The sequence below is a fragment of the Lolium perenne genome, chromosome 7 (genome assembly GCF_019359855.2).
Source record: "Lolium perenne isolate Kyuss_39 chromosome 7, Kyuss_2.0, whole genome shotgun sequence".
NCBI classification, from domain to species: Eukaryota; Viridiplantae; Streptophyta; class Magnoliopsida; order Poales; family Poaceae; genus Lolium; species Lolium perenne.
The window spans coordinates 21062501-21133405 of NC_067250.2; the positions used below are offsets into that span (position 1 = coordinate 21062501).

The following is a 70905-nucleotide window of genomic DNA, read 5'->3' on the forward strand; positions in this document are numbered from 1 at the left end:
TAACAATACGTGCCTTTGGAGAAGAAGACCGTTTTTTTGCTAAAAATTTGGAGCTAGTTGACAAGAATGCTGGCCCATACTTCTATAATTTCGCAGCAACTGAATGGTTGATTCAACGTTTGGAAATAATGAGTGCTGCAGTTCTTTCTTTTTCTGCTTTTGTCATGGCTCTCCTTCCTACAGGAACCTTTGGCCCTGGTAAGTAGCTTATTCTAGGTACAACCATCACAAAAATAATCCGCGTGCTGGATAATATTATTCTCCTAGTAACTTAAAAGTTTTAAGACGGTTCATTCCTGCATGCATTTGTCAGTGAATTGTTATACGCACAGCAAAGAATTTTTCTCTATATTTCTGTAGGCTCCTGGTATTAAGTGTTATGAGGGTTAATGTTTTGTTACGATAGCCTACATTCTTTATCGGATGGAGTTGCATATTTCTACTTGATACTAGTGAATAGCTCGAAACCATAGTGGTAGTCTGGTCTTCATATATGCAATCTTCCCTTCAGTAACACATTATATAATGTCTATGTGCCAGAGTCATTAAGAAACATCAACCAGGTTATAGAGAAATTAACATGATCATAAGATACCTAATTACTTTATATCATTCCTCCACAGGTTTTGTTGGTATGGCATTGTCCTATGGCCTTTCCCTAAATAATTCTTTTGTTAGCTCTATTCAAAAGCAATGCGACCTTGCAAATAAAATAATATCTGTCGAACGAGTGGACCAGTACATGGACATACAGAGTGAAGCAGCGGAAGTTATTGAAGAAAACCGACCAGTACCAGATTGGCCCCAAGTTGGCAATGTGGAGCTTAAAGATTTGAAGGTAACCAAATATACATGCATGCCTGACTAGGTGAAACCCTTACGAAGTTCTTACAAATGTATGTGATTGATTTCTGTTTGACAGATTAGGTATAGGAAAGATGCTCCCCTGGTACTACATGGTATCACTTGCAAGTTTGAAGGTAGAGATAAGATTGGTATAGTTGGTCGAACAGGAAGTGGCAAGACAACTCTAATTGGTGCACTATTTCGTCTTGTTGAACCTGCTGGAGGGAATATAAGTATCGACTCTGTGGATATCACCACACTAGGCTTGCATGACCTGCGTTCGCGTTTGGGTATCATTCCACAAGAGCCAACACTTTTTCAGGGTACAGTAAGATATAATCTGGATCCTCTTGGGAACTTCTCAGATCAACAAATATGGGAGGTAAGAAGTGTAATATATGAACAATAGAAAATTCAGCATCTTATTAAATTTGGATGAATAACCAGATTTAGGGGCATGTCAAATATCAAGTTACCGTTCTCTGTTTAAGGCATGCATGCATCTTAAAAGAAATCTCTAATTGGTTGTTTCGTATTCTGTTATTCTGCAGGTTCTTGGCAAATGCCAACTTCTTGAAGCTGTCCAGGAGAAGGAGCAGGGATTGGATTCACTTGGTAGGAACCTCAGTGTATTTATAATTTGATTTCTGGAGTTTATGTTGTGCCCCTAACAACTTGGGCAAACATAAAACATCGATCCAGTTGTTTCAGAATTCAAAAAATAGGGGTCTTAAAATGCATGTGCGGCTAAATTTTTCAAAATGTTAGCCGTCCTAGGTAACTTTCTAGCAGGACGTCTGGAATTGTCTTGTTCATAGTACTAATCAAGATCTTGCAATACAGTTGCAGAAGACGGGTCAAACTGGAGCATGGGTCAAAGGCAGCTCTTTTGTTTAGGCCGCACACTTTTGAGAAGGTGTCGTATCTTAGTTCTTGACGAAGCAACAGCCTCTATAGACAATGCAACAGATGCCATCCTTCAGAAAACGATCCGGACCGAGTTCAAACACTGCACCGTTATTACAGTCGCCCACCGTATACCGACAGTCATGGACTGCGATATGGTGCTTGCAATGAGCGATGGTATGGTTCTCTTATGGCGTACTTATTAGGGTTGTAGCATAGAGCTCCATAGTCCAGAGTTGCATACTAATGAGCCATTTACTTTTCCAGGGAGAGTAGCGGAGTATGACAAACCCAAAAGGCTCATGCAAACTGAAGGGTCTCTCTTCCGCGAGCTGGTCAACGAGTACAGGTCATACACATCGAATGAAAACATTTAGGAGAGATTATCGATGGCGTGTGTATACTGCTGCAGTTTCTCAGGAGATATGCTAGAATAAATTTCAGAAAAGGTATGTTTTGCCTTGAGAAGATAACAGGTGATCTGTTGCTGTACCTCAATGGGATTCATCTATTTGAAATCTGAAGAAAATACAGAGCTATCTTCTAGTTATTGCCTGGAAACATCTTTTGCTATGTGTTTTTGGAGCAACATACGATGTAGCTTATCTCCGTTGGCAGTTTTTGCCGCTATTCAGAAGCGCTGAGGCTGACATAAATCATGAGCGTTTCTTTTGCTCCAGCAGTCGGATATCGATGCCTAAATGGGAGGGACTTCAAATCTGTAACCCTGCTGTCACCATTGATATATTGTTGGGGCTGCTTAGGAGAAGGAATGATCTGATTCTGATGATATATTGTTGGAACTAGTTTGTATACATTATACTTTGCTGTACTAGCTTACCGTAGTAATTCCACTTATTGTCAGTGTACTATCCTGGATGTAACACAAAAATAGATTCATCATAATCTATTGCAGTCTACTCCCAGAACAACCTACTGCAGGTAATGTACATTTTAATCTGATTTGAGCTGAGTTCACACTTTTATAGAGTACACACCAAAAATTATAGAGTACAATGTATGTAGTACTGTACAACAAAGTCCCATACTGAAAACTACACCTAGCTGAACAATGGTGCGCCGGTGCAACTCGCGGAGGAGCTAGCTAGCGCCGCCAGGGCAGCGGGCTGCCTTCCTCCATCTCAGGCCGTGTCCGCACCATCTTCGCCGACGGCATCTTGCTCCCTCGCACTGCCATCCTCCCCAGCTCCTCGCCCGCCAGTGCCCGCAGCTCCATCTCCTCCCTCCTGCGCCTCCTGCTCCACCGCACCGCGCCGGCCACGGTGACCGCCAGGAAGCTTAAGGCCACAACCCCGCCGGCGCCAGCCACCACCGTCCATGCCCACCACCGCTGCCTCACGGCCGCAGGCGTCGGCGTCGGATGCGAGGGCACCTCCAGCCGCACAGCAACGCCGTAGTGCCCCGTGCCTGTCACCGCGCACTCGGTGGGCGACGCCATGGCGTGCGTGGCCACGGCCTTCCCGCTGGCCGCCGCGAAGGTGACGCACCTCGGCGCCTCCGTGGCGTTGACCGACGACGAGAGCGAGAGGTTGCCGAACTCCACGCGCACCGGCGCGCCGAGCGCCCGGAGCGCGACCTCGCTGCCGTTGGGCCCGGACGACACGTCGTACGCGAGCAGCGCGACCACGGGGGCCGCCAGCGCGTACCCTTGCGGCGCGGCGAAGAGCGCGGCGCCGTCGGGGAGCAGGAAGCGCAAGAAGACGACGTCGACGCGGCGGGCGAACGGGGCCGGCACGACGCGCGGCGGGACGGTGAACCCCGCGGTGGCGCCGGTTTCGTTGACGCCGTCGGCCCAGAGGGAGTTGCTCCGGACGCGGAGCGCCGAGGCCTCGACCTGGGCGCCAGCGGAGACGTGGTCCGGGAGGGGCGCGACGGCGACGAGCTGGTTGGTGCGGCGGAGCAGCTCGAACGCGCGGTCGCGGACGGCCGCCTCGACGGCCGAGATGTTGATAACGGCGCTGTGATTCTGCGCCGCGGACGGAGAGGAATGGCACAGCAACGCGAGAAGGAGCAGCGACAGCATGGGCGATGACGTGATCGCCATTGTAGGTAGCTTCTGTGCATCGACGGCTAACGCTTTCGTACGTGGCGGCGGCTGGAGGACGCCGCCATCTGGACGGAGGGATCGACCGGGACCGGCTTCCCGTCGGAACGGTGGAAGCTGGCGGTGGCCGGAACGGAGGACGAGAGGCTGGTATCACCAGAGGAGGGAAATGGTTTGCTTTATTTAGGGGGTGTCACTGGCTTGAGCGAAACAAATGCAGCCTCTTGGAACGAGAGAGTATTTCTTGGTGTGATGCTTTGTTGAACATCTGCAACACTTTTCGAAATTCCTGCGTTTCTCAAATGGAGCAGTTGATGGCAGAGCACCTAATTTACAACGGGGACATGCGTCACCGGAGTTCCTGGAGTGCGGCAGCTTTCTGGGGCGGCGCGCGGCAGGCCGGGTTGACTCGCATCATACTAAAATCATCATTTTGAATTCGTAATGGTACAAGTAGTGGCGTGGAGGGGTAGGATAATTTTCGTACTAAATTTGCTTTCGTATCTATTTTATCACGAAAACGTAAAAATGTGCATTGATAGAAAAAGAAGTTGTATTTACAAATTCAAAGAGTGGGCCAACACTCACACGCCATACAACTCATCTCAGAAAAACCTAGCCTAAGGGAGAACTTGACGTAGCCCTCGTGCTCCCGCATCCGCCCATGATCTCGCCCGGGCCTTGACCATATCGACTAGGGAGGTCACCGAAGGCAGCTTGTTGTCGAAGACAATCACGTTCATATGCTTTCAGATCCACCACGCCGTGTACATGACCAACAACAAGGTTCCTTTGCGCATATGACGTGGGTTGGAACACACCACCATTGTCCACCACACCGTGAAGTCCCCTTCAATAACGGAAGGTCCGCCAATAGATCGAATCCAGTATAGGATCTCAGGCCAGGCGGTTTTCGTATCCATTTTAGAGTTTTCTTATCCGGTTCGAAAGAATCTAATAAGGATATTCGATTTCCAATTTGACAATGGATATGGTATGCAAATAGCACTTGTATACATGTATTCGAAACTTATTTAGGATCATTCGATGGTTTTATCCACATAATCTGATTTTCATCTGAAATGCTGAAGCTAATAGAGCATATATTGCAATTATTGAGTTACCGAGTTCAATTCATTAAGCAATAGCTAACTACTGGCCACTCTATTGGATATGGAGTCCAAACTTGTTGGAATATTGAACTATTGTTGCGGTCAGAAACCCACCGGCGAGCAGCGACGGGCAACACAGTAGAGCCGGGAACAACTTAGGGCTGCGGCTGGCCCTGGTCCCTCCGAGCGACGGCCCGCAAAGCCTCCGGCACGCACGTCCGATGCTGGTGCAAGGGCGTGCCACCTGACCTATACCTGGTCAGGAAGGTGATGGAGATGCCTCGCTTAGTTTCCTGCATGGCATACACGTAAACATTAAATACGAGCCTCGATCGGCTCTCAGGTTATCCTGTGAATCGGCTCAAGGAGCCGATCCACCCATGATTCGTACGAGGTGTACGAATATATGGTGGTCCTGCTTGATCAAGATAAAGCTAAAACGATCTACGACGATTTAGGGTTTTCACCGCATAATCGGATCATCCTACTCACGATTGGGCCTCGCGGTCACGTACGGTGATCGTAAGCCGATCCTAGATAAGGCCTAAAAACCAACACGAGGTTGATCCCCGGAACATCCTGTCTAGGGCTAGCAAACTACACCCTACGCGTCGCTGGATCCTCCAACCCTTTGTAAGGCCTAACTATTGCAGATATTAAACTAATCCTTGAAGAACAAGGAGCAACCGTAACGGATCGGATCTACTAAATAATGATCAAGCGGGGTGCCGCCCCTACACCTAAGATAGGTGTAAGGGCGGCTAGATGTATAAGGGTTGCACTACGACAGCATATGATACGAAGAACAATGCTAACCCTAACACATCTAAGATAACTACGTTGCTCGCCATCAAAAAGGCTTCAGTACGAGCAACGCATGGTAACGAATAAACTTGTACTGCCTAGATCGCAAGATGCGATCTAGGCAGCATGATGCTTACCCGGAAGAAACCCTCGAGACGAAGGAGTTGGCGATGCGCCTAGATTGATTTGTGTTGAACGATGGTTGTTGTTTATTTCATAAACCCTAGGTACATATTTATAGTCCGTAGACTTTCTAACGTGGGAATAATCCCAACCGTGCACGAGGCAAACTCTAACTAACCGACACGTAATCTACTATGTTACAGATACACGGGCAAACTAGCTCAAACTTTGCATAACAGGCCGATTCACGTCTTTCTTCCATGTATATTCTTTAAGCCCATCTTGATCGCGGCCCACCTCTGACTCGGTCAAATTCTGGTGATAACACATGCCCCCCTGGTTTTGGAATTGATAATTCCAAAATCACTCTGCTTTTTCTTCGTCGGGTCATGTCGTGGCAGAGCAGAACCGTTGCAGTATCCTTCATCATGATGCCTTGTCTTCTCAACTTCTCTGCAAAATTTGATAGTTTTAGCATCACTTCCTCGGAAACTGCAATGGCATTAAATCTCCACTAGGCTCCTCATTATTTAACCGTGCCGATTGATTAACCCTCTTCATCCCCTTCCTCTGTTCTAGCTATCGGCACCAAAAAACCCTCTTTCCCTGTAGCAATGTCTTCCTCTTCCTCCGTCTCCTCCGGCCTCTCCCTCCAGTCTTTCTCCTCGAGCGAGCCGGAGTGGAACTTCGATCATGTGCCAGACAGTCCACCCGAAGCATTCGTCGGGTCAGATGGCGACCTGCCTCTGACCGATGGGGAAGACGACCTCAAGTTCCTCATCGAAGGGGAGCTGATAAGCGAAAGCGAAGACGACCTCCATCCCTGGGTGAAACCCACCTCCTCCAACGGGAAGGAGGAAGAAGAAGAAGTAGAGGAAGAAGAGGAAAAGGAGGAAGATGATTCCTCCTCCCCCGCTAAGCATCCGCCGGCAAAGCGATTCCGCGCTTGGGCGGACAGCGAAGACGATGATGATGACGAGGAGGAAGAGGAGGAGGATGAATCCTCCTCCTCCATCGGATACCCGCCGACAAAGCGCTTCCGCTCTTGGGCGGACAGCGAGGATGATGATGATGACGAGGAAGAAGAAGCTCCGTGAGGGTCAGCAGCAGCGACGAGGAACTTCCTGGGAGCAGCGCCGACGGCATCGACAACGGCGACGATGAGGACAGCGACGACTAGTAGAGTAGGACTAGTAGTAGCAGTGCACTAGGCACCAGATCCCCCTTTTGAGAGCCATCGGCTCTTTCCTGTAAAGCCGCTCCTTTGAATTAATAAGAATTGTTCTTCCAATTTATCTTTCAATTAATCCAATTTCAATCCTTCCGCTTGCCACACCAAGACCGATAGCAACGTATCGGATTTTTTCCTTTAGACGCCTATGAAGCCGGACTCAGATACCGATCAGACCGTCAGTCAAGCACTTCTCAAAATCAGGCTATGATTTGGTACCTGACCATTATATTTCGCAATCCTATAGCCGATGACTGTTCATCGGCTATTTTGAGAATCCAGTCTCCTTCCTTTTCTTGCAGCAACAGGTCGGTCCAACCCTGTAAAAGACGACGGCTCCCCTTTCCGGCTCCTCTCCGTAGTTTTAGCAGTCTTCTTCTGCAACAACTCACCGCTTTCGGAGAAGGTTATGATGCAGGGTCAGCCGATGCAACTCCAATCGGCTCCCAAAAACAGACCATCTACCAAGTTAGTTGCCCCCGAGCCTTAATCAAGGCGAGAATACCGGCGAGGATGCACAGGTCAAACAAAAAGGCTTTGACCTCAGGTAATCTGGTACTCCGAGATAGCCACCATGAAGAGTCAGCCAAACTTGCCCCCATTGATCAGCTTTCTTTCACTGAACGCCGATGTTGTAGATGAAACACCAACAGCTTAATGAGAAAGAGGCTGCCTTGCATGCCAAACTGATGTTACTTCTTGAACTGGCGCAAAGGGTTGTCGGCTCATTGCAGCCGAGGCTGCTCTCATTATACATTCCCTTCAAGGAAACAGAAGCTCTTGAAGCCGAACTGAAAACCATCTTGGCGAAAATCTGAGCCTTGAGCACATAGCCGGTAGGTCTTGTGTAATTGTACTAGAGTCGATGGCTGTGCATCGGCTTTGTCTCTTAATTCTAAAGTCGATGTCCTTGCATCGGCCGTATATCGTGATGCTGATTTTTTTTTACTGGCCGATTTTTTCTAATCGGCCCCCAATGTTTCACTGCACACATGTTTATCTGCACATGTTCATCTGACTAGGTGCCCCCCGAGCCGAATCTGTCAGGTAACTGCAGATATCGGCTCTGTAGTTTAGCCAAGGCACTGTATTTGCACGTCGGCTTCGGTAGGACCAATGTCGATTCTTCCTAACTCATCAGCCGACGTAAAACCGCCGCCCAGTAGATCGATGTTGAACACAAGCAGAACATGTGGTGAGGATAATTTTGGCCGATTGCTGGAATCGGCCTCCATATTGAATCGCTCAAATGAAGGTTTTGTAATGTTCCTTCATAGATCTTTGGGGCCGATCCCAAGGATCGGCCTCGCCACGTTTGCTCATCGGTTTGCTCTTGCTACATGGTCAGGCCAGTGGATAAGACTAGCCTAACCCTGCCCTTCGTCACGTTGATGTGCTCGCAGTCGTCAAAATTGGGTGCCTCGTGTAATCCTGGAGCACTAAACTCCGTCGGAAGGACGAGCACCATGTTTGTGCCAGCCGATGTCTCATCATCGGCTTTCTTTTGCTTGGGGCGCCACTCCATTTTCCGTGGTCGACCCTCTTCATCCAGGGTTCGCTGAATTTTCGCGGCCAGATCAGGCCGCGCCTTCCCTAGCGTGTGCAGGTATAACCTTTCGGCTTCCTCCAAGCCGCGCAATCGCTGAACCCTACGCTTTTGGGAACGGCTGAGTCCATCAGGGCGCCACCTTGGCCGGTGGTACCTGTCTTCTTCTTCTTCTTCTTCGTCTTCCGAATCCTCGAGATCTTCCACCCGAGGGGACTCAGCGCGTTTGCTTCGAGGTGGGAGAGGCCCTAAGCGTTGGAACACGGACGCGTTAGCTGCCTCCTTCTTCTTCTGGTTACATTCTGGGCAATTGCCGATTGTAGGCAATCGGCTCATTCCTGAATCCCAGCAGTGTCTGAAGAAGGGGCAGTCCCAGTGCCTATCCTCGTCGTCCTGCTCCCTCGACTTTTCCTTGGCACGGCGCTCGTACTCCTCCTCATCGCGATCATGCCGACGATGTCTCCTGGCGTCCCTAGCCAAACGGTCTCTATCATCATCGTCGCTGGATCGTCGGCGTTGGCTATATTGACTCACATACTTATTGAGGAGGTGATCAGAGAGGGGTCGCTGATATCTTATGTTCTTCACTTCTCCCTCTGTGACGTAGCGCTTGCCATCGTGACGGAGCCGATCGCGTGGAGCGGCCTCCTCTGTGTCCTTGCTACGAGAGCAGCTGCCCTCGTCTCCATCCTTGCCAGAGTGGTGCCCAGGTCCTACCATGTTGATGCTGAACGAGGATCCTGGCTGGCAACCTTCGTGGTAAGTGCACTCCACCATGTTAACGGCGGGGAAGGGGTGGGTGTCGACCTTCATGGCGTGCGGTTGAAAATCGACGTCCTTGTTCTATCGCCATTTGGATCTGCGACGCCACACCCTGCGGTCGTTGGTGGCATGGGAGACCGAGTTATGCCATTTGCGGTATGGCTTTCCGTTCAGCTCTGTACCGTGGGGATTTTGAGGCCTTCGGGTATCTTCAACTGCTTCTCCTTGAGTAAGAGGTCGAAGATTTGCTCGATTTGGTCACGTCAAAATCGAACCCTACGGGCGGACTCTGGTGGCTTTACCCATTTGCGGGACACGGGGTTGCCCCCGAGTCCATTCAGCCACTTGCTACCTCTTGATCTCCCGCAGCCTTCGTCTTCATCTGCCTCAACCAGGACTACCGCACGCTTGAATTTGTCCTGGTACAAGTCCGGTGGCGCTGTTCATATCTTGCGACGCTTTCGAACCATGTGCGCTAGTGAAGGGTAGTACGCAGGAGGCCATATCCTTGATTTGTGAGGCGAGGCCCACCACCGCCAACTCGATCGCTTCTTTTTCGGTCACACGAGCCGAATAACATCGGTTCCTCAGATTTCTGAAGCGCTGGATGTATTCGACACTTGTTTCTCCACGCTTCGACGTATTTGAGCTAGATCGGCAATGCCGGTCTCGGAAGCTTCGAGTGAAACTGCATATGGAACTGTTCTTCCAATCGCTTCCAAGTCCGGATCGAGTCCGGTGGCAACGAAGTGTACCACCCGAAAGCCGATCCCGTGAGGGACTGTGCGAAGAACCTCACGCGTAGTGGATCCGACGCGAGGCCGTTCCTAGCTGTGCCAAATATCGGCTCACATGCTCGATGGAGCTGGAACCATCCGATCCATCGAATTTGGAGAAATCAGGGAGCCGATATTTGGGTGGTAGCGGGACCAATTCGTACTCGTCGGGTACGGCTTGGAATAGCCGATTGTCCTCCTTTTCGGTACCATGCCGAACTGGTCTCTCAGATCGTATTGATTTGATCCGCGGTCTTGGCTGCGGGAGTCGAACTCAAGATTCGCCGGGGTGGCGTACTTAGCCAGCCATGCTTGCTTTTCCAGCTACGAGCCAACCGCAGAGCTAAGCTCGGAGGTTCGTCGGGGTGGCATATTTAGCTAGCCACATCTGCTTCTCAAGATCTGTCGCCGACGTTCCTCCCCGCTTTTCCAAGTCCCTCTTTGTCGCGGCCTGGTTTGTGAGTGCCCGATTACCGCGATCGGCACATATGTGCACATGTACCCGTGAGGGATCTCCTTAGGCGCCTCATGCAAGAACTGGCAGTCGCTAGGGTCACCACCGATCTTGTAGACGACGAATGCCGGTGAATTCGGCACTTCTGGTGCTGCCAACGCAAATGGCAGCGGTGGACGGGACTGGAGTGGCATCTCTCCCTGGTATGTCCCGAGAGCTGGTCCTGACGGAGAGTACTGGTGTCTCATGATCTCCTGGATCACCCGGAGAGCGACACGCTCCAAAGTGTTCACCAGGTTCTCAGAGTGGCGGTGCAGCGAGTGAGCCACCATGTAGTTAATCTCTGACGCAGGACCTGGTGCGTTCTTCGACGGGGCGGACAGGTCTATCCCATCGAGCGCACCATCAGCGAGAAACCCTTCCACATGATGCCATGTGAACGGGTTCTGTGAAAAGAGCCGATGAGGTCGGCCTCGAGGATAGCTTTGACCTCGTCATACTTCTTCTTGAGCTCGTCGGTCAGATCCTCGTACGTGACTGGGGTGCCGTCCGCCATCTCAGATGTAGATGGCGATGTGGTTGACGTCGAAGATTGTCCCACCGGGCGTGCCAGAATGTGTTGCGGTCAGAAACCCACCGGCGAGCAGCGACGGGCAACACAGTAGAGCCGGGAACAACTTAGGGCTGCGGCTGGCCCTGGTCCCTCCGAGCGACGGCCCGCAAAGCCTCCGGAACGCACGTCCGATGCTGGTGCAAGGGCATGCCACCTGACCTATACCTGGTCAGGAAGGTGATGGAGATGCCTCGCTTAGTTTCCTGCATGGCATACACGTAAACATTAAATACGAGCCTCGATCGGCTCTCAGGTTATCCTGTGAATCGGCTCAAGGAGCCGATCCACCCATGATTCGTACGAGGTGTACGAATATATGGTGGTCCTGCTTGATCAAGATAAAGCTAAAACGATCTACGACGATTTAGGGTTTTCACCGCATAATCGGATCATCCTACTCACGATTGGGCCTCGCGGTCACGTACGGTGATCGTAAGCCGATCCTAGACAAGGCCTAAAAACCAACACGAGGTTGATCCCCGGAACATCCTGTCTAGGGCTAGCAAACTACACCCTACGCGTCGCTGGATCCTCCAACCCTTTGTAAGGCCTAACTATTGCAGATATTAAACTAATCCTTGAAGAACAAGGAGCAACCGTAACGGATCGGATCTACTAAATAATGATCAAGCGGGGTGCCGCCCCTACACCTAAGATAGGTGTAAGGGCGGCTAGATGTATAAGGGTTGCACTACGACAGCATATGATACGAAGAACAATGCTAACCCTAACACATCTAAGATAACTACGTTGCTCGCCATCAAAAAGGCTTCAGTACGAGCAACGCATGGTAACGAATAAACTTGTACTGCCTAGATCGCAAGATGCGATCTAGGCAGCATGATGCTTACCCGGAAGAAACCCTCGAGACGAAGGAGTTGGCGATGCGCCTAGATTGATTTGTGTTGAACGATGGTTGTTGTTTATTTCATAAACCCTAGGTACATATTTATAGTCCGTAGACTTTTCTAACGTGAGAATAATCCCAACCGTGCACGAGGCAAACTCTAACTAACCGACACGTAATCTACTATGTTACAGATACACGGGCAAACTAGCCCAAACTTTGCATAACAGGCCGATTCACGTCTTTCTTTCATGTATATTCTTTAAGCCCATCTTGATCGCGGCCCACCTCTGACTCGGTCAAATTCTGGTGATAACAACTATTGAAGTATGCGTCGGTGGCATCCTAACATTTGCGTTTGTGTTATTACATCCATATAAACCTCCTTTGTTCATATGCTTATGATATATTTATTCATTCTATCACGTAACATTATTTACTTTATGAATGATTTGTTAAACTCTTTCTATCAATTATTTTTCGTCGTGTATGGTTTGCCAACCTACATGTCAGATTAATTTTGTTTCCATCCCGAGTCTGCTCCGATTTCGTTCTAAATCTGTGGTCTTTTATATTCGTATTCAAATTCGTAACCGTTTAGTACTGGATCCGTTCCAAATCTGTCGAGAAATATATGGTATAGGGTGATCACAGAATGTCTTGCTTATGGGTTGATGTGCTCATATCTCTGTTGATAATAGTGGGGGCAGGTTGGCCGCTGATTACCGGAACATGATCGTCTTCTGCGTGGACCGACCTGGGTTGGCACTCTTCTCCGTGGACCTTTCTAGGTGGTCTTAGGTCTCTGACGGGTCTGACGCCTATTTGGTGCCAAAAATTTTAACTGATTGCTGCGAGAAGACATTAACCACTTCACTCGCAAGTCATGCGAGATACATAGTGATGACATTGTACTCCTTGTGGTAGACAGATAAAAGACTTTTATCCGGCACAGAATATCCATCCGATACATTAAAAAACTGAAATATGAGGAAAAGTTTACTTGCTACACTAATTATAGTCAAGGCTATGATTATCGATCAAGCAGAACCACTAAAGATAGTTTCATCCTAGCTGCTGGGCAGCTGGTTGTGACAAAAATGTGCTTCACCACCGGCAATATGAGCTAACAGTTAGCAGCACACTGACATCCTAATTCCCCAACACACCTAACATCCAGATATTGTACACCGAGTCAGTTGCCATGGCAAAACATCTCCTTTCCACGATTATTAAGCTCATATAGTGTCTCTAATCTGCAAGCGGCTAAAATGACTTCTCATCGCGTGCACTGTATAATAGGTTCTTCAGGCTGGCTCGTAAAGACCTAGCACGTGTCCGTCGATGCATCGTAAGGCTGCAACCTGCATAAAAAATAAATATAATGTCATGACAAATGTTGCAAGGAAACCACAAACGGGCACTATCATATATGAACGTTGTGGGATAGCCTACTTTTCCATGGATCTCATATTTGATGGGACCATCCAACTCAGCTCCCAGAGCCATTAACTTTGTTACCGTGCTGCTTATGTCCGGTACGGTGAAGGACAGCATTGAAGAATAGGCTCTCTGTGTTGCAAGGGTACTGTAAAGATATGTATCAACATTCAGATAAAAGCAGTTACAATATTATGCTGGTTAATTGCAACAAGATGCCAGAATATCCAATACAAAGGCACTACAAAACTTATAGATTGCACAACCTCATATTTTGCACATTGCATACTACTTTCTCAACATAGAGCTATCTCCATATAGACATGATGTGCTATATCTCATATCGAAACAATGATCATATAAGAAATCCACAAGAAAAACAGAACAATCTCTAAGAATACATGCATCAAATGAAGTATTTTCATACATTACAAAAGAATAACCATAAATATCAGAAAAAGGTCAAAGTGACAAAACAAGCATAGCACAAAATGCAAAGTAACCTAGTTTCAATTCAGGAAACTAGCATAACTATATCACATTTTTAGTGCCATCTTGTTAAAAGAACTTTTCTGAATAAATTTAACATTACTACAATGTGTAATACTTTAAACATCTCAAATCATCATACTGATGAACATAGAACACGATGTATGCCTCCTTTAAAAAGAGACTTTACATGATGGAACAAGGAACACATACTATATGGGACTTAACCATACAGTACATAATTGTTTATATAGTATCTAAAATCGGGCTATTGCTCAGCTTGGTGGTAGTATAATGAAGAATATATGGGCAAACCAGTAACCTAGCAGATCCAACACTCATGTACTGCATGGGAGCAGTGATACTGTTATTCTGATAGAGTACGATGCATGTTTGAAAATTGATATGTATTGAACTCAGCATAGTACCTAGCACAAGTCTAATCAGATCAACAAAAATAATCTTCTACAGTTCTAATGAAAAAGCAAGAATTTGTGGAGCTCATTTGCAACCAGTGGTGAATAAAGAAATTGGAAGAGCACAATAACTAAAGTTTCTGGATAATCTTATTCGCAGAGCTCAACTTTTCACCCATATGAACCAGATTGTTGTTGACCAGATTTCTTCTTCTTGGACACAACCAGCATACAGGCTATACAATTTTCATCAACTGACAAAATGAAATGCCCGAGAGATGCCATTCAACATTTCAACAAACACATGGAGGCCATGCCTTACCAAGGCCTCCTCCATCAAACACCTCTTTAGTCACATCCACTACAACCCTCAAATCCTAGGAACTATAGCAAGTGAAGAGGAGAGAGCAGTGCGTTTCCAAAACCTGTCATTGGTGTGCATTAGTGCAAGCTTGAGCTGCCCAGATTGCAGCTCTGCAAAACGGAGCGTGCAGACGTTGACGCTGAAATCGAGCCCCTCCGCATAAAAGCGCGCTGCCCGCGGCACGTCCCGGTGCATTTGGACTACCCATCGCAGCGTTGCCGCCGCCATTCTTCAACAGGCCGAGCCTGGGCAAACCAAAAGCAAAATGTATGTCAAAATAAAATACAGAAATCCTTCAGGTAGACCTTAGAACGTTACTAGCGGCTACCAAAAGCATAATTTTTTTTTTCTAAAGAAGCCCAGTAATGGTATTAGCTTTGAGAGCAAAAGAGTGCAACACTTTCTTTTCAGATGAAAGGATCGGACACACCAGGAAATTTCCCACCGTGAGACTGATAGAACTAGTTTCCTTTTTTTTTTTTTTTTTTTGGCAAGGAGAAAGAGCTAGTAAGAACTTGGTAAAATGAAATCCGTCACAAGTTCTGAAATTTAACAATTCAAAGTTTACCTCAACATGGATCAAAAGAGCACTCATACAACTTGCAAGCATTGTGATTGGAAGTAATCAATTAGACAAGTAGCACTAGTAGGGTAGCAGCACAACACAATCGACAAGGTCGATGATTCATCGATTCCTCAACTCACCCAGCCGGAGTCAGCGGGAGCGGATGCCGAGGGCGTCAGAGCGGCAAGTCCGGGCTAGCGCAGCGAGCGCGTCTCGCTGCCTCGCTCGATGGGAAATGGGAACGTCGGAATCGCGCCGCCGCGCGCCCGCGCAGGCTGTCTGCCCGTGGCCGCCGGTGTCCAGTGCTCGGGGTGGGATCAGGGGAGGAACCACCGATTGGGTTAGAACTTGGGCTGGAAGCATGGGCAAGTAAGAGAAGGGGCACCCGCGGCCCATAGAATTAGGCCCGGCCCGGCTCAATAGACTACGAAGAAGTACTCAGCCCAGGAGCCACCGCCCGCCGCCGTTCTTCCTCTCGCCGACCTCGACAGCTATTACACGGAGCCGCCGCCACCGCTACCGCCGCCGCCGACTGCAGTTTAGAGCGCTGAGCGGCTGCAGCTGATCCTAGGCTTCGATTTGAGGATGGGGAAGGCGAAGCGAAACGGCGCCAAGTTCGCCGCCGTCAAGAAGATCATCAGCAAGAAGACCATCAAGAAGTAAGCGGCCATCTCCCTTCCTCAATCCCGCTCCTCTACGATTTCCTGGTTTTGTATGCTGAAATTTGCATCGGTTAGGTACAAGGACGAGGTGCTCGACCCTAGGAAGAAGGACACCGAGGCGGAGAAGCTCGGCCGGAATGTGTGGGTGTCTTCTCGCGGCTGGATTTTGGGCTACTTTGTTTTCATTGGGTACTTGTTTTGATGTATCATGTTGCTTGGGTTCTGTATTTGCAGGCCGCAGGTGTCCTCGGCGCTCTTCTTCAGCTACAACATGGCGCTCGGGCCGCCGTACCGGGTTATTGTGGACACCAACTTCATCAACTTCTCTATCCAGAACAAGGTCCATCCTTCGATTTTTTTTTTTTTTGTCTTTGGTTGTTTCACTTGCTGGCAGCCCCGTGGAATCTCACCTGTACAAAGTATTTAGTGTTCTGTTCACCAGCCATCATCTTGCAGTTACAACCGCTTCGTGTTGCCCCTAGAGAATTTTAACTTTGCATTCAGCAACACTTCTTTTAGAGACAAAAACACCTGAAACATTAGACCTAAGTATAGTTTCTTACATACAACTTAAGTTATGATAACATGATGTATCACATGTAATGATCAAGGTGGTTCATAATCCACTTGTTTGTATATGCTGTGTGCTGTCTACATCCATACACAATGTAAGCAGCTTCTACCCTAACCTGGAGCTACTAATTCTTACTAGATAACCTAACATTATGGACAGCTCTATTTCAAACTGCCAGGATAAACGGTTTATATAGCCATTAGATGTAGGTTGCTAGTTTTTATTCCAATTAAGTCAGAGACATCTTCATGGATAGGACCTTATCTGTGTGACTGAATGCTTCATTTCTACTATGCAGTTGGATTTGGAAAAAGGAATGATGGACTGTCTTTATGCGAAATGTAAGCTTTTTGCGATGTTCTCTTGCTTTCTGTTGGCTTCGTTGGACTTGTGCTATTCCTTTGACGTATTTTGAACTGTATATATTTTCTTCCTGATAAATTCAGCTTTCTTGTTCTGAAGGTACCCCTTGTATAACTGACTGTGTTATGGCTGAGCTTGAAAAGTTAGGACAAAAATATCGTGTGGCTTTGAGGTATGTCTCTCTCTATGAGTTTGTTTCTGGCACATATCTTTGTTTAGGGTTGGATGTCGTGCAATTGTTATCCATTATTAATACTTAAAATTCGTGTGATTGTCTCTGTTACAGAATTGCCAAGGACCCTAGATTCCAGAGATTAGCATGCACACACAAGGGAACTTATGCTGATGACTGTATCGTGGACAGGATTACTCAGGTAGAATTCTGCCTTCACGAATTGTGTTTCTGTGCTATTGAACTCAAAGTACAAGTTATGTTCTCTACCTTTAGGTGGTGGAGTATAGCTCATTTTAGCGGACTCTCCGAAACCTGTCAATTTCCTGTATAATCTGCATAACTATATGTCACTGGTATTTTAAGGCCATACCCTTTGGCGTTCCAAAATTTCAGCTAAAATCTGGGACTAGTGTCGAGTATCGAACTGTCATCATTATCTAGTTTCAGTTTCAAGTTATTATTAGTGTCAAATTGTCTCTAGTATCAATCAAACTATCTGCCAAGGTTTAATTAAGTTGTCAAGGTTTAAATGGCATTTGAAATTGGCCAAAGATTGATTTTTTTATTGAACTTTTGTAAGAGGTGATGTAAAAAAAGGAAAAAGAGCAAAAACAGGTGATCTAAAATACATCACATGCGATGTAAAATACATCATCTCTTGGAGATGCTCTAATCATTCTTTGCATATGTTACTTTTTCTGTTAAGCATGCATTCTTTTTAATTTTTTCTAAACCAAGCGTTTTCTGTAACAGCACAAATGTTACATTGTTGCCACTTGTGATAGAGATTTGAAGAGGAGAATAAGAAAGGTATGTCCTGCAGCCTTACAGCTCAGCATTCAAACCTGATATAAGTATTCACATAAGCAATGTTTTTATTCTGATATCGTGTTCATGTTTTTGGCTTGGCAGGTACCTGGTGTTCCCATCATGTACATCACCCAGCATAGGTACTCGATAGAACGACTTCCTGAAGCAACAATTGGTGGAGGTAATATTGTTTTCTAACCTGGTGGTAAATTGTTTTCAATTTTGTGCTCTCTTTATTCTATTTTATATTTTATGTTTCTGGCTGTGTAGTAAAACCTATAACCTAAATGCTCGTACTATTATCTCATGCAGCACCGAGGATCTGATTTGCCCATAACGGAGAAGTTGCGGAACATGTCTGCGCATAGGACCGATACGTCAAATATTGCTATGCTGAGCTGACCTAATTGCATTTACTTCAAAACTTTGTAACAACCTGACTGGGTTATTATTTTTAAATTTTAAAAGAAAAGGACCGGCTTAGTTGTTGAATGGGGATCTTGCTATTGTTGTGATCAACGCTTTAAGCTTCTCTGCATTGGATATGATGATATCTGTGCTTCTTGAATTAATAATATGGTCCTATGTGGTCCTATTATCTGTGCTTCTCGAAACCTGTCAAAACAACTGACCAGCCGACAAATTTATCTTTTCTCTTGCTTTGCTTTTTTTTTTTTGCTTGCTTTGCTATTATGAAATCTTTTGGAATAATGGGGGATATGTATACGTGACAACTCTTTCCATTTTATGGCCTTAATTAGTAACAGAGTGCAAATGAGTTGCTCATCGAACTTGAAATTATGAGTCTCAGCCGAGTAGAAAACAATAAGTAGCACATGCCCTTGCTGTAGCCCCGTGGATGCAATAATTCTGAAGACCTTTATTTCCAGCAAGTGCATCACGTGTGACTAACCATCCTATATAAGTGCGAGCACCCATGGATCCTATGTCCCCGCGCTTGGTGAATATTAGATCACCAATGAAGCTTCAAACACCTCTAAAACGAGGCTAGAGTGAGAATAGGAGGCACCGGGAATGAAATGCTTAGTCTGTCATGAGGATGGTGTACGACTGATGATTCTCACTCCGAGCAGAATTATTCTCTGCTAACTGGGCCAACAACCTAGCTTGTGCATTCTAGGCAGTAGCGAGACCTCTCATAAATGTGATGTACCTATTGCAACTACCTAGCTGAATTGGAACACACAATCTCTCGCGATTTTCTGCAAGAGTTGTGCGTGCGGCGATTCTAGTTTGAGGGATTAGCTTAACTCGTGGATAATTTGTGGGAATAAGCAGCAACACACGGTGCTGACGAACGCTACTCCCTCCGTTCACATTGCATGAGGATTGAGGAAACTAGAAGATGCCCCGCGCGTCGGTATTGTTGGACAAAAAAGGTGGAAAGAAGCTCACAATGAGGTAACAAAATTAATAGGCCATATTAGTTAACTCTTGCATTGATGTATAGTTTTTGAAATTATTCAAGTGGGACAAAAAATGAAAATTAATTAGTGAAAAAAAGAAGAGACATTTCCTCCCCACATGATTTACGTCCTACGTATATATGTTTTCAAACTCTCTATTCGCGTCATCCAATGTTTCGAGGAAAATGAGTCAAACTCTCTATCTACTTTCCACCAAACTACACTAACTCTCTATTTTTGAAAATCCAATGTTTGGATTACATTAAGAAGATTCACCTAGACGGATGAAGAAATGTTAAATGTGATACAAAAATAACTCCCAAAAAATTGAATCAATGAGAAAAGAAGATTTCAAATATAAGACAGTTTACAACTATAGTTCAACAACTTAGGGTACTATAATAGGGAAAGAGTATACTATTCAATATTGCACACAAATTGGTCGAATTAAGCCGAGGCATGCTTTACATGGAGGGGCCTCCTGCCATCCAACAAAGCTCTATTCTAGTTCCTCAAATGTGTAACCGAGGATATGTAAAAGTGAAATAGTACATGGCTCTTGATTCGTTGAATCTGCTGCAAGTCAGTGGTAGACGTACCTTCCCATGTAGCATGGTATGTGTCAATCCCTGAAGCCAAAAACATGGAATGGTCACATATGTAAAGTAGAACGGAAACATAAGAAGACGAAGAAGAAAATCATAGAAACAAACATCAGCCTTATGATTCTATTCAATCGTATGTTTTGAACGATTCCTGCTCTAGATTACAACCGTCCGAGTGGCGCATACCTGCAACTTGTCCTGCGTGTGTTCAACAGCCAAATAACCACTTGATTGTAATAGAAGAAAAATAATGACACAAAGATACGATCTAAATCCCCTAGCAACCACGAAAAGGTTATGATCTGACTTTCCTTGACGATATAGATCTCACTCTATAGGAGCCGAGCGGCCTGATAGTGGAAAGCCGAAAACATGGAGGCAAGTTGGTTGGCCATGGCCATGGCGACCAACAATGTCAGGGCCAGGTCGGATGTGTGCATCTGCTAGGCCGCCCGGAGTTTCAAAGATCCATCGCCTCGTAGAACTGTAATGGTCTAATGGAATTGAGAGGATTCATGATGAGAGAATATGAGTAGTATATATGAGGGCTAAATATCAATCAGGCTTTGATGAGGTGGACTTGTGTAGTGGTGTGGTGGAATGGGAGCGGAACAGACAAATGAAATAAAAGGGAGAATCATAAGGGACTACGTGAGGAACATGAATCAACGGAAGGAGACCATACAATTGCCTGGGACATTAAACGGATGACGTGGCTTGGGCTGAGGTAGGAGAGTTGAAGACACATGGCATCCTATGATTGCTTGGAGATGCTTGATGAAGTGGACACCTTGCATGTTAAGAAAATTCACATTAGTGGATTGCTCCTATTTAGTTATTATAGATACCTAAGCGTCTCATTGCCTGAGCGGCCCTGATGCTCCTCGCCTTCACGTATCTCCTCAAGCCTTGCGGGGCGTGCGTCTAGCCAGCGGTTGCGCCTAGCTCGGTAATCTGCACCGTAGCCAGTGTACAGTACCAAACATTCAAGTGCTTTGTGCTTCTCGAAACCTGTCAAAACAACTGATCAGACGACTAATTCATCCCCTCTCTTAATGTGTGAATACGAGTTTGTTTTCTGATCTCCACATTAACGCTTAGGACTTGATTAATGCTTTGATTTGATGGTATGAAATATTTTGGATTTTAAATGGAGCTCTATGTGTACTCCCAAGGAGCAAATGGAGTTCTATGTGTACTCTCAAGGAGGTTAAGCCCTGTGGCTTAGAGCATCTCCACCGGCCGCTCTAATAGCAACCTCAATAACCGTTTGGGCGTTTGGTGCTGTTTTGGGGCTATACCGGCGCATCCAATAATGCGCTGGTACCGTTCAGAGACCAATACAGTCATCACTAACCTGTGCCAGCCCCTTCGCGCGGGGCTCGCGCTACGTAAGATGGAAACCCTCGAGCCTGCTTGACTACATGGGAGGTTGGGGGGCTGTCGTTTACTAGCACAAAACCTCATGGCCAAGTGGGCTTCCATGGCCAAAGGGGACTGGCTCGAGAAATACATGCAACACGCTGAGCTAGGACCGGTCAGGTCCAATCATGGATCGCAACTTTGGATAGCCATTTTGATAAGTATGGACTTGTGCTATTCCTTTGACGTATTTCAAACTGTATATATTTTCTTCCTGATAAATTCAGCCTTCTTATTCTGAAGGTACCCCTCGACTGTGTTATGGCTGAGCTTGAAAAGTTAGGACAAATATATCGTGTGGCTTTGAGGTACAAGTTTGTTTCTGCCACACATGTTTGATTAGTGTTGGATGTTGTTCAATTGTTATCCATTAATACTTAAAATTCGTGTTACAGAATTGCCAAGGACCCTAGATTCGAGATATTAGCATGCACACACAAGGGAACTTATGCTGATGACTGCATTGTGGACAGGATCACTCAGGTAGAATTCTGCCTTCTCGGATTATTTTTAAGTATAAGTTACGCTCTCTACCTTTAGGTGGTGGTATATAGCTCATGTTAGTTTACTTGCTGAAACATGTTGATGTCCTGTATAATCTGCATATCTATATGTCACTGGTATTTTAAGGCCATATCCTTTTGGTGTTCCAAACTTTCAGCTAAAATCAATCACCCTCCATCTTTGTGCTAGTCTATATTGACAATTTGGATATTCGGTTTTGGTCACTCCTTGACATTGAAGATCATAAGAAGTGATTAAGAATTCAACATAAAAAGTGACACTTATTTAAATTCACATGATAGTGGATGTTGATTTTCATTCTTTATTTATGTCCCCATTCGTGTCATCCAAATTTCTTCCAAGTGAACCTATTAATGCCTATTAGGTGATATGTACTACTCCCTCTGTTCACTAATGTAAGACCTTTTAGATATTTTTAAATAGACTAGATACGGATCAAAATGAGTGAATCTACACACTAAAAGTAGACTAGGTATCGACTAAAATAAGTGAATCTACAAAAAACAAAAAGGTCTTACAGTAGTGAACAGAGGGAGTATTTGTAGAAGCTTCAATACTTTTGTGTGCCCATGAACAGGGGCGGAGCTCCCCTTTGGACAAGGTATGGCAGCTGCCCTACCTTAATTTTTTTGCAAAAAATCACATATATATATGCATCTACACACATACAATCAGTTTTATGCAAGTTATGTCCGTTTCTGAAAGAAAAAACAGAAAGGTAAAGAGGAAATAGGCTCACGGAACGAACTGGGCTGCTGGCTAGCTGGGCCGGCCGTGCGATCTGCATATACGGGAACAATCGATCGATAGGTCTGCCATATACGTACCGGAACGATCGCTCCTAGGAAAACCACCAGCGATCGTGTGCCGCCGTGCCCCCAGGGAAAGGAGCGAGCCAGCCGCCTGCGTGTTCGTCTTCGACGATCAACCGTCGACGTGATCACCGGATCAGCCAGGATACAGCACTCCAGCGGTCCGGCCTCGTCGTCAACCATTGCGCCTCCCGGCCTCCGTCCGCACGTCCCTAACCGCCTATCACTGTCCCTACTGCAGGCTACAGATCACCTGGCACCGGTCTAGGTTTTCTACGAGATTTTGCAGTCCAAAGTTCGAAGAGTTTGTCGCTGTGATTTTGTGGTCGAGGTTTGAGAAGAATCAAGATGGACAAGAAAGGGAAGAACGCTGCAGCTAAAGGAGGAGGTAGAATTGTAGATGTTTTTTTCAATTGGATAAAGTTTAAATTTGTGAATTGTGAGCTCGGTAACATTGGCAAACGGTATTTTATGTTTTCAAATTTCAATTGCAGATTTGAAGAGATATTTTGTGTCCATTGCTAGTAGCAGCCAATCTAAACCAAACACCCATGAGGAAACTGCAAATATTATGCCAAATCAAGCTGAAGAGCACGTGGAAGAAGTGGCCGAAAATAGCTCTGAACGTGCGAGTGATGTAGCACACGAAGAACAAGAGCAAGAACAAGAAGTGGAAGGAGGTCAGGAGACTTGGAGCATGTGGTTATAGAAGCTGGAGGTAGGACTATGCTTACTATCGTATGAACTATTAATGTGTCAAAACAGTTTATTTTTTTCGCGTCATTTTTTTTTACGTTTAAAATTTTGCCCGACCTCAATTTTTTTTCGTCCTTCGCCACTGCCCATGAATATACTATGTCCAGTTCTACTACGACCAATGGCACATGCAATGGCTATCCTATAACTTTTGCTCATACTATATTGCTTTTTGTTACAAAGTTCATCTTTAGAAAGCTAGTCCATAATCATTCTTTGCATCTGTTACTTTTTATGTCAAGCATTCCTTTTAATTTTTCTAAACCAAGCGTTTTATGTAACAGCACAAATGTTACATTGTTGCCACTTGTGATAGATATTTTTAGAGGAGAATAAGAAAGGTATGTCTTCCAGCCTTACAGCTCAGCATTCAAAGCTGACATCAGTATTCAGATAAGCAATGCTTTTATGCTGATATCGTGTACATGTTGGTTTGGCAGGTTCCTGCCATCATGTACATCACACAACACAGGTACAGACTTCCTTAAGCAACAAGGTGGCGGTAATGTTGTTTTCTAACATGGAGGTACATTGTGTTCATGTACATCACGCTCTCTTTATTCTATTACATGTTCTTTTTTTTTTCTTTTTTTTTCTTTTTTTTGCGAATAGGACACTGACATTAAAAAAAACACCGAACAGTACAAAGCATCTCAAGAAAAACGAAAATTACAACGAGATCCTTGAGAAGCCCTTCATCTTCAACCTCCAGACCGTGTCGACGGCGCGCCGCCGCTCCTCCCTGAGCCAGCCTGACATTGTTGATTGCGGACAGGAAGTCGCCGAACGGGTCGAAAAGACCACATCCGTCCCGGAGACGAAGAAGTAGGATGAACTGCCGATGAAGCGCCTTAACGATGTAAACCTATAAACTAAAAGCCCGTACTTGTATCTTATGCAGCACCGAGGATCTGATTTGCCCATATACGGAGAAGTTGCGGAACATGCCTCACTGTTACACTTGTCCAAGTCCTGTGCATAGGATGGATATGTCGAATATTGTTGTGCTGAGCTGAGCTAATTGTATTCACTTCAAAAGTTTGTAACAGTCTGACCAGGTTATTATTTTAAAATTTTAGAAGAAACTTTGCAAGATTTTTTTTTCGAGGTGGGAAACTTTGCAAGATGACCTGCTTAGTTGTTCAATGGGGCAACAAATGTTTATCTTGCAATTATCGTGTCCAACGCTTCACGATTCTCTGTTTTGTTCCGATATGATGATTTGGAGCTTCATGATTCTCTGTTTTGTTCTCGATATGATGATTTGGAGGGTCTAGAGTCATCGAATTAATAACATGGTCTTATGTTGTCAAGTGATTTTTGCTTCTCGAAACCTGCCCAAACAAGTAACCAGGCAGTGAATTCGTCTCTTCTTTTACTATGTGAATGGGACTTTGATTTCTGATCTCTAAATTAGGAGTTAAGATTTTGTTAGTGAGCGGAAGAAATACTTGATACATGGGCCACAAATCTTTCCATTTTATGGCCAGTTATTTATCAACACTGTCGATGTTATGCGGGAACGATACCCTCTCCCTGGGCTCGGTTTCGTGTTTATATAGGTGTGGAATAGCCCCACACGTGGCAGTACAGAGGGGGTATAATACCGGGTAGAGTACTACTCTATACCGGTATTATACAAGGATATCACATACACTAACACCCCCCCTTAATCTGAACCTCGGGAGAGGTTAAGATTACGCCTAAACTTAGCAAGATCATTAACAGCTAAAACCTTAGTAAACCCATCGGCAACTTGGTCTTTTGTAGAGATGAACCGAATGTCAAGTAACCTGTCAGCCACACGCTCTCTGACGAAGTGATGATCAATCTCAATATGTTTGGTGCGAGCATGAAATATAGGATTTGCAGATAAATATGTAGCGCCCAAATTATCACACCAGAGACATGGACGTTCTTTGAGAGAAACACCCAACTCACGAACAAGTGCCTCAACCCATATTAATTCAGCAGTAGCATTTGCCAGTGACTTGTATTCTGCTTCTGTGCTAGAGCGAGAAACTGTTGCTTGTTTGCGAGCACTCCAAGATATCAGATTCGGCCCAAAGAAAATGGCAAAGCCACCAGTGGAGCGCCGATCATCCAGATCTCCTGCCCAATCAGCATCAGAAAAAGCACTAAGAAGGGTAGAAGAGGACCTGTGAAATGTGAGACCAAGCTGAAGAGTGCCTTGAATATAACGAAGTATCCTTTTAACAGCTGTCCAATGAGAGGTAGTGGGAGCATGGAGATACTGGCAGACCTTATTGACTGAGAAAGAAATATCTGGCCGAGTCAATGTAAGATATTGTAAAGCACCAACAATACTGCGATAGTTGGTAGTATCCTCAGGACCAAGAGGGTCACCATCTTGTAAGGAAAGCTTATCATCCGTAGAAAGAGGAGTAGGGCACGTGGAACAATGTTGCAGCCCAACTTTTCGAATCAAATCAGAGGCATATTTGCTTTGTGTCAACAGAAGACCAGTAGGCCGGGTTTGCACTTCTATACCAAGGAAGTAGTGAAGGTCACCAAGGTCTTTGATAGCAAACTGTGTGTTTAACTGAAGAAGTAGATTCTTGGTAGCCAAATCAGAGGAACTGGCCACAATGATGTCATCCACATATATTAAGAGAAGCATAGTGACACCTGGCTTACGAAGCAGGAAAAGGGACGTGTCAGCCTTTGATGGAACAAACCCAAGAGCTAGAAGTCTGGAACTCAACCGTGAATACCAGGCACGAGGTGCTTGTTTAAGACCATACAGAGACTTGTCAAGTTTGCAAATATAATGCGGAAAGCGAGAATCAACAAACCCAGGAGGTTGTTTCATGTACACTTCTTCCTTCAGAACACCATGTAAAAACGCGTTCTTGACATCCAACTGACGGAGACTCCAGCCATTAGAGACAGCTAGAGTAAGAACAAGTCTGATAGTGGCAGCTTTAACAATTGGACTAAATGTATCCTCATAGTCAATACCATACCGTTGTTTGAAGCCTTTGGCAACCAACCGAGCTTTGTATCTATCAACAGTACCATCAGCATGCTTCTTGATACGATAGACCCACTTGCAATCAATTAAATTGGTGTGTTTGCTAGGGGGCACAAGGTGCCATGTTTTGTTAGCCATGAGAGCACCAAACTCCTCACTCATGGCCTGTTGCCATTTGACATCCGCAAGAGCTTCTTTGAGATTACTAGGTTCACCTGTGGAAGTAAAAAGGCCATATCTAATAGTGCCATCAGTATATATTTTGGGTTTCTTTATACCTTGTTGCAGCCGAGTAAGCGGTCGAGGAGGCTGTGCTGAAGCACCCACGGTGATAGGACCAGTATTTGGTTGAGAGGATGCAGGTGCAGATGGTGGGGTGACCGTAGCAGCAGAAGACTCGGGTGCAAAGGGTGAGGTGGCCGTAGCACTGTCGGCCAGAGAGCCGTCGGCATGAGCGGGAGAAGCAGAGCCGCGCGCGCGCGAGCTGGCTGCACTGTCGGCCGCGCGGTCGGAGGAACCGGCGCTGCCGGGGCACGTGGCGGACGCGGACGGGGAGACCGCGCCAGAGGCAGGGGACCCCGGCAATGATTACCCTGGGGATTGCAGCAGATCTTCCTCATTTTCAGCAAGATTTTCGTCATTTTCTGCATCCGATTCAGAACTCGATATTTCATGTGTGGAACCGCCATTTGAAGCAGAATTTGGAGCAGTGTGTGAAGCAGCAGTAGAGCTACGATCTGGCGCATGATCCTCGGTATGCTGCAAAATGTTAGTAACCGGTACAATAGGCATTGACATGAAATCATTAATATGCTCCCCCTCATGTTGCTTATGTGTGGATGCTAAGGAATCAGATAGAAGCAAGATGTCATCTTTTAATCGTTTGCCAGCATTTGGATTAAGAGATGCAAAGGGAAAAACTTGCTCATCAAACACAACATCACGAGAAATATACACACGGCCTGTGGAGGTATCTAGACATTTTACTCCCTTGTGCATAGGACTATAGCCTAAGAACACACAATGTTTAGAGCGAAAAGCAAGTTTATGCTTGTTATATGGGCGGAGATTGGGCCAGCAAGCACAACCAAAGGTCCGAAGAGACTCATAGTTTGGGGAAACCTCAAGTAACTTTTCGACAGGGGAAACAAGGTTGAGAACTTTGGTGGGTAGAAGATTAATGAGAAAGGTGGCAGTCAAGAAAGCTTCATCCCAAAACTTAAGAGGCATAGATGCTTGAGCAAGCAAAGAAAGGCCAACCTCAACAATGTGTCTATGTTTTCGCTCAGCCGAGCCATTCTGTTGGTGAGCATGAGGGCAAGATACATGATGTGTAATACCAACTTTTTGAAAGAAACCGTGGAGTTTTTCGTATTCACCACCCCAATCAGTTTGCATGGTTACAATTTTGCGACCAAATTTGCGTTCAACAAGTTGCTGGAAATTAAGAAAGACTTGATAAACATCACTGCGTTTCTTAAGCAAATAAATCCAGGTAAATTTACTGTAATCATCAATGAAGCTAACATAGTACTGGTGTTTGCCAACACTAGCGGGAGCAGGACCCCATACATCAGAGAATACTTGTTCCAAAGGAACAGTAGACACACTAATAGAAACGGGGTAGGGAAGTTGATGACTCTTCCCTTGTTGGCATGGATCACACACATATGGATGTAATTCTGGCGAATGACTGAGTTTATTTCTTCTAAGAACTTGTTGAACAATGAACGACGATGGATGTCCTAGACGGCGGTGCCAGGTGGAGGATGACGGCTTGATGGTGATGAAGGCATGCTTGGAAGGGTCGACAGTAGTGGGTACGAGAGGATACAAGCCGTCATGACAGGGACCTCTAAACAGAATTTGCCTGGTTGCCTGGTCCTTAATCAAAAAGAAGAAAGGGTGAAACTCAACAAAGGCATTATTATCAAGGGCAATTTTATGAGTAGAGAGTAAATTTTTGGTGGCACTAGGAACATGGAGAATATTACGAAGATGTAAAGAACTATGAGGGGTATGCAATATTGAATGACCAACATGCTCAATTTTCATACCTGTACCACTGGCGTTGTTGACTTGATCACGGCCTTGATAAGTGTCCCGAGTGTGCAGTTTGTTCGATTGTCCAGTGATATGATCAGTGGCTCCACTATCCATGTACCAATTCGTGTCCACACCGTATGCACCCTTTTTATCCGTCCTGGAGTCATCATCATCATCACTATCACGGTCTGCATAACGCCACCAGCACGCACTGGCTGGATGGCCGTGCTTCGCGCAGATCTGACAGGTAACATCAACATAGGGAGTAGGGGTGCGGCCACGGCCCCGACCACCCTTGGGTGGTCCACGCCCATCGTCACGGCGATCACGACGCCCATCACGATCACGGTCACGGCGCCCATCACGATCACGGTCACGGCGCTGATCATCACGTCGGCGATAACCATCATCACGCCGACGATAGCCATCATCACGTGGGCGGTAGCCATCATCACGCCGGCGCTGATAGTCGTCATTGCGGTGCTGCGCGCCACCATCACGTCGAGCGGCGATGTTGGCAGAGGTCTGGAACACAGTAGGAACCTCAGAGGTCTCTTTCAGCGTAGCCTGGCGATGCTCAAGGGCTTGGAGTTGGGAGCACATGTCGTTCAGCTTGGTGTGGGGAACAGCGTTCATGGAGACGACAAAAGAAGTGTAGTCATCGCCAAGACCAGCAAGAATATAGCCTTTGAGCTCATCATCATCCACGTGTTTGCCAGCAGCAGCAAGCTCGGACACAAAGCCTTTCATCTTGGTGATGTAGTCGGTGCAGGTCATGTCGAGTTTCTTGGTGTTGGACAGCTTGACGCGAAGCATATTCACCCTGGAGCGAGACTGGGAGGAAAAGAGTTCCTCAATTGCAGTCCACAGGTCCCGAGCGTGCTCTACCCCGAGAACCTGCGCAAGAATGTCTTGGTTGAGGCCTTTTGTCAAAAAACTGAGCACGGTCTGATCCCGAGCAAGCCAGGAGGCATAATCTGGATTGGGGATGCTGATCTCCTTCTTGTCATCATCGAGGACTTGGATGGTGGTCGGTGGTGCGGGGTCAGTCCCGTCAAGGAGACCCATAACTTGCGCTCCACGGAGAGCCGGTAGGACTTGCGCCTTCCAGAAGAGGTGGTTCTCACGGGAGAGTTTCTCTGGTGGTGGGTGACCGAGAGCTGATGCCAGAGCAGCCATGGTGGCCATTGTCGAAGAAGAGGCCATGGGGTTGTGGACGAAAAAACGCGGCGGCGGATCACAGGAGACCGGCGGCGGCTAGGGTTTTGGAGTTTTTCTTGTTTCTGGTTGTCTGTAAAGATCGGCAGCGGCGGATCAAAGGGATCGGCGGCGGCAGCTAGGGTTTTTGGTTGTTGTTTTGGTTTTGGCAGCGGCAGATCAAGGTGATCGGCGGCGGCGGCTAGGGTTTTGATGGGTTCTTTGGTTTTGGTGTGGTTGTCGACGGCGGCGGAGGATCTCAACGCGGCGGCCGGAGAGGATTGTTTTCTGGTTGTTTGGGTTGTTTGGAAGCTCGGCGATCGCCGGCGGTTCTAGGGATCGGCGTTGGATGTCGTGGAGGAAGAGGGCTCTGATACCATGTCGATGTTATGCGGGAACGATACCCTCTCCCTGGGCTCGGTTTCGTGTTTAATAGGTGTGGAATAGCCCCACACGTGGCAGTATAGAGGGGGTATAATACCGGGTAGAGTACTACTCTATACCGGTATTATACAAGGATATCACATACACTAACAAACACAACGAGTCTCAACCAAGTACAAAACAAGAAAACTTTTTTTAAAAAAGGTACAAAACAAGAGGCAGCACATGCCCTTGCTGTAGCCCTGTATAAGCCATAATTTCCAAAGACCTTTCGTGCAGAAATATCTGATGAACCTCGCCTTGTATAAATATTTCCAGCAACTGCATCACGTGTGACTAACAATCATATATAAATACGAGCACCCATGGAGCGTATTGTTCTGCGCTTCGTGAATAGGAAACCAGCGATGAAACTTCAAATACCTCTAAAATGAGGCTAGGGTGTGATTAGGAGGCACCGGGAATGAAATGCTTGGCCTTTTTTGAGGATAGAGTACGACCGATGATTATCAGCCGGAGCAGAATTATTCTCTGCTAACCGGGCCAACAAGCTAGCTAGTGCAGTCTAGGCAGTAGCCACACCTCTAAGAAATGAAATGTACTATCCTGCTGAATCCAGGGATTTTTTGTCTCAAAGGATCACTACCTTCATTGAAATGCCAAAAATGATAACCTCATCAAAATTGGCAAAACTACTGTGACAGCACGGTCGGCAAGTGCCATGTGTCACGTGCCGCCACAATTTGAGGCGGCAAGGCGTGCCGCGACTGTCCCTCCATGGCGGCAAGTTGACCAGGCGGCATACACTAGCTTGCTTCCTCAAGTGGTTTCACTGGTTTGGCAATGCATAGCGAGTGGCTATTTATTCGTAAAGAAAGAACGAATGCACCTCCCGTGGACCTACAACCACTTATATAATCACCAACTGAGTTTTGCAATTGGATAAGAGAACATCAAGAAACACATGGCAATCGGCGCGTTGAGTGAGCTGAGGCTGCTTTTGAGTTTGTTGCGTCACCTTGCCGCCATGGAGGGAGGCGGCAGGGCCGCGAGTCCTAGCGAACTTGCCGCCAGAGGTCGTGGCGGCATGCCTTGCTGCCTCAACTTGTCGCGGCACGCCTTGCTGCCTCAACTTGTCGCGGCACGCCTTGCTGCCTCAACTTGTCGCGACACATGCTATGTGCCACTTGTCAACCATGCTGCTATGACAATTTTGCCATTTTTTATGAGAAGCAGTCTATTTTGGTATTTCATCGAAGCTAGTGGTTCTTCTTGACAAAAATTCAACTGAAGCACAGAACCTCTGGTGATTGTCTACAACTGCGTTTTAGGATTTTTCTTTGTGGAATTAGCTTGACACGTGGATAATTCGTGCAAATAAACAACACAGGTAAACGATAAAACGTTTTGAAAAACTACTTGGCTTTCTAAAACGTGTTATATAGTTCTAGTAATGAACATGAGAAGTATAAAAGATGTGCTCTTTGGAGAGCGTCCCATTGCCTGAGGACCCCCTCAGAGGTTAATCGGGTCCTCACAGCGGCTTCATCTAACTTGGCGCCGAGGTCCACATTAAGAACACTTTCCTACTACTATGCCTGAGTACTTTGCACTACAATACCTAATATCAAGTGATTTTGTGCTTCTCGAAATCTGTCCAAACAAGATGACGAATTTATCTCATCTCTTAATGTGTAAATAGGCTCCCAACTCCTTTGCACATGCGTTTACCCTTTTTCAGGGTATGAATGGAAAATCTAAACACATGTAGCGGTTGGCTTTTGCGGCCATGGCATGAGCTCTTTGGAATATCCGCAACAAAGCCCTTATTGAGGGCGAAATTGCATGGGTGAACCTGGGAGCAAGCGCACCCTATATAGAAAAAAAAAAAAATTCAGAAAAAGGTCAAAAAAATTCAAATGTTTTTGGGAATCAAAGATGATCATGTATTGTACTCGTATACGAAAGATTCACCATGGAATAACTTCTCTTGTTTCCTGGGTGAAAAAAACAGACTTGAAGGTCCTATATTAAAGTACTATTCACGCTATATTCGTCATAGATTTGCTTTTTTTTGCCTGAAGTCAATGTGAAACATTTTTTGGCCAAACAAATTTATACGAGTACAATACTTGATTATCTTTGATTCCCAAAAGGATTCGAATTTTTTTAATTTTATTTGAAATTACTACATTTTTTAGAGTATATAGGGTGCGCCTGCACCCGAGAGCCAAAAGTCCGGGTCATTATTGAGGGCGTTTTTATTAGGTGCCATGCTGAGTTGCTGACAATATTTACGAAGTTGTTATCTATTTTTAGGTATAGAAGCTGCTGGGCCGAAGCATGAATCAAGACCCAACCTCTTCCCTGCTCGTTAGCATCAAGCCAAGATCGCTGAACTCCGGCGTCAAGTGCAGTAGCTGGACTACACCTCCCTCGCGACCGGCCCTGCATGCTAATGAATCCGCCTTGCCCGAGTGATTCGTCCACCGTTTGTGTGTGTTTTCTTTTGCTATCATACGTGTTAGCTCCCTAAGTTTGAAACCGTTTAGTTTCGGCTTTGTTTGTCGTACTTGTTGGTCTTCATATCTGTATGCTACCTAGCTTGGTCCTTAGGGGCTCTATGTATAAAACCAAGATTAGGTCTGTTACCTAAAGAAAAGAACTTTTGAAACAGTGAACGGAAGAAATACTTGCTCCTCTTCATTGCCGGGGGATGATGAGTTGTTAATTTATCGAACTTGAAATTATGAGTCTGAACCACGTACAAAACAACAAATAGCACATGCCCTTGCTGTAGCCCTATGGACACCATAATTTCTGAAGACCTTTGGTGCAGAAATATCTGATGAAATTTACCTTGTATAAATATTTCCAGCAACTGCAGCATGTGTGACTACTGACTAACCATCATATATAAATACGAGTACCCATGGAGACGGAGCATATTTCTCCGTGCTTCGTGAATAGGAGACCACGGATGAAGCTTCAATCACCTCTAAAATGAGGCTAGGGTGAGAATATGAGGCACCAGGAACGAAATGCTTAGTCAGAAGGGAGAAGGTTGTACTGCTGATGGAGCTCGCCTGGGGCACAACTTTTCACTACAGGAACGGACGTGTACGCCGACGGCCGGCCGCCCTCGGCGTAGCCACGCCTGGCCCTCGGCGTAGGCTACGCCGACGGCAGCCCTCGGCGTATCGCCTCGGCGTCCAGGTCCCTCGGCACATGACACCGTGCCGTCGGCGTAGGCCCGGCCGTCGGCGTACGCCGCCTATGCCGACGGTGCTCGTTCGCCCTCGGCGTCGCGGCCTTCGGCGTCTCGTGGCAGGGCGCCGTCGCCGTTAACGGACGCCAGCAAACGCCGACGGCACTGCCCTCGGCATAGGGCAGGTGGCCTGCGCGGGTAGAGGCGACGTGGCCGTCTGTGGTGCTGCCAGCCCAGCCTCTACGCCGACGGTATGCCCCTCGGCATATGCATGATCGTTTGACGCCAGGCTGGGACACGTGGCGCGCGGACAGCACACGGTCTACGCCGAGGGCAACCCCCTCGGCATAGACCTGACCATATGGTCTATGCCAGGGTCTATGCCGACGGCATTGCCCTCGGCGTAGGCCTGCCTTTTTTTTTTTTTGCTGTTTCAGCCAAAATCATGTTCCAATTCAATTGCAATGCAGTTCAGCAGGTCCAATTCATCCAAATTCATCCAAAATCGACCAAATTCATCCAAAATCGACCAAATTCGCCATAATTCACCAAAATAGCATATAATTCACATAGTAGCATACATGGTGCACATAGTAGCATACAAGAGGAGAGCGGAGAGTGCCATGTCATCCAAATACATAGTAGTAGCAAGCAAACCCTAGTTCTAAGCTGACTAGCGGAGGAAGGACCCGGGCGGGGTGTGTCCGCCCACATCGTTGGCGAAACGAGCAGCCCGGGGTTGCGCTCCGGTAGAAGCTGCAGAAGAACCACCTGGAGAAGGACCGGTAGCACGCCCAGGAGAAGTCGACGGAGAGGCACCGGGAGTAGTCCCAGGAGTAGTCGCCGGAGAGGCACCATCAGAACGCCCAGGAGACCGACCACCTTCATGAACCGGTGTGACCTCGCGCCCACCCGGCGATGCCTGGTTCCCGGACCATCCCGTTCCCTACGTGTTCCCTACATGTTAGCAACTTGCGAGGCAAAGGAAAGTGGTAACTACTGGTTTGGCAAAGAACTTACCTCCGGTGTGGATCCGTAGTAAGTCGCAGCGAAAGCTGCCTTCGATGGCATGATAGGCATGTCCCCCGCCACGGTAACTCGAGCCGGTGGCGGTGTACCAGTAGACATAGAGATCATCATTTCCTGCAAGATAGGTTACAAGTTAGGCTTTGCAGAAATAAAGAATCAAACTGAGACTTGTCATCTACTTGCGCGAGAAGAAAGATTCAGACTTACTGATATATACGTCATATAGGCCGTATTCTGCCTATTCCACTGGGCAGCGGCCTGCTGATACGCTTCATTGCAGGCTTCGAAGGCCGCCTCGAAGTCAGGCTACAATTTCAGAAACAATGAATCTCGTAAACACTTAGCCATGTAGGAAGGAAAACCGGAAAGAGGATGAAAATGAGGAAACTTACATCGTAGGCGGGTGGACGAGCAGGCCGTGGACGAGGCTGGGGGCTGTCGGCGGTGAGGGTATGCTTGAGGCGCGTGTAGCTCTTGGAGTGGGTAGGCTTGACCGCCTTATTCAGCCAAGGGAAACGGCCATGCGGACGCCCGTGCCCCGACAGGACCAACGACTCCTCATCGACCGGAATGCTCAAGGGGTCATCCACCTCGGGGTGACGAGACTTGACCATGTCGCAGTAGTCCTCCTTGGCGGCCTTGGCATTGCCGTAGTACTGTGGCTGAGGCAATGCGGGATTGGGCTTCGTCGTCCGCATCATGTCATATATCTGGGCATCATGAAGCACCACCCCAGGTGGTGCCTCGGCCACCTGCATCGCGAAAAGAAAAGTTAAGCGTACCACAAATGAGACATGGCGGGAAATGAATGAAGGTCGTTCCATGTATATACATACCTTTTTCCCCTTGAAGCGGGTGTAGTCGCGGTTTCCCGCGCAGTGTGTGCCACCGGTGCCTCGGTTCTCCATGTTACGCCTCGACACGGCTGCAAACTCCTCGTCCTGCCTGAGCCACCTCGCCCTAATCAGCTCCTCCCATGCCTCCCTATGCTGCTCGGCCCACTTGGGAACATCACGACGTATTTGAGCCACCTGAATGCCTCCTTCTTTTGGATGGAATCAAGGCAGAAGTTGGCATGCGGCTTGAACCAATTCTTTTGACGGCCAATAGGATGCTTCATGTGTAATTTTTCCCTATCACAGAGGATCTCAATATCGACTCTAGCCTTGACATTATCCTTTGACTTCCCGGGAATGTTCAGGCATGTGTGAAAGATGGACTCCGCGACATTCTTTACAGTGTGCATCACATCGATGTTATGGGGAAGTTCGAGGTCCTTGTAATACTCGAGCTTCGTTAAAGCCGCCTCGTGAGTCCAGTTGTGCGTTACACCATATCCCTCAAATTGATGGCCAGTTGGCGTCGCTGCCGGCACGAGAGCACGTAGCTCGGCTTCAACAAGTGTACCATCAAACTTCAGCACATCTTTTTTTTCATGCACAACTTTGCCCTTCTTGAAGTTCTTTTTGTCTTCTCTAAACGGATGCCTCCTTTTGAGGAACTGTCGATTCGTGTCAAACGCAACATACTTGCGACCCTTCTGTAGCCAAAGGAACTCAAGCCGATGCCTGCACACTGGGCATGGCCACTTACCAGCTGTACACCATCCACATGTTAGGGCGTACCCGGGCATGTCATGCATGGTATACTGCAACCAAACTCTCATGCAGAAGTTTGTCTTCGATGCTCGGTCGTACGTCAATGTCCCGTGGTGCCAAGAGTGGTTCAAATCTTCCACAATCGGCTGCATGTAGACACTCAAATTCTTCCCCGGGTAATGAGGGCCTGGAATGATCAGCGACAGAAACATGGTCTTCCTCGTCATTAGGACTCCGGGAGGGAGATTGAGCGGAATAACAAACACGGGCCAGCAACTGTAATTGGAATTGGACATACCATATGGATTGAAGCCATCTGTTGCTATCGCAATTCTGACATTCCGAGCCTCGGCTGCCTTAAGACGGTGTTTTGTATCGAAGTTCTTCCATGCCGTACCATCGGATGGATGTCCCATCTTCAACTTCTTGTTTTCGTCCACGAATCTCTTCCCATACTTGTGCCACGTCATCTGTTTGGCTGTCTCCTCGTGCATGTAAAGCCGCTGGATTCTTTTTATGAATGGGAGATATCGAAGAATCGACTTTGCGGTGCTTGACTGCCTCACACGACCATCCTTTCCCGTTACCTCTTCATACCTAGACTGCTGAGATGGGATAGTACTTGTCCTCCGCATACTGTCTCCAAAATAGAACGCAGCCTTTCGGACAACGAGTCTATCCTTTGATAATCCATGTTGAGGTCCTTCATCATTCTCCTCGTCGCGTGCGAGCTTTGAGGCGAGACAATGATCTTTGGGCAACATGTTACCAGTTGTTTTCAGACTTGCTTCAAAGCCCTCACGGGTGGTGTTGTACCGGGTCTTGTCGGCTAGACATTGGGAGATGGCATCGAGCCGAGAAATCGCGGCGCCCTCGTACAGAGGCCTCTTAGCCGCGGCAATCATATCATAGAAGGCCTTCGCGGTTGGCTCTGGTTCCTCCGGTTGGCGGCGCCTCCGGTTACGGCGGCGCCTCCGGTTCTCGCGGCGAATCCGGGACATCGGCATGGACGAGATCATCTAGAAAGTCTCTAATTCCATCGTACGCATTGCCATTGAGCCGCTGCCGCATCACCTCACCTCACACGTTCGCGCTCATCAAAGTCGATTTCCGTGACGTACCCATGCATATACCCATATTGCAGAAGGTGTCTATACATTTCATCCTTCCCACGACGTTGACGCTTCACGCAGCGAACACAGGGGCAAAGTGCCCGAACCAGCCCCTTTGTACCACGCGCTAACTCATTCACTAGAAAATGGGTCTTCCTTGTCCACTCATCTGTTTTCTCAGTCGCACTAACACGCTCATTGTACATCCATCCATTATCAGCCATCCTCTGCTTTATTGGGAGCCAAACCACAGACATAGCATTTATATCAAATAGGAAATTAAATGCATCATATTTTTATTTATTTTACCGGGCGAAACGCATGCATCAACCTACATCTCTACTAGGTGGGCTCCTAGCAGCCGCCGGATCCGTAGTTGGCTACGTTCTCCATGCTCTACCCCGGTCCAAGTCAGAATTTCGGCAGCACCTCCCCGCTGCTCTCCCGATACACGTCTCGGCAAAAAGCCGAGAGGATGTGCATCCGGAGAACAACGGGGAGGCGCCGCCGAAATCCTGACTCGGACCAGAGTAGAACATGGAAAACGTAGACAACTACGCATCCGCCGACTGTCCCGTAAATGCCGCAAGCGTTACGGTTCAAAATATGCGGACCACTAATGCATATTTATCCGCGTAACGCTCGCGGACGGGAAGTGACACCTAGGTTACGCAACTGGACTTGGAAAATGAATCTAGTGACATAAGAAAATGCGGAGAAGGGGAGGCGATGTTTTAGCTCACCCTCGGCCGACGGAGAGAATCACGGACACGACGACAATGTGGTCACGACGGGGCGGTCACGACGGAGCGGTCACGACGGGGCGGTCACGAGGTCGGCGGTCACGACGGCACCTATTTCCATTCAATAAAAAACAAATTATTTCACATTTCACATTTCCATGTTTATTTAAATTTTTATTTCACATTTTCTATTTGTATTTCTATTTCACATTTTCACATTTTTATTTTCACAATTCACAAACTATTTCTAATTTCTATTTTCACAATTCACAAACTATTTTCACAATTCACAAACTAATAAAAGTTACAAGAAATGAAAAAAAATGAAAAAAAAGCTTACAGAGTTGGATGGAGAGTGGAGAGGCAGGGCGGGGTCGGGACACGGGGCCGGCCCGAGCAGGGGAGGTCGGGGGCGGCGCGTGCAGGGGAGGTCGGGGGCGGCGCAAGGCGGCGGCGGGGAGGCAGGGGTGGCGCGTGGCTGCCGGGGGTGGCGCGCGGGTGAGGGCTGGCGGCGGGCGGCGGGCGGCGCCGTGGGCTGCGGGGGCCCGCGGCGGCGCGGTGAGGTGAGGCGCGGGCGGCGCAGCGACTGGTGGCGGCGCCGGCGGCGGTAGCGTGGCGGCGGGCGATCGCGGGTGGCGGCGGCGCGGGTGAAGGGCGAGGCGCGCGGGGGAGAAGCTGGGGCAGGGGAGTGGGTCGGGCTCGGGCGCGTGTGGTCCGGCTCGACCTAATTGTGCCCGTGCCCACTCCCTATGCCGAGGGCCACGGCTATGCCGACGGCAGCCCTCGGCATAGGCCCCCTTTTTTTCTTTTTCAATTTATTTTCTATTTAAATTTTCTTAATGTCAATTATATTATAAAATATATTAATATAGGTCCATATAAATTTGTTTTAATCTTCTACATTCCCAAGCTATGTGCATAAAAAAGTTACCATCTTAACTTAACATTTTCTCCCATAGACGAAACCCTAATCCGGTAGCCCCGCAGATCTACCCCTTTGACCGACCTCCGATGACAGTTGACCCATGGACTTTTCTCTTACTTTGTGTTTTGTTAGGTCATTGTAACATGTAGTATCAATAATTACCCTATCTTACATCAATATTCCCTCCGGTAGATGAAACCCTAATCTGGGAGCCCCGCAGATCTACCCCTTTGACCGGCCTCCGATAACAGTTGAACTATGGACTTTTCTCTTACTTTGTGTTGTGTTAGGTCATCGGAACATGTAGTACCAATAATTACCCTATCCTACATCACTATTCCCTCCGGTAGACAAAACCCTAATCCGGTAGCCCCGCAGATCTACCCCTTTGACCGACCTCCGATGACAGCTGACCCATGGACTTTTCTCTTCCTTTGTGTTGTGTTAGGTCATAGGTACATGTGGAAACAAGGATCACCTCCGAGGAAGTTCCCCCCTATACATGCAGAATCTGCCTAAGTGTAGGAACCCCCTGTCCGAGAAGCCGGACACACCTGGGGGGTAGCCTTTGGATATAAAACCATCTCAAATCACTTTTGTGCATTCCATGTGGACACACACAAGTTTTGGGGCCATTCCCTAGATCCGATGCTCGATTTCCGACGAAACCCTAGTTCTGTTGACCGCGTGGTCTACCCCTTTGACTGCATCCCATCGGGGCTCCCCCGGTGGGCATATGCCCCCATTTGAGCTTGGTTAGGTCATAGGTACATGTGGAAACAAGGATCATCACATATGATCTCAAGTTTCTCTCCGGTTCAACTCCGAGGGAGTTCCCCCCTATACATGCAGAATCTGCCTAAGTGTAGGAACCCCCTGTCCGAGAAGCCGGACACCACAGGTGGGTAGCCTTGGATATAAAACCATCTCAAATCACTTTTGTGCATTCCATGTGGACACACACAAGTTTTGGGGCCATTCCCTAGATCCGATGCTCGATTTCCGACGAAACCCTAGTTCTGTTGACCGCGCGGTCTACCCCTTTGACTGCATCCCATCGGGGGTCCCCCGGTGGGCATATGCCTCCATTTGAGCTTGGTTAGGTCATAGGTACATGTGGAGACAAGGATCATCACATATGATCCCAAGTTTCTCTCCGGTTCAACTCCGAGGGAGTTCCCCCCTATACATGCAGAATCTGCCTAAGTGTAGGAACCCCCTGTCCGAGAAGCCGGACACACCTGGGGGGGTAGCCTTGGATATAAAACCATCTCAAATCACTTTTGTGCATTCCATGTGGACACACACAAGTTTTGGGGCCATTCCCTAGATCCGATGCTCGATTTCCGACGAAACCCTAGTTCTGTTGACCGCGCGGGTCTACCCCTTTGACTGCATCCCATCGGGGGTCCCCCAGTGGGCATATGCCTCCATTTGAGCTTGGTTAGGTCATAGGTACATGTGGAAACAAGGATCATCACATATGATCTCAAGTTTCTCTCCGGTTCACCTCCGAGGGAGTTCCCCCCTATACATGCAGTAAAATGCGAAGTGTAGGAACCCCTGTCCGAGAAGCCGGACACACACTGGGGGTAGCCTTGGATATAAAACCATCTCAAATCACTTTTGTGCATTCCATGTGGACACACACAAGTTTTGGGGCCATTCCCTAGATCCGATGCTCGATTTCCGACGAAACCGGTGTACTGTTGACCGCGCGGTCTACCTCTTTGATTGCATCCCATCGGGGGTCCCCCGGTGGGCATATGCCTCCATTTGAGCTTGGTTAGGTCATAGGTACATGTGGAAACAAGGATCATCACATATGATCCCAAGTTTCTCTCCGGTTCAACTCCGAGGGAGTTCCCCCCTATACATGCAGAATCTGCCTAAGTGTAGGAACCCCCTGTCCGAGAAGCCGGACACACCTGGGGGGGGTAGCCTTGGATATAAAACCATCTCAAATCACTTTTGTGCATTCCATGTGGACACACACAAGTTTTGGGGCCATTCCCTAGATCCGATGCTCGATTTCCGACGAAACCCTAGTTCTGTTGACCGCGCGGGTCTACCCCTTTGACTGCATCCCATCGGGGCTCCCCCGGTGGGCATATGCCTCCATTTGAGCTTGGTTAGGTCATAGGTACATGTGGAAACAAGGATCATCACATATGATCTCAAGTTTCTCTCCGGTTCACCTCCGAGGGAGTTCCCCCCTATACATGCAGAATCTGCCTAAGTGTAGGAACCCCCTGTCCGAGAAGCCGGACACACCTGGGGGGGTAGCCTTGGATATAAAACCATCTCAAATCACTTTTGTGCATTCCATGTGGACACACACAAGTTTTGGGGCCATTCCCTAGATCCGATGCTCGATTTCCGACGAAACCCTGGTTCTGTTGACCGCGCGGTCTACCCCTTTGACTGCATCCCATCGGGGCTCCCCCGGTGGGCATATGCCTCCATTTGAGCTTGGTTAGGTCATAGGTACATGTGGAAACAAGGATCATCACATATGATCTCAAGTTTCTCTCCGGTTCACCTCCGAGGGAGTTCCCCCCTATACATGCAGAATCTGCCTAAGTGTAGGAACCCCCTGTCCGAGAAGCCGGACACACCTGGGGGGTAGCCTTGGATATAAAACCATCTCAAATCACTTTTGTGCATTCCATGTGGACACACACAAGTTTTGGGGCCATTCCCTAGATCCGATGCTCGATTTCCGACGAAACCACAGTTCTCGTTGACCGCGCGGTCTACCCCTTTGATCGCATCCCATCGGGGCTCCCCGGTGGGCATATGCCTCCATTTGAGCTTGGTTAGGTCATAGGTACATGTGGAAACAAGGATCATCACATATGATCCCAAGTTTCTCTCCGGTTCAACTCCGAGGGAGTTCCCCCCTATACATGCAGAATCTGCCTAAGTGTAGGAACCCCCTGTCCGAGAAGCCGGACACACCTGGGGGGGGGTAGCCTTGGATATAAAACCATCTCAAATCACTTTTGTGCATTCCATGTGGACACACACAAGTTTTGGGGCCATTCCCGAGATCCGATGCTCGATTTCCGACGAAACCCTAGTTCTGTTGACCGCGCGGGTCTACCCCTTTGACTGCATCCCATCGGGGGTCCCCCGGTGGGCATATGCCTCCATTTGAGCTTGGTTAGGTCATAGGTACATGTGGAAACAAGGATCATCACATATGATCTCAAGTTTCTCTCCGGTTCACCTCCGAGGGAGTTCCCCCTATACATGCGAGAATGCTGCCTAAGTGTAGGAATCCCCTGTCCGAGAAGCCGGACACACCTGGGGGGTAGCCTTGGATATAAAACCATCTCAAATCACTTTTGTGCATTCCATGTGGACACACACAAGTTTTGGGGCCATTCCCTAGATCCGATGCTCGATTTCCGACGAAACCCTGGTTCTGTTGACCGCGCGGTCTACCCCTTTGACTGCATCCCATCGGGGGTCCCCCGGTGGGCCGATGCCTCCATTTGAGCTTGGTTAGGTCATAGGTACATGTGGAAACAAGGATCATCACATATGATCCCAAGTTTCTCTCCGGTTCAACTCTGAGGGAGTTCCCCCCTATACATGCAGAATCTGCCTAAGTGTAGGAACCCCCTGTCCGAGAAGCCGGACACACCTGGGGGGGTAGCCTTGGATATAAAACCATCTCAAATCACTTTTGTGCATTCCATGTGGACACACACAAGTTTTGGGGCCATTCCCTAGATCCGATGCTCGATTTCCGACGAAACCCTAGTTACGGTGACCGCGCGGGTCTACCCCTTTGATCGCATCCCATCGGGGTCCCCGGTGGGCATATGCCTCCATTTGAGCTTGGTTAGGTCATAGGTACATGTGGAAACAAGGATCATCACATATGATCTCAAGTTTCTCTCCGGTTCACCTCCGAGGGAGTTCCCCCTATACATGCGAGAATACGCCTAAGTGTAGGAACCCCCTGTCCGAGAAGCCGGACACACACAGAGGGGGTAGCCGTGGATATAAAACCATCTCAAATCACTTTTGTGCATTCCATGTGGACACACACAAGTTTTGGGGCCATTCCCTAGATCCGATGCTCGATTTCCGACGTAACCATGGTTCTGTTGACCGCGCGGTCTACCCCTTTGACTGCATCCCATCGGGGCTCCCCCGGTGGGCATATGCCTCCATTTGAGCTTGGTTAGGTCATAGGTACATGTGGAAACAAGGATCATCACATATGATCTCAAGTTTCTCTCCGGTTCACCTCCGAGGAGTTCCCCCTATACATGCGAGAATCTGCCTAAGTGTAGGAACCCCGTCCGAGAAGCCGACACACACAGGGGGTAGCCTTGGATATAAAACCATCTCAAATCACTTTTGTGCATTCCATGTGGACACACACAAGTTTTGGGGCCATAACGTAGATCCGATGCTCGATTTCCGACGAAACCAGAGTGCTGTTGACCGCGCGGTCTACCCCTTTGACTGCATCCCATCGGGGCTCCCCCGGTGGGCATATGCCTCCATTTGAGCTTGGTTAGGTCATAGGTACATGTGGAAACAAGGATCATCACATATGATCTCAAGTTTCTCTCCGGTTCACCTCCGAGGGAGTTCCCCCCTATACATGCAGAATCTGCCTAAGTGTAGGAACCCCCTGTCCGAGAAGCCGACACACACAGGGGGTAGCCTTGGATATAAAACCATCTCAAATCACTTTTGTGCATTCCATGTGGACACACACAAGTTTTGGGGCCATTCCCTAGATCCGATGCTCGATTTCCGACGAAACCCTGGTTCTGTTGACCGCGCGGTCTACCCCTTTCACTGCATCCCATCGGGGCTCCCCCGGTGGGCATATGCCTCCATTTGAGCTTGGTTAGGTCATAGGTACATGTGGAAACAAGGATCATCACATATGATCTCAAGTTTCTCTCCGGTTCACCTCCGAGGAGTTCCCCCTATACATGCAGAATGCCGCACAAGTGTAGGAACCCCTCGTCCGAGAAGCCGGACACACACAGGGGTAGCCTTGGATATAAAACCATCTCAAATCACTTTTGTGCATTCCATGTGGACACACACAAGTTTTGGGGCCATTCCCTAGATCCGATGCTCGATTTCCGACGAAACCTGGTTACGTTGACCGCGCGGTCTACCCCTTTGACTGCATCCCATCGGGGTCCCCCGGTGGGCATATGCCTCCATTTGAGCTTGGTTAGGTCATAGGTACATGTGGAAACAAGGATCATCACATATGATCTCAAGTTTCTCTCCGGTTCACCTCCGAGAGAGTTCCCCCCTATACATCCAGCATGGGCCTATGGGTAGGGACCCCCTGTGCGAGAAGCCGGACACACACAGGGGTAGCCTTGGATATAAAACCATCTCAAATCACTTTTGTGCATTCCATGTGGACACACACAAGTTTTGGGGCCATTCCCTAGATCCGATGCTCGATTTCCGACGAAACCACGGTTACGTTGACCGCGCGGTCTACCCCTTTGACTGCATCCCATCGGGGCTCCCCCGGTGGGCATATGCCTCCATTTGAGCTTGGTTAGGTCATAGGTACATGTGGAAACAAGGATCATCACATATGATCTCAAGTTTCTCTCCGGTTCACCTCCGAGGGAGTTCCCCCCTATACATGCAGATCTGCCTAAGTGTAGGAACCCCCTGTCCGAGAAGCCGGACACACCTGGGGGGTAGCCTTGGATATAAAACCATATCAAATCACTTTTGTGCATTCCATGTGGACACACACAAGTTTTGGGGCCATTCCCTAGATCCGATGCTCGATTTCCGACGAAACCCTGGTTCTGTTGACCGCGCGGTCTACCCCTTTGACTGCATCCCATCGGGGCTCCCCCGGTGGGCATATGCCTCCATTTGAGCTTGGTTAGGTCATAGGTACATGTGGAAACAAGGATCATCACATATGATCTCAAGTTTCTCTCCGGTTCACCTCCGAGGGAGTTCCCCCCTATACATGCAGATCTGCCTAAGTGTAGGAACCCCCTGTCCGAGAAGCCGGACACACCTGGGGGGTAGCCTTAGATATAAAACCATCTCAAATCACTTTTGTGCATTCCATGTGGACACACACAAGTTTTGGGGCCATTCCCTACGCCCTGCTACTTCTCTCCCGCCCTTTTTTCCCGCTCACCCTTTCCCGCTGCTTCTCCCCCGCCCTTTTTTCCCGCCATGATTTCCCGCCAAGTTTTCCCGCCCACCCTTTCCCGCTCATTCTCTTCCGCCAAGTTTTCCCGCCCATTCTCTCCCGCCAAGTTTTCCCGCCGTTTCAGCCCCTCGTCGGCCTATATATAGCCATGTCTTCTCCACTAACAGCACCAGCAACATTTCTCCCCTCATCACTTCTCTCATCCAACAGCACCACAAAATCCTCTGAGCTGAGCTGCCGCTGAGATGGCTCCTCGTCGCCGTAGCAACACGGGCTTCATCGGCGTTCGCCTGCGGCCTGCGGGACATTTCGCGGCTGAAATCACCGCCGGTGGTACGCGTGTGTGGCTCGGCACCTTCTACACGAAGGAGGCTGCTGCCCGCGCATACGACGTTGCGGCTTGGAGGTTTGGTCGGCCGCGCCACGAAATGAACTTCCCGGAGGTCAGGTCTCTGACGGAAGCTCAGAGTCTCTCTACTGAGCCGCTACTTCGCTCACAGGGTGAAGCGCGGCGGTACAGGTCTGGCCAGCGGCGGATTGATACCACCGAGGCGGACGAGCAGTTCATGGCACAGTGGTGCAGAGACCATCCCGAGCCGTCGAGGCGGAGCGCGCATTACGGAAGGACAAGCAGACGTACAGGAGAGAGAGGAGGGCGGGAAAGTGGCAGAGGAAGGCTGCGGTTGAAGCAGAGTACGCCAAAGGAGAGGCGTCGACATGGGGGGAGGATGATGAACGGTGGTCGTGGATCTTCACAACCACCGCTTCAGAGGACACCCCCAGCGAGGACGAAGATTTCGACTTCTCTGATTAATATGTGTGTGTGTCGAGTCCGTGTGTCTAGCGTTAAGTGCTTTATTCGTGTGTGGGTGTAGTTCTTTAAATGTTTTGGTTTGTGTGTGCGTCTAGTTCTTTAAGTGTTTTGGTTCCTGTGTGGGTGTAGTTCTTTAAGTGTGTTGGTTCCTGTGTGTGGGTGTAGTTCTTTAAGTGTTTCAGTTCGTGTGTGGGTCTAGTACTTTAAGCGCCTTGGTATGTGTGTGGGTCTAGTTATTTAAGTGCTTTGTATCGTGTCTGGGTCCTACACTTAAATGTATCACTTTTCTCTCCAGTTCACCTCCGAGGGAGTTCCCCCCTATACATCCAGAATCTGCCTAAGTGTAGGAACCCCCTGTCCGAGAAGCCGGACACACCTTGGGGGGTATCCTTGGATATAAAACCATCTCAAATCACTTTTGTGCATGCCATGTGGGCACACACAAGTTTTCCAGCGATTCCGACGCTCCGGTGGTCTGTAACTTGGAAAACCCTAGGGCGGGGACCCCACACATCTACCCCTATAGCTTTCTCCGTGCGAGGGTTTACCAGTGGACTTTTTTATTTATTTTGCTTTGTTTAGGACATATGTACATGGAAACCATAGGTTGGGCATACTTTACCATAAAATAGGCTCCGTTCGAGCCATGGCGGGGGTTTCCACATACAGATCCTGGATTTTACCAACTGGTAGCCCATTATGCGGAAATCGTCAACGCCGGGTACATCCAAGGTTAGCCAAACCTTACATCACACTTGTACATGTATGTTAGGGGCAGAAGCAAGTTTTCCAACAATTCTGACGCTCCGGTGATCTGTTTCTTGGGAAACCCTAGGGCGGGACCCCTAGGGTTAGGGTTTTACCAAGTGATCCGTTAGGGTTATAGTTAGGGTTAGCAATGTATGTGGAAACCCTAGGGTTAGGGTTAGAGTTAGGGTTAGGGTTAGGGTTAGAGTTAGCAATGTATGTGGAAACCCTAGGGTTAGGGTTAGAGTTAGGGTTAGGGTTAGGGTTAGAGTTAGCAATGTATGTGGAAACCCTAGGGTTAGGGTTAGGGCTAGAGTTAGGGTTACGGTTAGAGTTAGAGTTAGGGTTAGAGTTAGGGTTACAGTTAGGGTTAGGGTTCGGGAAACCGTAGGGCGGGGACCCCGCGGATCTACCCATATGTACATCGATAGCAAATGTTGGGCCTAGTGGCTCCGGTTGACCCGTCTGCGAAGAGCGTCACCCATGGGACCTACATATGGCATCTACGAATTCTTAAAAAATAGAACCATTTTTTACATAATTCATACTAGTAAATAAATAATAGAAACATATTATAAAGTAATATGAGAGAGGGAAAAAAAAAACTATATGCCGAGGGTGGCCGTCGGCATAGGGTGCCCAGGCCCTATGCCGAGGGTGGCCGTCGGCGTCTGACTGACGCCGTGAGCGGGCGGCGCGGGCTGGGCCAGAGGCGATGCCGGTGCTACGCCGAGGGCCAAGGTGACGCCGACGGCTGCCCTCGGCGTAGCCTCCTCTACGCCGACGGTATTTGTACGCTGACGGTCGGGTTCGTGAGCTGCCCCGGCGAGGCCGTACGCCGACGGCCCCGATAAAAAGCCGTCGGCGTACAGTTTGGCCGTCGGCGTCTTCTCCCATTCCTGTAGTGTTTATCTTCTGATCGGGCCAACAGCCTAGCTTGTGCAATCTAGGCAGCAGCGAGACCTCTGAGGAACATGATGTACCCCTTACGATTGTTGGACTGAATTGGAGCACACAATCTCTCGCGATTTTCAGCAAGATCGAGCTATGCGTGCCGCGATTATAGTTTGCGGGATGAGCATCACACGTGGATAATTCGTAGAAATAAACATGAACGTACGGTGCTGAGTGCGGATGAACGCTATAAGAGATGTTTTGCCCGCTGGGGAGCGTCTCATTGCCAGAGGGCCGCCCCTGAGACTAGTAGGGTTCTTGCCTTCACATGTACCTGCTTGAGCATTGCGGTGCACGCTTGTATTGACATGTTGTGTGAAAAGTGCTTTTCACTCCCAAGCTCCAATGCTCTCGCTATTTTAATCTTTTTTTTACTATTATATGGGAATCGATGGTGTTGGTAGGTCGAAAAAACCGTTTCGTCCATCAATAAAACATGGCTAGATCGTCCTAGCTTCGTACGTTAGAAAAACAGGAAGCCATGTTTTATAGATTCTGTCAAGGCGTGCAATCGATCGCACCAGGCGACGACCACGCCGATGCTGGTGTGTAATGGCCTCAGTTTCAAGTGGAAAAGAAAAGGACAGAGGGGGATAGAGAGAGGAATGAGGGGGCTGGAGGAGAGGAGCCGATCCACCCCAGTAGCACAACCACTGCGTGCCGCTCCTCCTCGTCGCGGCTGGTCCCGAGCGGCCAGTTGGCAGTGGTTTCCTGTGGGGGTAGGGGTACCACCCAACGAAGGGCTCGGATTCCGTGCAGAGGAGGTCCTTCTCCGACCTGGGACTTCACGGGAGCTAGAGATTTCTCGTATGGTATCCCTTTGCTTGCATTCCTCTCGTTTTTCTTTCAAAATATTCCTCTCGATTTTCGTTTGGGATGGGATATGATAAAATGACCGCACTATACGGCGGCGCCTCACAGTCACAGGGCAGTCCACCGTGCGACGATTTTGCTTGGGACCACCAATGTGATGGAACCGAGCGCGCGCGTCGCGCGCTAGCATGAGGAGTGAGCGACGAACTGTTCTACCGGCCCCACCCCTGATATTTCTAACCAATCAAAAAAACTAGGTGGGCCCTACCATGATTTGGTCCAGGTAGACACAATCACGTGCATGACTTCTCCTTCCTCAAGCTTCTCGTCCTGGCAGCCATAAGTGTCGTGGCCTCCATCACATACAGCGGGATCCATCTTCTTCTTCCTCAAGTTTTCTCCAAAACAATAGAAAAGTAGATCTGGTAGAAGAAAATTAGGAGAAAAGAGAAGAACGCAGATCCATGCTAGATGAGGTGACCACCTTGTCCAAAAGGATCAAAACTAGCAGATTTCAAAGGGAATTGCAAATCAAGACATGTATGAACTGGAAAAACATCCTCTCTCTTTACCAAACAACCACCATGTTTCACCAATCCCCAAACTTTTCACCCTCCTTCATCCCCCTTAACAAGTTGATTTCATCATCTAGATACAGAAAATCATGATCCATAACCCCAGAGAAAAAAGACATCATACACTTGAAAAAAACATCATATTGGGAAAAATATTTGAAGCATTGTGTCACATGCACTTTCCTGGTAGGATTTTGTTGATCACCATGTCCATCAAGACAAAACAAAATCTGTCAGGTTTCTAAAACCAAGATTCACATGCACTTACCTGCTAGGGTTTTGTTGATTACCATGTCCATTAGGACATGCTAGAAGAGTTCCATGCACTTGCTAAAAATCAAAAGAAGTAGCACTTCCCTGGTAGGTTTCTAAAATCAAGAGTACCACATGCTAAAAAAAAGCCAAAAACAAAACTACACAGCCAGTAGGATCAACTTCCTTCACTCTGCATTCATCTTGCTTCCCTCTACATTAATCTTTTTTCATGTGCACTTTACATTGGTCAACTTCCAAAACAAGAATTAGCACACCTACTTCCTACATTACAAAAAGGGGTAAACAATAATATTAGAAACTAACCTAGATTTTAATTTGCAGGTTGCAGAAGATGAACATCACAGAAATTAAAGGATGAGATGTGCCTAATGCTACTTTATCAGTTCAAGTAGCTTCAACAAACACATATTAGCATGAACAAATAAGCAGTGATGTATTTGCCATTAGATTCTACAGCAAACCATGCCAAAAGAACTAAAGGATGTATAAATTGATAATGTAATTAAAAATTGCCATGTTAATTGTGCGTAGCTACCAGCTTTATTACATCACAGTTGCCACCTAAAAACTGCAAAAGTTATTTGGCACCAAAAAAAGCAGTAATAGATAACCGGTCATGTATTAGCCATTAGATTCTGTTGCAAATCATGAGAAGAAGTAAAAAATGATGCACAAATTTGATAATCTACTGGAAAACCACCAAGTTAATTGTAAGTAGCAACCAGGTTTACTCCATCATACTTATAATCTACTGGAAAACTGAGAGTTAACTAATTAAGCTAGAGTGATTGTTTACACAACTAACTATTCATACTTATAATCTTTAGTGTGATTGTCTCGAGTTGCCAATGCTTGTATTATATTCTTGGCACTTCTCTAACTATGCTAAGCTTTCAAATGGAAGAAGTGTTGGATTCATAAGACTATTACCTTAAGTGACTTTGCTTTCTCGTTGTTTTGGTTGAAACGCCAAGTTCCTTATGGTTCTTTGTTTCTTGCTCGAGGACAATCAAGTTTAAGCTTGTGGAAGTTGATGGCTGTGAAATACGCCACTTTTATCGCGTTTAAACCCTTAGCTAAGTCAAGAAATTGACTAAGTTTACCTCTCAACTTTTCACTAATGACTAATTAATGCAAAGATGTGCAATCTCTTCTATTTTTTGATGTTGTGCAGGAAATCACGTCATAATGACAAATGGACCTGCAATTACTGAAGAAAATCGTGTCAGGAGCATGGCAAAGTTGATTACGCTCAAAAAGGCAGTTCCAGGGGCTTTAACGGGCATCGGTACGGGCAAGCACCGCCCGTACCATGTGCCACTGCATTCCCGAGGTTAAACCCTATAAATTTCGTGAAGGGGCCGATGCCAAATAGAGAGCCATTCATCGCTAAACAGAGCCGCCATCTATCAGATTCATCTACCCGACACCGAAGGAGATCCACCACCATAGTTCATCCATCCCATCTCCCATCTCCTCCATAGCCATCACTATTGTAATATAAATATCCTTGAGAATTGGTGACCATTGCAAGAATATTGTGATTTCAATCTAAGTATTTTTCACAATGATTTCTATCTTTGTATTTGATCTTGATATTATGTGTGAGTAGTCCTCACGTGTTGCGGGTTGGGGTGAATCCTCGTATTGTTTATGTGCATCTAATCTTATTATATGTGTAAATATTAAATAGGAGTTTTACAATCTTGTATCCTTGTCTCTTTGCCTCATCTTGGTGATCTGCAAATACACATATCATTCGATTCGATCAAGGAAAGAGGTGGAATGAGTGCATAACAACGTGCTACCGCGAAACCTCAGTGACAGAAAGGGGAAAATGACGGTACATGTTTAGTGATTTATTCAAGATTATGGCACAATCATCTAGCTTAAGGCTTTTGTCTGTATTCATTTACTCAATAATTATTGTTGCTTGCGGCTGTAAGGATAGTGGTTGAACCAAGATGATCTTGTCACCTTTGGGTTTAGGGGTAAGAGTATTTACAGATGTGCTACTCACAAATGTTTTATCTATATTTCATTTGTTACACATATGTTCTTTATATATATATATATATATATATGGACGCGGATTTTCTACCCGGGGTGCTAGCTACGCACGGGGCTAGCACCGTTGGATCTTGTCCATTCTAACGTGTTGATTAACTGCAACTTCACGGTCCTCTGAAGCTATACACGAAAAAAGCAGAGAAGTGAATCTTTTGGTCCCGGTGTGCATGTCCTTGAAGTAAGGTTGCGATAGAAATGGACGGTGCCCGCATACGGTTTGAATATTTTGTTTCTGGTGGGCAGGACCATGTAGCATTATTCAAGCATGTGCACGATCAAGTCTCATACATAATTATATAGACGGGTTCAATACACCATTAGCTATCTTAACAGGGAAATATCCTTTCTATAAAAAATGTAAACATCCTTGGATCCATCTGGATCGAACAACATTAAAAGATAATTAACAAAAATTATCCATTATAGAGTGTACCATTTATTTGAAGATGAATCTAGATCGGGAATAAAAAAATAATGAACATTGATTCCATTCCCTCGAAGCAAAATCAAAATCGTAAAAAAAGCAGCTGAAGCAAATCTGGATCCAAAAATAACTCGTCTAAGATTGCCTTTTCTCACCTCCGCCTCTGACTAAATATGTGCTCATACCACGAAATTTCAGATGGAAATCACAAGAAACTCTGCTGATTTCGAATCCGAAATTTGTGAACCCTGTAGTAAAAAAAGACTCAGAAGGAAATTACAAGAAGCAATCCAGCCTCGTAAATTGTTCTAACATCCAACTAAAAACATGATCTGGATAACCATTGGAATAGCAAATCCAGATCGGGAAAAAGTTGAAGAGCATATCTAGATAAAAGAAAACGAAAATTTGGATGCAACTACAGGCTGTCTCGGTCGCTTCCTGCCGACAGCAACGACGTATCTTCCCCACGCCACCTCCTCTCCAGAAAGGGGTGACGCAAATCCAGATCGACAAAAAAATACTGTATCAACAATGTCGCGCGTGCCTCCACCCAGATTTCTTCTTCCTCCCCGGTGCTGCCTGCTGGATCTCCCTGGATGCCCAGGATGGCGGCGTCCTCTTCTGACCTTTAACCCGGTCTGAGACCCATCTCGGCCTTCTTCTCCCTGCTCATGGCCTCGATGAATCCACGGGCGCCCAACAGCAGACTCGCCTTGCGAAGGGCCCGGCAGCCGCCGATGCAAATCCAGCGCACGAGGAGGGGCAGTGATGGAACGGGCGGTACGGGAGGATGGGTAGGGGAGGAGCAGGGCCGGTCTGCCCGAGCCAAGGAGGTAGCGGGGCAGACTTCCCGAGCCATGGGTGGAGCGGGCTTGGGCGGTGGTGGGGCTTTCATGATCCGGTGCAGGTGGATCTTGGGGAGGTGCGGCGGTGGGCTGCGGATCCGGTGGAGGTGGGGCTGGGAGAACCGGCAGATGCAGTATCGAAGCGCTGGGAACGGGGATCTCGTTGGCGGGCAAGGATCGTGGTGGGTGTGTGTGGCAAGGGAGCAGTTGGGGGGACGGTGGTCGCGATGGGTGCTGGTAGGTCGCCAAGGCGTTTTCCGCTGTTGCTTGCGGCGGGCGGACTACAGTTGAGTTCGATCGGGGTAGGTGCTGTCGTGCTGGCCTGCCTGGTGGAGTGGAGAGGGTCAGGTCGTGGTGGGTGCCTGGTGGAGAGGGTTCTAGTGGGTGTCGGTACTGGTATGGGACACTCGGGCAGGTGGTGAGAGAAAAAAGTGGACGGTAACAGACTAACGGCGTTAACATAGATCAACGATGGAAAATTCTCTATAGGCTGATCTGATGGCCAGATGAGGGTGCGTACCTATCACCCATGGTAGCTGGCTATTTTCCATATATATATATATATATTTAACCCTGACTTATTTTCATCATTGAACACAACCTCCATAAAAGTAAATTAGATAGGTCCGGTAAACTGAAGATAAAATACACTAGCAGGTCTTGTAGACGTTTTGTTTACACCATTTTAGCAATGCTTCCCAAGATTCGATTAAACCTAGATCTTCTAGGGAAAAAGCTTATCACACTACAATCCGTAATCCGGATCGAAGGTATCAGTACCCTTTTTTGAACTGAACTAAATGAAGAATAATTCAAAGAAGAACATTTTTCTTAACACAGAGAGGAAGTCCCCTCGAAATTGGATTTGTTATTGTAAGGGTGTTTTTGAGTATTTATCTTAAGAAAGTAAGAAATGAGGATACGAGAACAATGTTTTTAATTTATTTTGTCCAAGTGATATATATTCCATACTATTCTTCCATTTTCATCCGAAAGGTCTATTTTTATTCTGTTTCACGATTCCACCCCATCTAGATCTAAGAACACAACAAAATTCCACTAATATACAAAAAAGGAGAATAATAGATACATGGTATCAAACCCTGCTATAGATTTTTGGCTTCAAAAAAAAGACATCATATGAAGTACGGGAATGAAATAGTGAATGAAGCGGGTTCAATAACAACCCACAGATGAAAAAATAGTAGAACAAAAATCATTGCCTTCATTAATATATCTTGTATTTATTTGTACTTTTGCCACGGGACTTTCTCCATTAGCAAATGTATGGAACTTTGGATTAAGAATTGGTGGAATACCCGACAATTCGAAACTATCTTATTAACTTCTATTCAAGAGAAAATGATTCTAGGCAGATTCATAGAATTAGAAAAACCTTCCTTGTTGGACGAGGCCGACTTACAAGATTTTCCTCGTGCCATTGGTAAAACACTAGTATATGCTTCGCCCTTCTAATCCACGGGTATATACAATGCACCCTCACGGAGCCTCCTGGTTTTTTTTTTTTTTTGGATTTCTGGCCATCCGATGGACCTCCCAGCAAATCCCAGTTTTCCATCTGTTTCACTACCAGAGATAAAAGATTGCACCAACCCGCTCGCGGTGAAACCCTACCGCGCCGCCGCCCGCGCTCCCCAATCCTAGCATGACCGTTTCGTATCCTCCCATCCGCCCTCTTCTTCGCATGCGACCGTCTCGTTTTCGGCGGGCCTAGCAGCTTGCCAAGTTCCGTCTCCTCTGCACGGGACAAGGAGGCAGCCGGGAGATGTCTCAAGGGCACAAGATAGACAGCGTTGTCCTCGGCCGGCGTGGTGGAGCGTGGCACCGATGTCGTCGACATTTCTTCATCCATGTCACTGGTACCGAGAGATGGCTCAATGGCGTAGGATCGATGTCGTTGTCCTCAGCGGGGTGGATCTTTGAGCCATCGTCGTCGTCCTTTCTTCGCTTACGTCGCCGTCTCTGTCGACTACAAATCTCAGGTTCTGCCACCGCTAGGCCCTCCCTCCCGTGGTCGCGCTCATCCTGGAGATGCGGATGAGGAGGTCCAGCGCTGTTTGAGGCAAAGCAGTAGATTATTTCTCCATTCACGACTTGACCTAGGTAAATTTCTGCTCTTCTTTTATTTGTTCATCTTCCGTCTCTGTCAACTACAAAATCCTAGATTTCTGAGGCTGGTAGGTCCTCCCTCCTGTGGTCACGCTCAGCCGTGGAGATGCGGACGAGGTGGTGCAGCACTGTTTGAGGCAAACCAGCAGATTATTTGTTCCTCCATTCACGGCTTGACCTACGTAAATTTCTGCTCTCCTTTTATTTGTTCATCTTCATTTCTGGATTCAGATTGTCACTCCACCCTCTTTTTGAAGGGTGTTGGCATTTTAGAGCAAGAACCTTATATGTATGAGCTGTGTTACGGTGATTGGCAAGCACTACTGCTGTGATTAATTATGTCCGTCCGATGAGAGAATTTAATTATGCATTTTAAATTAACTTTCCAGAGGTATTATGGTAAATTCGTAGGCAACCGTCCCACCTCGCACGACTGAATCCAGAGCTCCCGGATCAGAATCCCCGCCACTCCCCAACCTCTGCCTCACGACAGCGACAAATCCTGGCCGCCACCGAACCCCTATGGCGAGGGCGCAGGACCTAGTCCATCCCCTCTGTGGTCCCTTCCCTCTGCAGCTATCCTCTCCCCACGCGCGGCCCCGTGGACGGCGGCGGCGGCGGATGCGCTCCGATCTTCCGCCTCAAACGGCGCCAGCGCTGTACCGCAGAGCTGCTCCGATAGCACCTACACCTACACCAGGCCCGCACAACTTCTGGTATGATTAATGCTGTTGATTCTAATTTTCGTGAAAATATGTTCGCCTATAGTACTCCTCTGTAGTACCCATGCTTGAATTTGTTTAAGGCTCGTATACATTAGTGTACCCGTGTTCGTCTGTAGTACTGGAGATTTAAACAAATTATTAATAATATCCTTGGAGAGGTGGAGTATCGCCTGCTGGAGTCTGTATATGAGTATACACTATATCATAAAGACCAACGAATCTCATGGATCTTTTGAGTAGTCTACTTAAAGCTCCATTACTAAATATGGCTAGTTGCACGTGAGATAACTGAACCAAAATTTGGCGTGCGATATTGCTTCACTGTATTTGGCAGCACTCTAGTTTTTCTTGCCAAATCTTGACAAACCTGCAGAGAGCAGTGTCATCAGTCTTTTGATGCAAGATCATAGGAAGGAATCATCCAGTGGTCACAAGGAATGCATGAGGTATGGTCCGGTGCTGCCACAAACGGCAGAACTTGATTCTGGAGAATTGGAAAAGGTTTTAGATCCTATGCATGAGGTGCACCGAAGAAAAGGCTGAAGCCAAAGAAGCATAAAAGATTGAACACAAAATACTGCTATTGCAGGGTGGAGGGTCACAATCGGCATAAATGCGCCAAGTGGATAGAGGTAGTAAATCAGTCAAAAGTTGAATTTTGCATGCGGTTGACTTGTTAATGCAGTGAGTGGAATTTTATTGCCCTTTTCTTGTGCAGGACAACAAGCTGACAGAACCTTATTAACTACAGCTCTCTTAACATATGTGAAGTAATCATCCAGGATTATACAAAAATGCCTAATACATATGTGAAGGAATGCATGAGGTATGGTCCAGTGCTGCGACAAGCTTTGTCTTAGGTATGTTTTGTATAATCCTGGATGATTACTTCACATATGTTATTAAGATTATGATGCTTAATTGTGTTATTAAAAGTCTCTAAACTGTTGTGTCTTGACTGTTAGCAAACAACCAGTTTTGGTTTATTAGTTTGCCACTGTCATCATGATTCTCAGAATTGGAAGGTACCATCCCTGTACTAATTATTTTGCAATGCTATATTACAGTTCCCTGTTGGCTGTATCCATTGTCAGCTGAAGCAAACGGCTCTGGGCGAATGGCTGTGTTGGTGCTACAGCGGCGGGCTACTCTGCTGCTATCTTGGAGTACCTGACTGCTGAAGTTCTGGAGCTGGCGGGGAACGCAAGCAAGGATCTGAAGGTGAAGCGTATCACCCATCACCATCTTCAGCTGGCCATCCATGGAGATGAAGAGCTGGATTGTGGCACCCCCGGGATCAGGGTTAGACAAATACCAGATCTTCGTCTGATATAAGCCTAACCTCGAGCTCGGAAGACTACAGTGAGAGAATCGGTAAAACAACAGTGACTCTACGACTCAAAAGAATATATTACAACTCTTAGCAGAGTAAGATCCAAATTATTACAAGCAGAGGTCACTGACCCAACATTCAACAAGCAACGGAAGCAAATTATGTTATTCTAAATAACAAGATAGCAAAGGTGAAAGAACATCTCTCATATTATGTTTTGTATGTTTGATGTCAATATATGCGATACACTAATTGGTGTTTAAGTGGTACAGGGATTACATAGATATATTTGTTTGTGTGTTGGATGTGATCAATGCTGTCAAAAAGGGAGTTGCAAAAATGTTCATCAGGCCGGATAATCCGGGCCGGATATTTCCAAAATATCCGGCCCCCGGTTCGGCTAAGGACTTGAGGAAATACAACAAGACAGGGCCGGACATTTGCCGGATATTGTCCTGGTTTTGTACCGGGCCGGATTATCCGGGCGGATATTTCAAGAATATCCGGCCCCCTCAAATTTGGCTAAGGACTTGAAGAATTGCACTCGATGGGGGCCGGACATTTGCCCGGATATTGTCCTGGTTTTGTACCAGGGCCGGATTATCCGGGCCGGATATTTCAAGAATATCCGGCCCCCTCAAAATTGGCTAAGGACTTGAAGTTTTGCTGCTCAGTACTGGGGCCGGATTTTTACCCGGACATTGTCATGGTTTTGTACCTGGAGGGCGGATTATCCGGGGGGGCGGATTATCCGGGCCTAACTTAGGCTGGATTATCCGGCCCCAGAAAGCTCAACTACTGGATTTTGGAGAGGGGTATTTATACCCCTCTTCTTCTTCCTTACCTCTTTGCTCAATCATTACACAAGAAATCTGCCAAGCCACCTCCATTAGAGCCACCTCAAGAAAGTCAAGATTTGCAAGATCTCCTTCCTCCCCCAACCAAATCTCTTGATCCTTGGAGATTCAAAGGAGAAGCCACCGATCTACATCCTCACCGAAGCGTTTTTCATTTCCCCCTCTCTTGTTTGAGGGATCTCATGCTAGTGTTCCTATTTGGTTCCCTAGTTGATTTGTGTTGATGTGTTGTTGTTGATTGTTGTATTGTTACAGATTTGGGAGCCTCCAATTCAGTTGTGGATGTGTGCCCCAAGAACCTTGTAAAGGCCCGGTTTCCGCCTCGAGGAAATCCCTTAGTGGAAGTGGGCTAGGCCTTCGTGGCGTTGCTCACAGGAGATCTGAGTGAAGCCTTTGTGGCTGTTGGTTTGGCTTGCGTAGCAACCACACTCCTCCAAACGTAGACGTACCTTCTTGCAAAGGAAGGGAACTACGGGAATCATCTCCGTGTCATCGCGTGCTCCACTCTCGGTTTCCTCTATTCCATTCTATCTCCTATATATTGCGTAGCTATATCTTGCGTAGTTGATAACCTTGTCATATAGGTAAATTCACTTAGTTGCATATCTAAGAGAATTTACCATTGTGTCAAGCCTAAATTGAAAAAGAACTAAAAATTGATTAGCACCTATTCACCCCCCCCCCCTCTAGGTGCGGCATACGATCCGTTCAATTGGTATCAGAGCCTCGGCTCTTATTTCGGGCTTAACCGCCTAAGAGTATGCCGGACGAGGAGCCCTCGGAAGGAGCCACCAAGACGGTCTCCATGGAAGATTTCAATTCGTTGAAGTCCTCCATGGAAGCCCAAATGGAAAGCATGAAAAAGATGATTGCCGAGCTTTTGGCTCCGGTCCTTCCCAAGGCTCCCATTGTAGAGGTAAAGGACACGGGTACGTTAGATGAGGGAGATGCGTCGGTATTACCCCCGTCTACCAAACCCGTGGAAGGTGATAACTTAAACACTATCAAATCTCCCATTGCATCTCCTAGGGGAACTAGTGGGGGTGAGAGCTACAATCGAGTACCTCCACCTTTTCTATCTCCCGATATACCGGTTCCCCATCCCCATTTGAACATTCAGGGCGACCCACCTAAGTTTTCTATTGATAATTTCGATACTTGGCAATTTGAGTTCCGCTCTCATGTTTGCAGTGCCTCCAATGAACTTTGGAGAATCATCTTGGAAGGCTTCAAGCCATACAACCCCGACAAGTTGACTAGAAGAGAAGCGGTTGATAGTCAACTCAACAACACCGCCTTGCACATGATTCAAACTAGTGTGGGGACAAAGGACTTGCATCGTGTTCGGAACTACACCACCGCCAAGGAAGCTTGGGATGGATTGGCCGCTAGTTGCATTGGAAGTGAGAGCACAAGGAGGAACAAGTACAATGCTCTTAAGAACAAAGCCGAAGGGTTCATGAGGCTACCGGATGAAGATCATGAAGTCATGTATGGAAGACTCCTCACCGTTGCCGATGCCTTCCGGCTTATTGGTGCCACCCACATCAATGACTCTTGGATCAAGGAGAAGTACATTGAATGCATGATGCCATTTGTACCCATTGATGTCAAGACTCTTGTGGGGAGGGAATGCTATTCCTCGCTCACCTCCCAACAAGTCGTGCACGAGATGCAAGCTCTCAAGGTGCTTGAGGAAACCTCCCATGATTCTCGCAATCGAGCTCTTGGAATGTCAAAAGGTTCCAACCTTGCCTTGGCGGTCAACTCCGTTGAAGAAGTGATTCCTCAAGAATCTTATAGAGCATCTTGGAGCATGTCCTATCCGGAAGATTTGCAATGCCACTACCATGATCACATGGCCTTCCATGCAAAGTCTTTTTGGATTGATCCATCCAAGGCCAAGGAAGACAACATCAAGAGAAACAACAAAAGTGGGTTCACTAGCTTTGGTCCAAAGACAAGATCATGCTACAATTGTGATGACAAGCGCCACTTCATTGCCGAATGCCCCTATGAGAATAGAGAGCTTCATAATGGGAGGCTCATTCCCAAGGACAAGAGCAAAGATTCAAAGGGCAAATATTCAAAGCCCCTCAACAAGAAGTTCTACAACAACAAGACCAAGAAGGGCAAGAGGCCCTCAAGAGTTGTGCTAGTAACAAGGGAAGAATATTCTACCGATGAAGTTGAAAGTTCTAGTGGTGATGAAGATGAAGAAAGCTCAAAGGAATTGGCCGCCATCGCCACCACCAACACACCCTCTTCATCTCTCTTTGAATCTCCCAATGAGAACCCTCATTTCAAGAATGCACATTGCTTCATGGCAAGGTCCTCCTTGGACACACCTATTGTGCTATCAACTCAAGAAGAGTATACCTCCGGAGATGATGATGTTGATGATGAAGAAGATGCAACCTCTAATGGATTGGTCGCTCTTGCCTCCCTCTCCACTAACTCTTCATCACCAAGTGAATCCCCCAATGAGGTCATTCATGTGGAGGAAGAAAGTTGCCTCATGGCTAAATCCTCCGAGGTATCATCCCCTAACCCCTCTATGCCTAACATATCTAGTGATCTAGGGGTTGATGATGCTAGTCTAAAAGTGAAACAAGAAATGCTAGACTTTGATGATTTCATTCTCAACCTACAAGGTAACACCAAAAAGCATGTTTCAAACCTCATGGTTCGTATTGCTCAACAAAATGATCTTCTTGAGAAAAAGGGTCAAATAGAAAGAGAAGACTCTCTTGAAATCCATGCTCTTAAAAATGCTCTTGAGGAAAGTCAAGAAACTATAGCTTCTCTTGAGGAGAGGCTAGAAACTCTTGAAGAGCCTCAAGATAAAATTAACAAGCTCACTAAAGCTAGGGATCTTGCTAGAGCTAAGTCTAAAATGCTTTCAAAGGAAAAGGCCAAATTTGGTGTTGATCATGAGAAACTTGTGAGAGATCTAGATGATCTAGACAAGGCACACAAAGCCTTGAAGAGTGAATTCTCTCTCCTCTCCAAGTCTTATGAGCAACTTCAAATTAGGCTCGATTCATATGACATACCTAGTACCTCTACCCCTTCATGTGATCACGCAAATGTTATTGAGGAAAATGCTAGGTTGAAGGATGAACTTGCTGAGGCCTCCTCTCCCCAAAGTAAACTTTCGTTGGATGATCTTTTGAGTAAGCAAAGATCAAACAATGGGAAGGAGGGCCTTGGTTTCGGTGCCAAGGCAAAGAAGGCAAACAAGCAAAAGGCAAAGCCCGCACAAGAGAAGAAGAAAGCCATCACTAATGGTGAAGCCTCCAAGGGCAACACCATAAATGATGATGATGCGGGAATTACTAACCCTCACTATGTTTTATTTAAAGATTATTATGGTGATGTGTATGCTAAATATGTTGGCCCATATGATGGTTATGTTGCTTGGTCTATTTGGGTCCCAAAGACCCTTGTTGCTAACAAAAGAGGACCCATTGAGAAATGGGTACCTAAATCCAAGAATTGATCTCATGTAGGACTATGCCGCCGGAGGTTCAAAATGGGTACTTGATAGTGGATGTACAAGTCATATGACCGGCGGCAAGAACCTCGTCAAGGAGTTGAGGCCTAACATTAATGATATCACCGTCTCCTTTGGCGATAATTCTACATCCGAGGTATTGGGTTTTGGCAAGGTTGTGGTTGCACACAACATTACTCTTGTGGATGTCATGCTTGTCAAAACCCTTGGTTACAATCTACTTTCCGTTTCCGCCCTTGGCAAGATGGGTTTCGCCGTCTTTATTGATAATGATATTGTGGTCCTCTTGTGGAGCAAGACTCTAAAAGTCGCATTCGTTGGGTATCGCGAACACAACTTGTATGTGGTGGACTTTTCGGGGACCACCACGACAAGTGCGATGTGCCTATTCAGAAAGGCGGACGTGGGTTGGTTGTGGCATCGCCGCCTAGCCCATGTCAACATGAGAACTTTGCAAAGTCTTCACAAGGGGAACCATATTGTGGGACTAATGGAAAATGTGTCTTTTGCCAAAGATCGTGTTTGTAGGGCTTGTGTTGAAGGCAAAATGCATGACTCTCCGCATCCAAGCAAGACCATCATCTCCTCCAAGAGGATCTTGGAGCTCCTTCATGTGGATCTCTTTGGTCCCGTTACTCATGCAAGTCTTGGTGCGAAGAAACATTGCTTGGTGATTGTTGATGACTACTCAAGATACACTTGGGTCTACTTTCTCAAGACGAAAGATGAGACTCAACAAATATTCATTGACTTTGCTACCGAGGTGCAACGTCAACACAACCTCCTCATTATGGCAATAAGAAGTGACAACGGCTCCGAGTTCAAGAACTACACACTCAATGGTTTTCTTAGTGATGAGGGGATTCGACATCAATATTCCGCTGCTTACCCCCCTCAACAAAATGGTGTTGCGGAGAGGAAGAACCGGACTCTTATGGATATGGCAAGATCTATGATGGCGGAGTATAAATCCCGCTATAACTTTTGGGCCGAAGCCATCTCCACCGCTTGTCATTCCTCCAACCGGCTCTATCTCCGCAAGGGCTTGAACAAGACTCCATATGAAATACTCACCGGGAACAAGCCTAATATCTCATACTTCAAGGTGTTCGGGTGTAAGTGTTTCTACCAAATCAAAGGGGTTCGTTTATCTAAATTTGCTCCTAAAGCTTTGGAGGGTATATTTGTTGGTTACGGTGCCGAATCTCACACTTATAGAATCTTTGATATTGCCTCCGGGATTATCATCGAATCTAGTAGTGTGAAGTTCGAAGAAAATGATGGCTCCCAAGTGGGGCAAGTTGATGTATGTGCAGGTGATGAAATACCTCAAGATGCCATAGTAAGAATGGGTGTGGGATTTTTCCGCCCCATTGAGGGACACGGTGTGGCGTCTCGGGAAGGACTATGCTCTACCACGGTGGAGCCCTCATCTTCTCATCTTCAACAAACCCCATCAAGTGAAGCAAATGATGCACCAACCCAAGAACAAGAACAAAACCCTCCCTCTTGTGTGCAAGATCAAGGACAAGATCAAGATCAAGATCAAGATCAACCAAGAATTCATGATGGCTCCGACGAGTATCCATTTGATATTTGCTCCGCACCAAATGATGTCCAAGATCAAGCACATGAGGTTGAGCACACTCAAGAAATTGAAGTTGCTCAAGTTGAAGGTCAAGACGGGGACCCAAACGATCAAGTTGATCAAGTGATACCTCCAAGGCCAAGAAGAACCAAGGAGGAGATCGAGGCCCGTCGTCTAGCAAGAAGAGATAGGAACCTTGAGCTTCGTGGACACACTCATGACAAGGTTCTTGGTGATGTAAGGGCAAAGGTTTCCACTAGAAGGCAATTGGCTAACTTTAGCAACCATCATGCTTATATCTCCTTAGTGGAACCCAAGAAAGTATTTGAAGCCCTTGAAGATTCGGATTGGTTGGAAGCTATGCACGAAAAACTCAACAACTTCAAGCGCAACAAAGTATGGACCTTAGTAAAGAAGCCAAAGGAGTGCCGCAATGTTATAGGCACTAAATGGATTTTCAAGAACAAGCAAGATGAGTTTGGAAATGTTGTGAGGAACAAGGCTAGATTGGTGGCTCAAGGGTTCTCTCAAGTTGAGGGAATTGACTTTGGAGAAACCTATGCTCCCGTGGCTCGCCTTGAGTCCATCCGTATCCTTCTTGCTTATGCATCGCATCATAACTTTAAGTTACAACAAATGGATGTGAAAAGTGCATTTCTTAATGGTCCTTTGCATGAAGAGGTTTATGTTAAGCAACCCCCGGGGTTCGAGGATCTCAACTTTCCTAACCATGTCTACAAGCTTGATAAAGCACTTTATGGTCTCAAACAAGCTCCTAGAGCTTGGTACGAGCACCTTAAGGAATTATTGGTAGACCGTGGGTTTGATGTTGGGTTAATCGACCCCACTCTTTTTACTAAGAGGGTCAATGGGGAGCTTTTCGTTTGCCAATAATATGTTGATGATATTATATTTGGATCTACTAACAAAGCTTTCAATGATGAATTCTCAAAGCTTATGACCGATAGGTTTGAGATGTCTATGATGGGAGAGATGAAGTTCTTCCTTGGCTTTGAGATCAAGCAATTGAGGGAAGGAACCTTCATCAATCAAGCAAAATATCTCCAAGACATGCTCAAGAGGTTCAAGATGACCGAGATGAAGGGTGTGGCCACTCCTATGGTTACTAAATGTCATCTTGCACTTGATCCCAATGGTAAAGAGGTGGATCAAAAGGTATATCGCTCCATGATTGGATCCTTGCTTTACCTTTGTGCATCTAGACCGGACATAGTGTTGAGTGTTGGTGTGTGTGCAAGGTATCAAGCTTCTCCTAAGGAGAGCCACATGATGGCTCTCAAAAGAATCTTTCGGTATTTGGTTGATACCCCAAGATATGGTATTTGGTACCCCAAAGGCTCAAGTTTTATTCTCAATGGTTATACCGATGCGGATTGGGCGGGTGACAAGGATGATAGGAAATCAACTTCCGGGGCTTGCCAATTCCTTGGTAGGTCCTTGGTGTGTTGGTCATCTAAGAAGAAAAATTGTATATCTCTCTCCACCGCCGAAGCCGAATATGTTGCCTCCGCAAGTGGATGCACTCAATTGTTATGGATGAGGCAAACTTTAAAGGAATACGGTGTCATTTGTGACAAAGTGCCTCTATTATGTGACAATGAAAGTGCCATCAAGATTGCCTATAATCCGGTGCAACATTCAAGAACAAAGCATATTGAGATCTGGAATCATTTCATTAGGGATCATGTTGCCCGGGGTGATATTGAGCTCATCTATGTTCCTACCAAAGATCAACGTGCCGATATATTCACGAAGCCTCTTGATGAAGCAAGGTTCACTTATTTGAGGAATGAGCTAAATATCATTGATTCAAGGAGTATATCTTGACCATCTTGCAAACACACCTTCGCCTCAAAACTTTATTTGGTTTAGATGTGGGCATGGAAATAGGGGGAGTGCGGTTTAAATTATTGAGCTATCCCTCCCCCCATAATGCCAACATTAACGATTTCATTCTCGTTATATCATATGTTGATATGTGAGCTTAAATGATGAGTATTGGTTTGGACCCAAGATATATCTTCGCGGTGCCATATCATAACACTCATATATGGTGGCCTAGGCCACCACACTCTTCTTCGTGAAGAGTTGGAGTTGTTTGGTTTTTCATTGGACTTTATTGACATCTCCTTGTTCTTATGGGAAATCACTCTAGTTTGGCCTTATTTGCTCATATCTTGCAAACTTGAGTGATCATGTACCATTAACAGTTTGTATCTTCTAATACCTAAGCCTACTCTCTCCTACAAGCCATTTCCATCTTGCTCATTTGTCATGTTTGGTAAAAACTTGGAGTTAGAGGTTTTTCGGTCGGATGATCTAGGTTGCTCCATCTTATTGGTAAATTTGCACCTTATATGTGGCGTGATACAGTATTGCATCGCATATGGGTCTTGCAAATAACCAACGAAAGATGGGCCGGATTCGCGGCGATTCTGGAATTTTCCAGAACCCCGGATAATCCGGCCCCAGGCGATCCCGAAAAATCCGGCCCGGCCGGATTATCCGCCCTAAGTTAGGGCCGGATTATCCAGCCTGGGCAGGTCCTGAAAGGGTTGAGGTCGAGGCCGTGGGGGGTCAAACGGTTCACACACCCCCCCCATCCGCCTCTCTCTCCTCTTTCTCCTCTCAAGACCGCCGGATCTCCTCCTCCTCGCCGGAGACGCTCCGTCCGCCCCCTCTCGGAGTTCTTGGGTGGATCGGGTGCATCTTCTCCCTAGCTACCTTCTCCTCCAAGCGGTTTCCACAATGGATGTGGGTATGATTCACAATCTCTAACCCTAGATGTTGTGTTTTGTATGGACTATTTTCTTGGTGGATTTGATGTCTAGTTGTTCCAAATCGCTTGTAGTGTACTCCTCTTGCATGCTATATGGCCGATCTGTTCCAAAACAAGTTTTTGATTGCAAAATCTGCGAGATTCGCAGGGCCGGATTATCCGGCCCCCGCGAGGACCGGATTATCCGGTCGGCCGGATTATCCGCCCCCTTGGGGCACCGGGTTATCCGGCCTGGAGCTTCATCGCCGCCGCAGTTTTTGATTCAATCTTTCTTGTTTTAGATTTGTACCAGCCTATAGTATGTTTCTAGAGTGCATTACTGTATCATACATGACTCATGAGCATTACCTTCTCTTTGCTATCCATCTTTGCTATTCACAGGTCGTTCATCTCGGGGTACCTCTCGGAGACGTCCAAGGGCTGATCGATCAAGTGATGAGTTCGTGCCCAACGCTCCGCGCAAGTCAACCTCCTCTAGGCACAAGAACAAAGCTTCAAGGGAAAATTACAAGGCTATGGATGGTGTCTCTTATCAGGCAATCCGTTTGAAGAACTGGTATGAAGAACTACCAAGGGATGAAGAGACTGAGGGCAGTAAGTTCTGGTGCATGGAGCAGGAGTTTATCTATAAAGATGTCTATGTGCCCATGAGGAAAGTACGCCCTATGCAAGCTATTGATGTGGACGTTCTGGCAGAGAACAATCACTTTGAGGATGCCATCTGGGTGGCTGGGAGATTGGGCCTGCATGATTTGATGAAGATTCAATGTGACTTTAGCCCAGAGTTGGTGAAGCAGTTCTTTGCTACTTTGGCCATCAAGACTGATGAGGACCGCACTTTGGAGTGGATGTCTGGTACCACTCACTGTAGTGCCACCTTGCACCGCTTTGCTGCTATTCTTGGAGTTCCTGCAGAAGGAGGCCGGCGTCTCCATGGACCTCAGAGGACTGAGAAGACTGTATTGTATGATCTCTATACGTCTGCTGGAAAGGTAGGGGAGTCCAAGGGGCTGCTTCCCATCTATGGTCAGCTGCTTCGGTTCTTTCGGGCCACCATCGCTCCTAGTGGTGGTAACAATGATGCTCTCCGGGGAACTCTTGTGGACCTCATGTACCTCAGCTTCCGATGTGCCCGTGATAAGAATGAGGAACGCAACTACACTGTTGATATCATGGACTACATCTTCCATGAGATTCGAGATGCCATGGTCTCCCGGACCACTATTCCTTATGCGCCTTACATCCAGCTCCTCATCAACAACACTGCGGGCGTGCGTGGTGAAGACTTAAGCGGGTACTCTTATTTGAAGCACTCTGTCAAGAAGGCCTACAAGCTTAAGCCTGTTTCTTCTGCTGTTCCTCCACCTGACTCTTTCATGGGTGATGCTCGCTCTAGTGGATTCATGGGTGATGCTCGCTCAAGTGGATTTGCTCCTGCTCGCCATTCTGACCTCCCTGCTATGAGGAAGCAAGTGACCCGGCTTAGTTGGTTTCAGCGGCATATCCTCTGCATGAACATTGAAATCCACAAGGAGAACTATGCAGCCAGCCGGGAGCGTTCTGAAATTAAGCACACTCAGGCGGTTATTCTTCACAAGCTCAGTGGTGATCAAGGTCCCCCGCCTCAGCCTCCTGCTCACCAGGGTTACAGTGGATGGCACTCTGCACAGGTTCCATGGAGTGATATTGATGATTGCCTTCAAAGGTCCAACACCTCTCGTCGCTCTCCGGAGGCACCTGACACTGATGAAGAGGAAGAAGAAGAAGAAGAAGAGGCGCAAGCGTCCGATGATGATTATGACTCCGAGTGATCCCCATGGGGCGAGTAGCATCGCGCTTGTCCCTTTTTGGCGTCTCGATGCCAAAGGGGGAGAAGTGTTCTATTAGGTTATATCTCGGGGATTTGCATGGTTTGGGCACAAGCATTTGCGTTTTATCATTCCTTTAGTGCTTGTGTTCCCTCGTATTTGAACTATTTGCTTTGGCTATGTTTGTTTAAAACTATGTGCTATGTTGGTGTGAGACATTACTATGGTTTTCGGATTTCTATTTGTTGAGATCAAGGATACTACATTATGTGTGATGCTATATCTCCGTATTATATATCTACACATGGGTATGATTTCTTACATCCTATCTCAACTTCATATGTGTCAATGTCTAGTGTTAGAGCTCATGTTGGACATCTCTTATGTTGAGGCACCGTACTCCTATGTGTTGTGTATTTGTATTCAAATGCAAATTACTTAGATGCACACATGTAGGGGGAGTGCCTCTATTGTTTGCCATCATGCTTGTCTCCATAGTTATTCTCTTGCAAATCCGTATATTGTCATCAAACACCAAAAAGGGGGAGATTGAAAGAACATCTCTCATATTATGTTTTGTATGTTTGATGTCAATATATGCGATACACTAATTGGTGTTTAAGTGGTACAGGGATTACATAGATATATTTGTTTGTGTGTTGGATGTGATCAATGCTGTCAAAAAGGGAGTTGCAAAAATGTTCATCAGGCCGGATAATCCGGGCCGGATATTTCCAAAATATCCGGCCCCCAGTTTTTCGGCTAAGGACTTGAGGAAATACAGCTCAGTACAGGGGCCGGACATTTGCCCGGATATTGTCCTGGTTTTGTACCAGGGCCGGATTATCCGGGCCGGATATTTCAAGAATATCCGGCCCCCTCAAATTTGGCTAAGGACTTGAAGAATTGCAGCTCAGTACAGGGGCCGGACATTTGCCCGGATATTGTCCTGGTTTTGTACCAGGGCCGGATTATCCGGGCCGGATATTTCAAGAATATCCGGCCCCCTCAAAATTGGCTAAGGACTTGAAGTTTTGCTGCTCAGTACTGGGGCCGGATTTTTACCCGGACATTGTCATGGTTTTGTACCTGGAGGGCGGATTATCCGGGGGGGCGGATTATCCGGGCCTAACTTAGGCTGGATTATCCGGCCCCCGAAAAGCTCAACGGCTGGATTTTGGAGAGGGGTATTTATACCCCTCTTCTTCTTCCTTACCTCTTTGCTCAATCATTACACAAGAAATCTGCCAAGCCACCTCCATTAGAGCCACCTCAAGAAAGTCAAGATTTGCAAGATCTCCTTCCTCCCCCAACCAAATCTCTTGATCCTTGGAGATTCAAAGGAGAAGCCACCGATCTACATCCTCACCGAAGCGTTTTTCATTTCCCCCTCTCTTGTTTGAGGGATCTCATGCTAGTGTTCCTATTTGGTTCCCTAGTTGATTTGTGTTGATGTGTTGTTGTTGATTGTTGTATTGTTACAGATTTGGGAGCCTCCAATTCAGTTGTGGATGTGTGCCCCAAGAACCTTGTAAAGGCCCGGTTTCCGCCTCGAGGAAATCCCTTAGTGGAAGTGGGCTAGGCCTTCGTGGCGTTGCTCACAGGAGATCTGAGTGAAGCCTTTGTGGCTGTTGGTTTGGCTTGCGTAGCAACCACACTCCTCCAAACGTAGACGTACCTTCTTGCAAAGGAAGGGAACTACGGGAATCATCTCCGTGTCATCACGTGCTCCACTCTCGGTTTCCTCTATTCCATTCTATCTCCTATATATTGCGTAGCTATATCTTGCGTAGTTGATAACCTTGTCATATAGGTAAATTCACTTAGTTGCATATCTAAGAGAATTTACCATTGTGTCAAGCCTAAATTGAAAAAGAACTAAAAATTGATTAGCACCTATTCACCCCCCCCCCCCTCTAGGTGCGGCATACGATCCGTTCAAAAGGGCTTAAGAAGCCATAACATAAAGCGACGTCCCAGCCCATAAGTCGTAGGCTGCTGCCTGGGAACTCCAAACTAACCATCGATGTTAACGTAGAAACCGCCTTCGGCTGCAGCAACTTCATCTGAAACAAAAGCATGCAAAGCTAAGTACAGGGACTCAGCAAGACTTAGTACAACCTTTTAGCAAAGCGGGTTTGCGGGCTTTCTGTAGATCTTCTTTTGCGTAAAGCCAATTTTCCTTTGTAAGATAAGAGAGAAGACAAGTTTGACTACTCAGAACCTTTAAAAGGGGATAAGAGAGCGACGACTCAATCTCTATTGAACATCATCTTGTATCCACCAATCTTCATCATCTCGAACCACTATCCTCGGATCACCCCCTCAACACCCGGAGAAGGTATCCGTAAGCACACATTGGTTGCCAAGTTTTACGATTAGGTTCATGTTGTCTATGATCTCCACGTCCGTTCTCAAGTCGTCCATAACCGTGGACACGGCTTTTCGAAAAGATTCAAAACCCTGCAGGGGTGCACAACTTTACCCACACGCATCAACCAACTCTTAATGCCACTAGTATAACACACTTCCTTGGTGTGCTGGCAGAGGTGGTCGACCACGACCTTTACCTTGCTGTCGCCGAGACCATGAGTCACGCGCTAAGGATTGTTCTGCCGTAACGGGTCAAGTCCCGAAGTCGGTCCTTAACGATGTGAGGCGAGGTGGGTTTCACCAGGGACTCTAACCCAAGCCACCTCGGCCACGCTTACCTACCTGTATGCCATGCACCTTTTCACAAACGTTTTCGATGCATATGTCCAGATAACACGCAAACTATGTGACTCATGGAATCTACTAGGAAAGTTAGTGAGTCGAGAGGGTACCATAATAGGGCCTCGTGTGGTTGTACGCTCGGTCTTGGTTCAAGAGGCGAGAACTCGGTTCCTAGGGTCGACAGAAACGAAACAACCCACCACATCCCAATGTGGCCTCTCGTCTGAGCCTTTAATCATGTTTAACAACATCTCTACACTTACCACGTTAACCTGTCATGCTAGATTTATTTCATTGTAAGGCTCCAGTCCGAAGACCGGAGTAGTAGCGTAACAAACTAAGCATGGCTAAGCATAAAGAGATAAAGGCTCTCGCGACGAACACATGCCAAACCTAGTTATGCTAGGAGCAGTGGATCAGGGTATCGAGGCTACAAAGGTCGGACATGCAACAGATAGGGTAACTCTATCTACCAATAAAAGACAGTTGAATCGTATGCGATATGTAGGAACCACAGATAAAAGCATTTCGAAATCATAGATGAACCAGGTTAGGGCTTGCCTTGTCTCTCAGCGGATGAGTATTGTTCTTCGATGGCGTTGACGTCGGACTCCGGCTCAGATCCTATCGCGAAGAACCAAACACCGGAAAGGGAAAAAAACAATCACCACATGGCATAATGCAATGCGCATCCAATATGAATGACATGTCATATTAACGGAATTGAGCAACCCTAGGTGCATCGTCAAATTAAAGGGGTGCCGGCATCGGACACCGCTATATGAGAGGGGTTCTTTTAGGTTTTCACTACATTTGCAAATTTAATTGTTGCAATGATGTATGAATTACTTCTAAACTTGTAGAGAATGTTTTTCTGAACATTTCGGTATATTATACATCTTTTTCTGAATTAGAATAAAAAATATATGAATTATACAACCTTTAACCAATTTCTGGAAATAGTAAAAAGGGAAATATGACATCATGGTGACGTCATGAC

The 70905-nt window shown here is 47.0% G+C and overlaps 4 protein-coding genes and 2 long non-coding RNA genes across 9 annotated transcripts in view; 3 read left to right on the forward strand and 3 right to left on the reverse strand.

The window, feature by feature from the left end:
• LOC127311198 (ABC transporter C family member 10) overlaps window positions 1-2684 on the forward strand; it is a 7982-nt gene extending 5298 nt beyond the window's left edge. For both annotated transcript variants that reach the window (XM_051341577.2, XM_051341578.1), the window contains exons 8-13: window positions 1-198; window positions 624-838; window positions 923-1228; window positions 1398-1461; window positions 1690-1929; window positions 2020-2684. The exon at window positions 1-198 is cut by the window's left edge and continues 97 nt beyond it. In XM_051341577.2, coding sequence (XP_051197537.1) covers window positions 1-198; window positions 624-838; window positions 923-1228; window positions 1398-1461; window positions 1690-1929; window positions 2020-2129 — 1133 coding nt within the window. In that variant the 3' untranslated portion in view covers window positions 2130-2684. The remainder of the gene's footprint in view (window positions 199-623; window positions 839-922; window positions 1229-1397; window positions 1462-1689; window positions 1930-2019) is intronic.
• Window positions 2635-4065, reverse strand: LOC127311199 (uncharacterized). The gene has a single exon (XM_051341579.1). The coding sequence runs from the start codon at window positions 3815-3817 to the stop codon at window positions 2858-2860; it is 960 nt and encodes a 319-aa protein (XP_051197539.1). The 5' UTR covers window positions 3818-4065; the 3' UTR covers window positions 2635-2857.
• An 8944-nt stretch (window positions 4066-13009) lies between these two features.
• On the reverse strand, window positions 13010-15695 carry LOC127311201 (uncharacterized). Its single transcript, XM_051341583.2, has 4 exons — window positions 15500-15695; window positions 14856-15039; window positions 13541-13673; window positions 13010-13449 (listed from the first exon to the last, which is right to left on the reverse strand). Exons 2-4 carry the CDS (start codon window positions 15020-15022, stop codon window positions 13393-13395), a joined length of 357 nt encoding a protein of 118 aa, XP_051197543.1. The 5' UTR covers window positions 15023-15039; window positions 15500-15695; the 3' UTR covers window positions 13010-13392.
• Window positions 15696-15808: 113 nt separating this feature from the next.
• Window positions 15809-24438, forward strand: LOC127311200 (uncharacterized). Of its 2 annotated transcripts, none has more exons than XM_051341582.2 (9): window positions 15809-16018; window positions 16097-16162; window positions 16256-16361; window positions 16894-16936; window positions 17058-17130; window positions 17245-17332; window positions 17887-17943; window positions 18046-18124; window positions 24392-24438. In XM_051341582.2, the coding sequence occupies exons 1-9, from the start codon at window positions 15945-15947 to the stop codon at window positions 24403-24405; spliced, it is 600 nt and encodes a 199-aa protein (XP_051197542.1). In that variant the 5' UTR covers window positions 15809-15944; the 3' UTR covers window positions 24406-24438. The 2 variants fall into 2 exon arrangements, with proteins under 2 accessions (XP_051197542.1, XP_051197541.1); XM_051341581.2 differs by lacking the exon at window positions 24392-24438 and adding an exon at window positions 18256-18535 and having other exon boundaries at window positions 15811-16018.
• A 9741-nt stretch (window positions 24439-34179) lies between these two features.
• On the reverse strand, window positions 34180-34826 carry LOC127316201 (uncharacterized). The gene is made up of 4 exons (XR_011749714.1): window positions 34742-34826; window positions 34557-34655; window positions 34341-34463; window positions 34180-34266 (listed from the first exon to the last, which is right to left on the reverse strand). It is a non-coding gene; the product is annotated as an uncharacterized lncRNA (long non-coding RNA).
• A 20148-nt stretch (window positions 34827-54974) lies between these two features.
• Window positions 54975-56930, forward strand: LOC127311202 (uncharacterized). Of its 2 annotated transcripts, XR_007857607.2 has the most exons (4): window positions 54975-55278; window positions 55661-55919; window positions 56006-56147; window positions 56355-56930. It is a non-coding gene; the product is annotated as an uncharacterized lncRNA (long non-coding RNA). The 2 variants fall into 2 exon arrangements; XR_007857606.2 differs by having other exon boundaries at window positions 54977-55919.
• The last annotated feature ends 13975 nt before the right edge of the window (window positions 56931-70905 follow it).

What these genes read in the sequence shown, in the direction of transcription:
- LOC127311199 (XM_051341579.1), bottom strand. Translation starts at nt 3,817, where the DNA reads ATGGCGATCACGTCATCGCCCATGCTGTCGCTGCTCCTTCTCGCGTTG.
- LOC127311201 (XM_051341583.2), bottom strand. Translation starts at nt 15,022, where the DNA reads ATGGCGGCGGCAACGCTGCGATGGGTAGTCCAAATGCACCGGGACGTG. An exon ending in CTAATGCACACCAATGACAG is followed by an intron (nt 13,674 to 14,855) that starts GTTTTGGAAACG and finishes ATATCTTTACAG; the next exon opens with TACCCTTGCAACACAGAGAG. An exon ending in AATATGAGATCCATGGAAAA is followed by an intron (nt 13,450 to 13,540) that starts GTAGGCTATCCC and finishes TTTTTTATGCAG; the next exon opens with GTTGCAGCCTTACGATGCAT.
- LOC127311200 (XM_051341582.2), top strand. Translation starts at nt 15,945, where the DNA reads ATGGGGAAGGCGAAGCGAAACGGCGCCAAGTTCGCCGCCGTCAAGAAG. An exon ending in GGACTGTCTTTATGCGAAAT is followed by an intron (nt 16,937 to 17,057) that starts GTAAGCTTTTTG and finishes CTTGTTCTGAAG; the next exon opens with GTACCCCTTGTATAACTGAC. An exon ending in AAATATCGTGTGGCTTTGAG is followed by an intron (nt 17,131 to 17,244) that starts GTATGTCTCTCT and finishes TCTCTGTTACAG; the next exon opens with AATTGCCAAGGACCCTAGAT.